The sequence below is a fragment of the Hemicordylus capensis genome, chromosome 1 (genome assembly GCF_027244095.1).
Source record: "Hemicordylus capensis ecotype Gifberg chromosome 1, rHemCap1.1.pri, whole genome shotgun sequence".
Lineage (NCBI taxonomy): Eukaryota > Metazoa > Chordata > Lepidosauria > Squamata > Cordylidae > Hemicordylus > Hemicordylus capensis.
This window is the reverse complement of record NC_069657.1, coordinates 353,585,655-353,657,743: the sequence shown is the minus strand read 5'-3', so window position 1 is coordinate 353,657,743 and position 72,089 is coordinate 353,585,655. Positions and strand designations below refer to the sequence as shown.

General features: G+C 44.2%; 1 protein-coding gene across 4 annotated transcripts; it reads left to right on the top strand.

Annotated features, from left to right (window-relative positions):
* The first annotated feature begins 22,439 nt into the window (after window positions 1-22,439).
* On the top strand, window positions 22,440-68,798 carry CITED2 (Cbp/p300 interacting transactivator with Glu/Asp rich carboxy-terminal domain 2). 4 transcript variants are annotated; one of them, XR_008314951.1, is made up of 2 exons: window positions 22,440-22,509; window positions 37,571-37,827. XR_008314951.1 is itself a non-coding variant. In XM_053289647.1 (2 exons), exon 2 carries the CDS (start codon window positions 66,794-66,796, stop codon window positions 67,496-67,498), a length of 705 nt encoding a protein of 234 aa, XP_053145622.1. In that variant the 5' UTR covers window positions 22,490-22,509; window positions 66,787-66,793; the 3' UTR covers window positions 67,499-68,798. The 4 variants fall into 4 exon arrangements, 3 of the variants coding, with proteins under 3 accessions (XP_053145622.1, XP_053145609.1, XP_053145614.1); XM_053289647.1 differs by lacking the exon at window positions 37,571-37,827 and adding an exon at window positions 66,787-68,798 and having other exon boundaries at window positions 22,490-22,509; XM_053289634.1 differs by lacking the exons at window positions 22,440-22,509; window positions 37,571-37,827 and adding exons at window positions 64,759-65,105; window positions 66,787-68,798.
* The last annotated feature ends 3,291 nt before the right edge of the window (window positions 68,799-72,089 follow it).

Sequence of the window (72,089 nt, the reverse complement as noted above, 5' to 3'; positions counted from 1 at the left end):
ATGCTGGTGGTGCTCCTTGACAAAGCTCTGTCCCCAGTGTCCAGGTGGTGACTGGTGAGGGGCATCTTTTTGCACATTTTCAACTGACGTGCCAGCTATGCTGGTACCTTGAAAAGGCACATCTCCCCATGGTGACACATGCTTTGATCATCATCTCAGCCACAAAGGCCATGTCTGGGGATGATGGGAGTTGTAGGTCAACAACGTCTGGGGGCCCAAGGTTAAGAAACCCTGCTGTATAACATCAGTCCTGCGCCAACTGCACTGGCTTCCAATTCTTTGGGTCCAGTTCAGGCTGTTGGGGATTTACCTTTAAAACCCTAAAGAGCTTGGGCCCAAACTGCCTGAAAAACTGCCTCTGCATGTGCCCCAAAGGACATTTGAGCCTTCCTGCACCCCAAGGTCATTCAAGGAGGTGCTCTTACTCTGTCTTTGTCAGAGGGATGTTTAGTGAGCACATATCAGAGGGCTTGAATTGACCCTCTAGCAGTGACCAAGTTATAGAACTGCCCGCCCCAAGAGATTTGCCCCTTGTCCCTGTGCTCTCCTACTTCCATCACCAGGTGAAAACCCATCAATTTAATTTAAATTGGTGTTTATATTAAAATAAATTTAAACTTAAATTAAAACTGGTGTTTAACTTGGAGGGGTGTGAGGGGAGAGGAAAGCGACGAGGAACATAAGGGCAATGTACGGGCAGACAGGCAGGAGGGTGGGTGGGCAGGTGGGTGGGTGGGGAGAGAAAGCAGCAGTGGTTGGGGGGAGAAAGCAAAAGAGGCAGTGGCGGGGGATGAAAGCGGTGACAGCAGCAGGGCAGGGGAGAAGGCGGCAGCTGGGGAGAGAGAAGGCGGAGGTGGCCGGAGGAGAGATAAAGTGGCAGCAGCAGAGGGGGAAGAGAAAGCAGTGGCAGCCGGGGGGGAGAGAAAATGGTAGCAGCATGCGGGGGGGAGAAAGCGATGGGCAACCGGAAAATGTGCCTGGCCAGGTGGCCGGCCAGAGAGAGAAAACATTGGAAGAGAGAAGAGGGGGGGAATGGCTAAGAACGAGGGGCCGAAAATGAGGGAGGGGGGTTGAGAACGAGGCAGAACTAGAGGCGCAGATGCTCTGCTCCCAGGTCAGGTAGTTTTATTTATTTTTATACTTATATCCTGCGGTTCCTCTGAGTTCCTCTCAATGCAATCTGCTAAATTGACAATGACACAGCAGTGGACAGTTTCCTCCAACCATGGTAAGACTACAGGTCCATAGTCCTGCCCAGGTTTTCTTACCTGGGCCAAATACTCGCATCTCCTGTCACAGGTATGATGGGTCACCCCTGAGAATAGTCTATCTCATTTCCAAACACAAATTTTGGTGATAGGGGGATCCATCGTACTACCTCCAACACAAAATGCACCATTCCTCAGATCTCCACACTCTGTCTTAACAATCCCATACAAGGTAGCAAACCAAGAGGACTGTTCTACTCTCTAGTGACATACCTCCTACCCAGTACTGCATAGTCCACATGGGCCCTCACAGAATATCTGAAGGTCTCCTCCCCCCGCTTTTTCTCCCCAGCCGTTCCTACCACTGCTCGTAATGGGAGCCCTCTCTAGCCGGAATGAGATCTCCATTTGGACTACCCCTGCATCTTGGGTGTCCCCAGTACCCTAACACATCACATAGCTAACCTCAATTTCAAGCAAGGTCATGAGCCATCATGCCCAGCCATGTGGCAACATGAGCCATAGACCCTTGAGGTCTGCCTTCTACATTGAGAGGGATGTGCAGCCATCCCCAGTAGTAACCAGGGCCACATTGGCATCCCCATCCCCATCTTGAATACCCTCTATGGGGTCAGGTAACGGCCATGGTTCCTAGTGGGAGCTCATCTCCAGCTCTCAATAGAACTATCAAGACTCCGTCCGGGCAGTAAGGAGATAACCCACTGTTTTAATCCCTAGTGGGCTCTCCATTACAGGTAGTGATATGGCAAGTACCAACCGTTCAGTGGACTCATTCCATCTTGATCTATCCTATTCGACTGTCTCCCTTCATACACAAACCATCTTAGCCATAAGACGATGGCACAGGAGCAGCACCTCGATCAATAGCACTGGTTTCACGACTACCGCTATTCCCATCATGAGGTATTTACACAGGCATATAAGCTCTGGACTCTCTCCAGTTATCTTAACATTCTTGCCTAGCTGTTCTTCTGGGGTGGAACACACTCTTCCTCCTCCTCCAGCCAGCTAAGGATAGAAGGTCACCCATGACCACATAGTTGGAGGACCACACCCATCTAATCAGAGGGAATTGCTGTACGTCTGCAGCTTAGCCTAAGGCAGACAAAGAGCCGTTCATCCCAGATGGACGCTACCTGCCAACCTTCCTACTCAGTCAGCTGGGCACTTGTCACAGTTCCAAACCCGGGCATCAGATTTCCTGGGCAAACCAGAGGTTAGAAGGCTCCCTAACAGAGTGGAACCCGCTCTGTTGGCCTTACAGAGGAACCTGGGATATTTGTCCATCCTTGACCTTTCCTTTTGACATCCTAAAGACCAAGGCCTCTGGTCAGATTAGTAGTTTTTTCCTCTTTCTTTATTTCCCTCACTGCAGCCCCAAGGTGCGGAGCTCCCCGTGCTGGGCAGCCCAGCATTCCAAGCAGCTGGAGCAGTGTAAGTTAGGTGACCTACTGGAGTTTCTCCAGGATGGCCTTTCATTGGGACTGAAGGCAAACACGCTGAAATGCCAGGCAGCTTGCCAGGTCCATATGCTATTTCCTCAGAGGCGCTCCTACCAGGCGGAACATCTGCTCCTACAAAGTCCCGAGGGGGGCAACCCAGCCATTGTCACCGGTTTGCCAACACAATCCCTCTTGGGACCCACACATCCCCCTCAGGGGGCATGCAGTTCCCACCATTTGAGCCGCTACAGTCCGTCTCTCTCAGCTAGAAGGGTTTCGGAGCTGCAAGAATTGTCAATAAAGTCCAATCTATGCACCTTCTCGGAGCACTCGGTCAGGATCTTCCCAAACTTGTCCTTCGTACCAAAGGTGAATTCGCTGTTCCAGAGGTCAGCTGACCTCTATCTGCCCTCCTTCTGCCTGGACCTGAAGCACCTGGCAGAGAAGGAATGGCATCGATTGGACGTCAGGCAGGTGCTCAAAGGGTACATCGATAAGACGAAAGATTGTCACAAGTTGGACGCCCTGTTCATAAACTTTTGTGCCTCCAAGAGGGGGCTGAAGGTGTCAGCAGCCATTCTCATACGTTGGGTGCGCTCCTGCATCGTTCTAGCATATAAGTCCCAACATCTCCCAGTATCGGGGCAGATCGCTGCTCATTCTACATGGTCTGCAGCCACGTCAGCAGCGCTCAGCCTCTTTGGAGGGGATCTGCAAGGTGGCCACCTGGAACACCCCTTTATCCAGACATTACAAGCTAGACAAACACGCAGCCACTAGGGCGGCATTCGGCCACAGGGTCCTGCAGAGAGTACACCTCTGCCAATAGATCCAGCCGGAGCTAGTCCCTCTATGTTCACGAGGCGTTATAAAATTGGCTCTCATGACTCCACTCTGGCTGCATTTGGGCGAAGGGTGTTACAGCAGGTGCTTCCCCGGGAGTAGCCAAGTGTACTCCCCCACTAGTCATTTCAAGCTGTGATATGTCCATGGCAGGGGCGTAACTACCATTAGGCAAGGGGAGGCGGCTGCCTGGGGGCCCCCATGCCTCGAGGGGCCCCCCAGAGGCAAGTCACATGACTATATATTGTGAAGTGTGTGTGTGTGTGTGTGTGTGTGTGTGTGTGTGTGTGTGTGTGTGTATATAAGCGAGAAGCCCATTTTAAAATTTTGTCTCTGGGCCCACTCCAGCCTTGTTACGCCCCTGGTCCATGGAGATGTCCCTGGCCCTAGCAACCAAGAACAGAGCGTTGGTTTACTTACCGTGAAGGCTTCTTCTGGTTGCTTGAGCCAGGAACATCTCAGCCCACCCAGTTTGGTGCGCTTGTCGGTTCCTGGGAGACCACCCAGCAAGCTGGGTACAGATGATTAGCAATCTGGGCACAGAAGATTAGAATCTGAAGCTTGACTGGAAAACTAGGTTGCCTTTTCCCAGATGAGCCCAGAGCATTGTACATCCTCACAACAACCCTGTGAGACAGGTTAGGTTAGGAGATAAATGACTGCCCCAGTCATCCAGTCAGTTTCATAGTTAGAACCTAACATAAGAACATAAGAACAGCCCTACTGGATCAGGCCCAAGGCCCATCTAGTCCAGCATCTTGTTTTGCACAGTGGCCCACCAGATGCTGCTGGAAGCCACAGGCAGGAGTTGAGGGCATGCCCTCCCTCCTGCTGTTACTCCCCTGCAACTGGTACTCAGAGGCATCCTGCCTTTGAGGCTGGAGATGACCTTTAGCCCTCTAACTAGTAGCCAATGATAGACCTCTACTCCATGTAGTTATCCAAAACCCTCTTAAAGCCATCCAGGTTGTTGGCAGGGGATTTAAATAATAATGTAAATAATTATTATTTAGGTAGGTATAATTGTAGGTGATATGTGGTTTGCAATGTTTCTTTTCTTTTCAGTTTTCTAAAGCTTAGAGGAAAATAAAAGAAAATGGTAAAAAAGAAAGTTTGAATGATTTCCACAGGCATATACACACATTTGAAAAATGTATCAATTAAAAACATCCAAATAAATGCTCCAAATACATGCTTCACATTTAAGTTGCTATTAATTTCACTAGCATAACAGTAGGGACATCTCACATTATTACATTGTTTCTCCTAGCTTTATTTTCCAAATACTGTTTACCTTTAAAGCCCTGATCAGTGTAGGTCTGGGTTATCTTAGAGAGCGTTTTCATGATCCCCACTGCATGTTACAGTCATGTAAAGAGGTCCATCTCCAGATAACACCAGTATGTCTGGTGGCGACTCAGAATCAGGCCTGTAGCTGCTCCTGGGCTGTGGAATGCACTCCCAGTGGAAATTCGTGGTTTGGGTTCATTGTTGACCTTCAAGAGAGACCTTAAAACGTATTTGTTTGGTCTGGTCCTCCAAGGTTTTTAAATTGTTCTTAAATTGTTTTAACTGTTTTTACATGGTTTTAAACTGCTTTTAAATTTGTTTTCATCTTGTTTTAAGCTGATTGTTTGAAATAATTGTTTCTTAGTTTTTAGTTGTGTTGCTGTGTACCACCAAGCGCCTCTGGATAGAGCAGTATAAAAATTTAATTAATAAATAAAGTTGACACAGTTGACTTGTTTAATAATTGTTCCTGCTTAACTAATTCATCATCGAATTCCTACTAGATTGTTCAGTATTTTATGGTTACAATTATAAGACAGAAATACAAAAGGTGTTTTCCACAGCATTCAATTTATTTTTCAACTTTCTCTTTTTAGCGATATCATTCTAGCCTATGAATTTCAGAAAAAGAAATTTTATTTTAATCCTTCCAATGCAACTATATATGAAACATCCTTATTGTTATTTATCTTTTGAATCATGTGAATGATCAGACTGAGCAGCAATTTTAGTAGAAAACTAAATTGGGATTTTAGCACCCTTCTTTTCCCCTGCCATTAATGAATTTAAACCTGCTCAATTAAACACAACAACCTAACAGAGTTTACAATACAATCAGTCAATCATTCACCAACATTTAAGTCATTGTTCAGTCAAACAATAAAAATAAAGCTAGCATCAATTCAGATCATGCTCAATTAATCAGACTTAACAAAAGTAAGTAAATCAGTCTTTAACAGATTCCAAGAAAATTTCCTATATACACAAAATATAGTAAAAGAGAGAGATTCTATTGCTGTAATAAATGTATTTTTATTTTTTTTATTTATTGTTGCATTTATATACCGCCTTTCATTAAAAACAATCTCAAGGTGGTTTACAAAAGTTAAAAACATACAATAAAATGACAATAAAAATATTAAGCTAAAAATATAAAAACAAACCAAATTTAAAATCTATAAAATGCAAGCATAAAAACTATACAGGGGTTAAAAAAACACATAGAAGCAGCAATAAAAACAATCATGTAAAAGCCTGGATAAAAAGCCAAGATTTAACAAGCTTTCTAAAAACTGTGATGGAGTGCGAGGAGCAAATGGCCACTGGGAGAGCATTCCAAAGCCTGGGGGCGGCAACAGAGAAGGCCCTGTCCCGAGTGCACGACAGCTGAGCCTCCCTCATTGTCGGCACCCAGAGCAGAGCCCCCTCAGATGACCTCGTCAAGCAGGCAGCAACCTTTGGGAGCAGGCAGTCCCTCAGGTACCCCGGGCCCAAACTGTTAAGGGCTTTAAAGGTCCAAAAAAGCACCTTGAATTGGACCCGGAAACGAACTGGCAGCCAGTGCAACTCTTTCAGAATGGGTGTGATGTGCTCCCATGGGGCAGCTCCGGATAAAACCCTAGCTCCTGCATTTTGCTCTAGCTGCAGTTTCCAGATATTCTTCGAGGGCAGCCCCATGTAGAGCGTGTTACAGTAATCCAGCCGTGACGTGACTAAGGCATGGGTAACTGTGGCCAGATCTGCCTTCTTGAGAAAGGGACGCAGCTGGTGCACTAGCTGAAGCCGTGCAAAGGCACCCCTGGCCACCGCCTCCACCTGAGCTTCCAAAAGCAGAGCCGGGTCCAGTAGTACCCCCAAGCTGCGTACTTGCTCCTTCAAGGGGAGTGCAACCTCATCCAGAACCCGTAAAATCTCCTCATCCCAATTGACTCTCCTACTGACCAACAGTACCTCCGACTTGTCCAGATTAAATTTCAGTTTATTAGCACATCCAACCCATCACGGCCTCCAGCCCCTGATTCAGGACATCCACTGCCTCCCTAGGATCAGATGACAAAGAGAGATAGAGCTGAGTGTCATCCGCATATTGCTGACAACTCAGTCCAAGTCCCCGGATGACCTCTCCCAGCGGTTTCATGTAGATGTTAAACAGCATGGGGGACAAGACCAAACCCTTCGGGACCCCACAGGCCATTGGCCACAAGGCCAAGCAGTAGTCCCCCAGCACCACCTTCTGGGCCCTCCCCACAAGAAAGGACCAGAACCATTGCAACACAGTACCTCCGATTCCCATACTTGAGAGGCGGCCCAGAAGGATACCATGGTCAATGGTATTGAATGCCGCCAAGAGGTCTAGCAGAACCAAAAGGGTTCAACTGGGTTCAGAACCAGACAGGGTTCAACTTCCCCTATCTAGTTCCCGGCGTAGGTCATCCACTAGAGCAACCAAGGCAGTCTCAGTCCCATATCCGGGGCAGAAGCCAGATTGAAAAGGGTCCAGATAATCCATATCATCCAAGACTCTCTGCAGCTGGAACACCACCACACGCTCTATCACCTTGCCCAAAAAGGGAAGGTTAGATACAGGTCTATAGTTGTCCAGGTTGGAGGGATCAAGGGAGGGCTTTTTAAGAGTGGTCTTACCACTGCCTCCTTGAGGCACGATGGCATCCTGCCCTCCCTTAATGAAGCATTAATGATCACCTCCAACCATCTGCCTGTACCCTCCCTGGCAACTTTTATTAGCCATGAAGGGCAAGGGTCAAGAGCACATGATGTCGCTCACACACTGCACAGGATCTTGTCCACATCCTCAGGCTGCACCAACTGAAAAGAATCCAACACAACAGGACCAGATGGTACCAAAGGCACGTCTGCCAGAACTGCCAAAACTCTGGAGTCCAGGTCAGTACGGATGCGAGCAACTTTATCTGCAAAGTGACAGGCAAACTGATCACAGTGAGCTGTAGATGATTCCTCCCCCATTACCTGGGGGGATGTGTGGAGCAATGTTTTTACCACACGAAACAGCTCTGTTTGTCTGCACTGAGCAGATGCAATAGAGGTGGAGAAAAAACATTTCTTCGCCGCCACCCCCACCACGGAGTAGTCCCTAAAATGGGCTCTAGCCCGTGTTCGGTTGGATTTGTCAAAACTCTACCTCCAGCGTCATTGCAGCCGTTGCCCGAGTTGCTTCATCGCCCTAAGCTCCGAGGAAAACCAAGGAGCAGATCAGGCTCCACCAAGCTGGAGAGGGTGTTTAGGAGCAACCGTGTCAACAGCCCGGGCTGTCTCTCCATTCCAGAGATCAACCAGGGCTTTGACAGGGTCACCAGCTCTGGACACTGGAAACTCCCCGAGAGCCGTCTGAAATCCAAGTGGATCCATAAGCCTCCAGGGGCAGTCCACCACCCTTGCAGAGGGCAGACAGAGCAGTCAAACTAAACCCCACCAGATGATGATATGTCCATGAAAAGGAAGTCGTCTCAAATTCCCCCACCTCCAGATCATTTATTTCCCGGTCGGCAAAAACCAGATCCAGAGTATGTCCTGCCATGTGGGTGGGGCCTGATACCAACTGAGACAGGCCCATGGTTGCCATGGAGGCCATGAAATCCTGCACCACACCCACTAGGGGGGCCTCAGCATGGACATTGAAATCCCCCCAAACAATAAGCTTGGGGAACCCAAGGCCACCTCCGAGACCACCCCCTGCCAGCTCAGGTAGGGAGACTGAAGTGCAGCAGGGTGGTTGGTACACCAGCAGAATCCTCAGCCTATCTCGGAGGCCCACCCTCAAGGACAAACTCTTGAAATTCTGAGAATGCCTGACCAGGCACCTGGAAATGGGGAGGCTCTCTCGAAAGATGACTGCAACGCCCCCTCCCCGACCCTCGAGGCGGGGCTGTTGCACGATCTGGAAACCTGGAGGACAGAGCTGAGAGAGACCAACCCCACCCAGTATGATGCCCTGGGTCAGTGTGATGCCCTGCATGGAGATCCATATGAGTAAAGCTTTTTTTAAACTTGCCTTCCCTTATGTTTAAATCAGGACCTGGTATAAAATATACTTTAAAAATAAGCTATAAAGGACTGCCTGCTACACACTGAAAGGAATAGATGAAGTTAAAGAAGCGGTTGTAAAAAATATTAATACAAAAGCTTGTTTCAGTGACATCTGGTTCCCTCAATTCCTTCTTTGTGTCATATTAATAGGTATTTAAAATGTGGATGTTCAATGAAATGAACTCAAGTGAAAAATCTAGCTATTTGAACATCTCATTAAACTACATGTTGAAGATGTTTTTCATCTCAGTAACAGACAGAACTTACGTTATACCAAAAACAAATACCCAAAAGTTATTGTAGCCCATGTCTTATGATCTATCAATAATTTCAGTAGCAGTCGATATGAAAAATACAGTAAAAAGGCTTAGTTCAGCACTGTTGCTTGGATATAAATAAAAATCAATATGGGGGGAATATCAATTTGTTTGTTTGCTTGCTTGTTTAAAGGGTTTGTCCCTTGACGTTTGATGGAACGGTCCTCAAGGTGGCATACAATGGATTGCAAACTGTTAAAAACCAACAAACAAGCCCACACATATACATAGTTCATCAGCCCTTAGTCGTTCGCTGATGGTAGAGACCAGAGGGTGCTTCCTTGAAAAGCTTCCACTATCCCTGGGCAACTGGGTAGATGCCCTAGGCAACTTAAAATGGGGAATTGGAGCAGAGAGTTCTTTTCTGGCAGAGAGAGGGAAAATCGATATGCTATAGCTGCTCCTTCTCTGGGGCCAGATTGGTCCTCTTCCTGCTCAAAAATGACTCCTCTTTAAATAGAAACTAGCTGGGCCAGGTGCACAGCATCTGCACCACCAGCCAGCCCACCTACCGCCGTTGTTCCCCACCAGCATGCTGGCATGCCCAGCTTTCTGGCTGGCCGAATAGCCAGCCGCTCCCCCTCCCCCTGCCGCCTGCTTTTTGGGCCCTTCCCTGTGCTTTCTGGCAGGCTGGCTGGCTGGCCCGCTTCCTCTCCCCCCTCCACCCCATGCTTTCTGGCTTGTGGGCGGCCGGAAAGCCGGCCTTCCACCTCCTCCTTCCAACCCCTCCTCCCAGAAGCTGGGCCAGGCAAGCCCGCCACCTCCTCCCGGAGGGTGGCTGTGCCAGGCCAGCCCACTGCCACCTCCTCCAGCCAACCGGTGGCAGGGCCCGTGCCAGGTCCAGGCCAGCCCGCCACCGCCACCTCCTCTGGCTGACCGGCAGCCAGGCCAGGCCAGCCCACCACCACCACCATTGTCTCCCGTCCCCATTGCTGTCCTCAGGCAGCTGCTCTTGCAAGAACTGCCAAACATGAGGATTAGCGATGGGTATAGGAGAATTAAATATATAGATAGACACCCCTGCTTCTGAATTGTTTCTTCATGTGAACATTACTGGAGTAGAACCTGCTCTGCTTCCTTCCAGACTAGTGTAGTGGCTAAGCCATTCCTTTATTACATAATTCATGTCTTTGTACAAGACTATTAAAATGTATTAAAACGAGTAGTCCTAAGCAGAACAGAGCCTACTTTCTTTTAACATGGTGACTCTTATCTGACCCCCTCCCATGTGCTGTAAACTTGTTAGAGATGTGCACAAACCAAGGTTCGTGCACAGGTTCAGTGCTCCAAGGCGCTGCCAGGCGGTTTTAAAGGCAGCACCTTTAAGAGGCAGTACAGCAGGTACAGGAGAGTACAACAGGTACCCTAACCTACTCTCTGCAGACCCATGCAACTTCCTACTGCTATGGTGTCTCCCCCCTCAACAATCTACATGCAGCACTGGAACACACATGACTTCCACACATGTGCGGATTCCATTTGCATGTTAAGCAACACCATGCTAGCCACACAAATAGTTTCTGCTCGTTGCACATTCGTGGAGGCCATGTGTGTGCCAGTTCTGTGCACAGGCTGTTGGGGGGGATGCCGTCACAGCAGGAAGTTGCATGGGGTGGCGGAGAGCAGATAAGGACATGCTGTACTTCTTTTTTTACACTGCTGCTCCACCCCCAGCAGTGTATTGGAATGCCGAACCGGTTCGGTCCTCGCCTGAACCAGTTTGGCATCAAACCTGTGCATGAATCTTGGTTTGTGAACATGCCTACTTGGTTTATATCTAACTGTCAGAACATGTGTTTTGTGACACATATAGGTGTTGCCTATATTGTAAGTGGAGACCATCTTGAACCAATATAGTGAATTGTGGGGGAGGGGGGACCTACCTTTTGGAATCTTCTGGGACCCTCTTCCATGTGCCGTGAATTTCATTGGTATCCAACTGTCAACACAAGAGCTGCAAAGGAATGTTGCCTATAACTTTAGTGCCCATCGTCTTGAGACAACATAGTAGATCAGCCAAAAAAAAAAAAAATCATGTTGGGGTCCCTTAGAACCTTTCCCATGTGCTGTGAATTTAGTTTGTATTGAACTATAAATATAGACGTTATTAGAGCAGGTCACACGGACACATACAAAGGCATGGTGACCTCAAAATGCTTTTTCTCTTCAGATTGATTGATTGATTATGTGCCGTCAAGTCGGTTGTCAACTCTTAGCAACCACATAGATCAATTCTCTCCAGGATGATCTGTCTTCAACTTGGCCTTTAAGGTCTCTCAGTGGTGCATTCATTGCTGTCGCAATCGAGTCCATCCACCTTGCTGCTGTTTGTCCTCTTCTTCTCTTGCCTTCAACTTTCCCCAGCATTATGGACTTCACAAGGGAGCTGAGTCTTTGCATAATGTGTCCGAAGTATGATAGTTTGAGCCTGGTCATTTGTGCCTCAAGTGAAAATTCTGGATTGATTCGTTCTATGATCCATTTGTTCATTTTCCTGGCTGTCCATAGTATCCTCAAAAGTCTTCTCCAGCACCAAAGTTCAAAAGCGTCAATATCTTTTTCTATCTTGCTTCTTCAGGTTCCAGCTTTTGCATCCATAGAGTGTCACAGGGAAAACCATTGTCCGAAAAATTCTAATCTTTGTAGGTGTAGACACGTCACAGCATCTAAATATCCTTTCCAAGGCCTTCATTGCAACCCTACCAAGTGCTAGTCCGCGGCGTATTTCTTGACTGCTGGATCCTTTACTGTTGACAGTCGATCCTAAAAGGCAAAAGTTATCCACCACTTCAATATCTTCATTGTCAATTCTGAGGCTAGTTGCTGTACCCATTGTCATTAGTTTAGTCTTCTTTACATTTAATTGTAGTCCCATTTTTTCACTGTGCTCCTTGACTTTCATTACTAGAGCTTGCAGATCATCCACATTCTCATCTATCAGAGTGGTGTCATCAGCATAGCACAGGTTATTGATGTTTCTTCCTCCAACTTTAAAACCATGCTCATCTTCTTCCAATCCAGCTTCTCTCAGTATATGTTCAGCATATAAATTGAATAGAGAAGGAGAAAGTATACAGCCTTGTTTTACTCCTTTGCCGATCTGGAACCAGTCTGTTTCACCATGTTCTATCTGGACTGTGGCTTGCTGCCCTGTGTATAGGTTTCTCATGAAAACAATGAGATGTTCTGGGATGCCCATTTTCCTAAGGACTTCTTTTCAGAAAGTAGGCTAAAAAAATGTAATTTGAGAATCCATTCTTGGGCTGCCATACTGTGGCCACATTCAGACATAATGGATAACTGCAGTTAACTGTGGCCATGGTTTCAATCTGAAACTCCAAATCGTGCCACAGACATTCACCAAACCACGGCCAGCAAAACTCCAGTTGCTGGAGAGGAGAGCACCTCCCTGCTGCTCAGCCAGCTTCATGGCCAGACTGTGGGCAAAACATAACCACATCAGGAGGGTGGCCACAACTGACTTTTCTCTTGGAGGGGCGTGCTGAGATCTTGCATTCTCTGAGCGCTCCACCCACCCCTGGCTGGCCGCCCTTTCCCCAACTTCTATGTGGAAAAAATAGAACTTTGTTGCACTGCCTTTTATACCTGACCCCAAGTCCCCCCCCCCACTGCAAAATGTTCCCCTCCCAACACTGTGATGGGATACCCTGCTTATGTTGCCACTTGGAGTATTTGTGCTCAGGAACATACATGACAGTTGCTCTCTTCTCAGAGAGCAGAACACTTGGTGCCCATCCTGTCATCCTGTGCTCTCACCTTACCACTTGCCTGGTGGAGAGAACAAGGGACAAAGTGGGAATAGGGGCTGCCCCCACACCAGGAACAGTGCAGCTTGACAAGCAGACAAGTCTGGGATGGGGCATGGTGGCGTCCCTGTAGCCTGGCAACTCCTGCATAGCTGACAGGAGGGGAGGGGTTGGTTTTCCAAGAGGCTGCTAGCGAGAACTGCCGAGAGAGAGCATGGACTGGCCACGTCCTTTGGCCGGTCTGTGCTGCCGCCTCTGTGATCACAGTTTGAAAATCAGTGCGAAACTGCAGTTATAGCTGCTTCCGCAGTTGGATGTAACACTTTGGAAGTCAAGCCTCAGTTGTCGGTGGTGAACCTTATCGATAACTGAAAGTTTTAATTGGAGTTCAACTAGGAAAACTGGAGGTTGCTTTCGGCCCATAACCGTGGTTTAGCACATTCGGGCGTAACCTTGGCTATGATTAACTATGATTATCCATTAGATCTGAATGTGGACTGTGTGAACAAGGCCAGCCTCGGGGATTAGAAAAGCTGGGCAACTTCCAAGGGCCTAAGGCCTTCATGTCTGATCCCCAATACTACTTATGGGCCCATTGGCTTCATGGTGCTAGAGCAACTCTTTCAGGCTCCACCCCTGAAGGATGGGGTCTCAAGGTGGGTAGTTTGCTGAGGGCCCACTGAAATATTCAGATAGCCCAGTGTGTGATGTAGCAGACTGGAAATAAACATTTTGATGTAGCAATCTTTGATTTTTGATGTAGCAACCTGAGAGAACAGTTCTAAGTAACCCCTGCTAACTAGACAAAGAGGCACCTTTTACCGTGGTGATTCTCTTTATTTAGCAGGGGAAGAGTAACTGGCCCTATCCACCCCCAGCACAGAACCTCTAGTGACTGTTGCTGGTGTCTATCTTACGTTTCTTTTTAGAATGTGAGCCCTTTGGGGGACAGGGAGCCATCTTATTTGTTTGTTATTTCTCTTTGTAAACCGCCCTGAGCTATTTTTGGAAGGGCGGTATATAAATTGAAGGAAGAAGAAGAAGAAGAAGAAGAAGAAGAAGAAGAAGAAGAAGAAGAAGAAGAAGAAGTAAGGCAACCTTTTTAAAAAGGCTTTCAGTTCCCCATTTGTGAATCATTATGAACTGTTGGTTTTCAGTTCCGATTGTCTGTTCTAACGAGAGGACTACTTCAATTTTTTTTTAATATGACAATAATATGAAACAGTCATTACTGGGCAGTGGTTCTATTTCTTATTCCGGCTGAAAGCAGAATAGATTATGAGTGGCTAAGACCAATTTGTTAATATTAACAAATAGTTTTAACAGGCACACGGAGCTTTGGATTGCTATGTTTTGTTTTTGTCTAGTTTAAATCAAGACAAATAATAACTGCATGCATGGACCATGCTTTTTGAAAGCTCACATGCTTAAAATTACTATATTTTGGTCACTAATTTATGAAATTGGCATTCATTTGACAGATAACCCAAGGTTTCACTGACCTTGGCAGCATTCTAGAGTAATCATCCAAGAGGTAAGCATAAAATGTTCTTGAACAATTGCCTTAGGCACTGTACATACTTTCTTCAACAACAAGCAAAAGCATCTTCTTGTTCCTTTTTTATTCTTCAACATGCACTTTTTCTATTGAACATGCCATACTTAATTTACTAATTATTTTTCTCAGGTTATCAAAGTATTTAACTTTGAAAAACAAAGTTTTGTGTCCACTTCTGCCTTAGACAATTATATCTTTTAAAAGCTGGACAAGGGGTAATTCCACACATACATGTTCATCACAGCTATCACATACAAAACACTACAAACACCTTTCATATTCTCCCTTATTATATTTCTCCATGTGAATGTGTACAGTTCCTGGTAAAGTAACTTGAGAGTATGGTTGCAATATATGCAAGGATTTGATTTCCTAACATTTCTAATATACACATGAGGGATATGCACATGAAGCAAAAGGTATTACAGATTGTTTCGTAGATTAACCAACTAGTTTAAAGGCATCACAAAACTGGGACTGAAGCTATAGTAGATCTATTACAACTAAGGAGATATTTGTCATTCTCAATTTCTGTTTACTGTAGACACCATAATGCCTTTCCATGAGAGAGAGCGAGAGAGAGCGCACGAACACTTTCTAATTCAAGTCACAGCTCTTGTCTGTATTTTCAGGTGTAGGCTTATTTTTCTTACCTTGACATGTAAACACCAAATGGTTCCACTACTCTATTCAGAGTGTGAAAGAGAAACAAAAGAGAAACAAATTGGTGTTTAGAAGTGTTGTAGAGAAATTACTTATGCTATATAAGTAATTAAACAGGAGGCCAACTTTAACTGAGAAACAAGAGTTTGATATTAATTACTAACTAAACATAGGCTAAGAAAAGAATAAACAGACTAACAGTCTCTTATGCAGAGAGAGGGAGAACCTCTCAGTTTAAAACCAAGGCAACAAGAGAGGAGCAAAAAACCTGTGACTTCACCCCACCACCACCAAGCCAGTACATAGACACATTCAAACATAGACAACCATGCCCCACGCGAAGAACCAAGACAATGTCCATGGCAAAATCCCAACAAGAAGCAGAGGTATCATTTGCTGCTCTTTTACTACTCTCCAGCCCTCTAGTTTATGAGAACACATAATTACTTTCCATGGCATCACATCAGTGTAAGAATAGGAATGAGAGGATATTAGGCGAAGTTCATGCAGAGGTTCAGCACCAAACCTGGTCGGGCAAAGACCAAACAGGTTTTGCTCTCTGAGGTGCCACCATGGGGCAGTGGAGAGTGGCACCTTTAAAAGGGAGTATAACAGGTCCTTACCTGCTCTCCGCTGCCCCATGCAGCTTCCTGAGGCAACGGCGCTCTCACCAACAGCCCATGTTCGGCACCGGCATGCACATGGCCTCCACACATGCTCGGACACCATTTTATGGTGTGGTCAGCAACACCATGCTGATCACGCAAATGGCATCCACACATGTGCAGATGCCATGTGAGTGCCTGCACCACGCACGGGCTGTTGGAGAGAGTGCTATTGCAGCAGGAAGCTGCATGGGGTGGCAGAGAGTAGGTAAGGACCTGCTGTACTCCCTTTTAAAGGTGTCACTCACCACTCCCCACCACCCATGGCACCTTGTAGCACCAAACTGGTTCAGCCCTCACCCAAACCGGTCTGGCGCTGAACCTCACATCCTTAGAGCAGGGATTCTCAATGTTGGGTCCCCAGATGTTATTGGACTTCAACTCCCATAATCCCCAAACAAAAGCCACTGAGGCTGGGGATTATGGGAGCTGAAGTCCAATAACATCTGGGGACCCAACGTTGAGAATCCCTGCCCTAGAGGATATCTTCTTCAAGCCAGCCACGGAGTGGTTCTGTGGCTTCAGCTATGCTTCGTCTTAGGCTGCATTAACAGTAGCATAGTGTCCAGATCACAAGAAGTAATTGTTCTACTCTATTGTGTGCTGGTCAGACCTCACTTGGAATTTTGTGTCCAATTCCAGGCATTTTAAGAATGTTGACAAACTGGAACAAGCTGAGAGAAGGGCAATAAAGATGGTGAGGGGTCTGGAAACCAAGTCCTGTGAGGAACAGTGGAAGGAGCTGGATATGTTTAGCCTGGAGAAGAGAAGACTAAGAGGAGATATGATAGCTGTCTTCAGATATATGTGGGCTGTCACATTAAAAAAAATGAGCAGACTGGTTATCTGTTGCCCTGAGGACAGGGCTAGAAACAGTGGATTGAAATCACAAGGCAGCAGATTTAGATTAGACTTAGGAAGCATTTCTTGACTATGTTTGACAGTTGAACTCTCTGCCTCATGCAGTGGTAGACTCTCCTTCACTGAAGGTGGCTGGACATCTGATGAAACAGTTTCCTCATCGAGCAGTGGGTTAGATAGAAGACATCCAAGGACCTTGCCAACTCTGAAATTCTATAATACTATATCTTGTAGCAGACTCTGGTTGTTGTTCATGTTACTAGTCAAGAACAGGGCACACTCAGGGCTATCCACTATGCATTCTGATGTACATCATGATTTAATTATGAGATATATTAGGATGTGAGGACCAAAAAAAAGTCTTGTCTCTCAATTCTAGCTGAAGGTCAGAAATGAATAAGACTTCTTCAAAAACACTCTAGAGGCAAATACATGCAAATAAAAAGAGGCAAATAAATACATTAAATATAGCAATTTTCAGCCCGTTAGATAAACGGGCGCTAGTAGACCACCCCCGCCCCCCCGAGTGCGGCCGCCAGCGGGCCCAGTCCTTCCCAGTCCTCCCCGCCACCTTCGGCCTCCCCTTTCTGGCTTCCCCCGCTGCCTCGGCCGTACCTATAGCTCCGCCGCCACCTCGCCCATACTCCCTTGGCGACAGGCCGCCGCCATCGGGGGCCAGTCGGCCAGCTGCCGCTGCCTCACCCGCACTTGTGCCGCCACCATCGGGGCCAGTCGCCCGCCACGGCCACCGCCGCTTCACCCGCATTCTCGCTGGCGGCCGCCGCCGCCATCGGGGCCAGTCGCCCCGCCGCGGCCACTGCCACCTCTGGCCGAGGCCGTGGCTCCCCTGCCGCCTCGCCAGCACTCTTTTCTCGTTGGCGGTGGCCGCTTCTCCTAGGCCGCCGCTTCCCCTGTTCCAACATGGCCGCCCGTGTCTGGGCGGCCGTGTCTTTTTGGGCCGATCTGGGCATGCGCTCCGCGCATGCCCAGATCGGGCGAAAAAGACACGGGCGGCACGGACGCACGCCCAAGGCTTTTATGGGTAAGGATAATATAAGTAGTGTCTTTCCTATATACATGTTTGTTTGTTTTTAATTCCATTGGCCTCACAAAATGAACCTGGGCAGGTTCAGACAATACTTTGTCCACCAGCCCAATCATATGCAATGGGACTTGTATGCACCATGAGCATGCACACCCTTCCTCTCAATGCACTGAAGCACCTTTCCCTGATTGCATAAGAGACAGCTCATCTGAACCGCTTCTCTACACATGACCCAAATACTAGTATATACTGGTAGTGTAAACTAGTTTATACTAGTATTATACTAATATTGGTAGCAAATGTAGAGGGTGGTTCACATAAAACTTCCGTCTCCATACAATAAGGGGAAAGTGTCCTGGGGCACCAGAAGAGACTGCACTAAAAGTGAATTTACTAATTACATTAGTGACACAGTTGCTGTCACTGTTTCAACATAGTTGTCTCTCATATTCCTCCAATAATGCATCAAAGCTCTTGTCTTGGGTGATTCAGCCATATTGCTTCCTGTTACTGAAGCCAACCATGCTTCAGTGAATCCATAGCAGAAACTTATCTTGGGATACTGTCTCACTGCCATTTCTGGTGAGATTGAGTTGTCCCCCGCCCCACAGCAGCAATGCAAATCAGAGGATTGATATAATAAATCCAGAGGTAATCTAAATTGAGTCCGTTTTATATGTTAGGCAGATCGTATGGTTGCTGCTGAAAACCATTTCTGGATGGTCACGGCAACATATGCTTGAGGGTCCCCATGACACCTCCATGGACCCCAGGAAGGTGTAGCACTGGTATGGCAACCATCCTTGTGTGGAAACCATCCAAACTATGTGGTTAGCTTCTTAAATATAGCACCTGTGGTGCCCTTGCCATACTGAGGTGCTTGTTAGGCAGCCCCTATTCCATCACATAGTTGGGTGATATACTTGTTCCTTTAATCTTTCCTCATATAACTTGCCTTCTGGACCTTGACTCCTCCGAGCTCTTTGTTATCAACAATTTAAGTATTTGTAGCTCATGGCCATAAAATACTGTCCCCACTGAGGCCAGTAGGACACTCAAGAACTTGTTCACATCAACATTAGCAGTGGGCAGCAAGGTAAAGTGCCTCATTAACATCTCATTACATCCCTCCTGCTGCAAGAGATTTTGTGACTGGAGAAGCTGTAGTTTAATTTCATAATTGCTTGTAAGTGAAAGAATAACTCTTGCTCAAATGTGGAATTATTCACCGTGGAGCCAATTGATCCACAGCAAGGTACACTTACAGACATCACTAGCAAAAGAGTGCCTAATTTGTCTACTCAAATAAGTGTCTAATTTATCTACTCAGGGCAAAATATCTTAATAGTATAAGATGTTACTGCTAAGCTGGTAAATTAGATATTATCAATATTGATGCATATAAATAGAGAGAAACTTGTTCTAACAATATTTGCAAAAACTGCTAGTTTTGTGTTTGGTTTTGGTGTTTTCGCTTTCCATCTGCAAAATTATACTGGCATGGTAGTTCCAGCAGAGTTGAGTTGATTCAACATTCAGCCATTATAAGCCCTATACTATACTATTGGTCATGAAATCAAAACCATTTCTCCAAACTGCCTGAACATTTGCAGACATCAACTAGGTGACAAGTGGCAACACCTCTCCAAAATGTAATGTAGAGCTGATGTAAATGCCTCACGTGTGGCAGTTTAAAAATTAACCCTAAAATACTAGAAAACAACTGTTGACTATCTTTTTTGCCATCAGATAACAAATCTTAATTTTATTAAGGTCCTTTTAACTGTTTTTAAAAATCCAGGTAAATGCTGAAGAATAATCCTATTCTGCCTTGAAAAACTCCATCCAGTATTTCCTGAGTTATTCACCTCAGAAGTCCCCATAATAACAGAGTAAATCAATTAAGGGCACAGATCAAGAATGTTGTCCACTCAAAGTTCTGAAGCCAGTTGGGAGGAGCAAATTCTAACAATTTCTATCTAGAGAGTGACTTCCTGGTTCTGAATATAGCTGCTTGGTTAAGGAGAGTCAGTGGGGAAGTAACTTGCCTAGCGAACCAGAAGTTGTCAGATCGAATCCCCACTGGTATGTTTCCCAGACTATGGGAAACACCTATATCGGGCAGCAGCAATATAGGAAGATGCTGAAAGGCATCGTCTCATACTGTGCAGGAGGAGGCACAATGGTAAACCCCTTCTGTATTCTACCAAAGACAACCACAGGGCTCTGCAGGCACCAGGAGTCGAAATCGACTTGACGACACACTTCACCTTTACCTTTAGGAGCACTCTGGCACTTCTATAGATAAACAAAACAAATATTCCCTTCACTCTCCTATACCTTTTATGAGCTTTTCTTTTCATCTTTCACTGAGGTGGCAGCAGCAAGGTGATGGGAGGGGCCATACCAAGGTCACATGAGGTCACAAGCTTTAGAAAGCTTTTAAAGACTTGGCTTTTTACCCAGGCTTTTACATGATCGTTTTTACTGCGGCTTCTCTGTTTTTATCTGTTATCTGTTGTCATGTTTTTATGCTTGTTTATATGTTTTTAGCTTGATGTTTTTATTGCTTGATGTTTTTACTGCTTTTATTGTATGTTTTAATTTTTGTAAACAGCCTTGGGGTTTTCTTTTAACGAAAGGCGGTATAGAAATGTAAAAATAAATAAATAAATAAAAAATGAGGTGGCAATGTGCCTTGTGAGGCAGCAACGCAGTGGCAAATGGACTTATGAAGCAACACAAGTGGCTGCAAGGTTGTGATGGGCCTTGCAAGGGCATGTGAGGCTGTAGGAAGGTGGTAAATGGAGTTGTGAGGGCACACAAGGCAGTTGTGGGGTGACAAATGGATTTACAAGGGAACACAAGGTAGTGGTGAGGTGGCAGGTAGATTTGCAAGGGCAAACAAAGTGATGGCAGAGTGCCTTTGAATGTTGAGGTTCGGCATCAGAGATATACTGCCCCTATGAGCAACTAGAACACTGCCTTTGGGCATTAATTTTCTGCATCAAAGGTATACTGCCTATAAATATAGAGGCTCCACTTAGCCAACATGGATAAAAGCCACTGTTACACTTCTCTTTCCCACAGTGCCCAGTCAGATTTTACTTTTTTAAAAGCCTGGAAATACAGTAATCTAAAAACCTTCAGTTTAAGTAATTCAAAAACCTTCTGTTTAAGAAGAGAATTAAGATGCTTTCCATTTTAACTCATGCTCTAAAAAGTATAGAAATTGCAAGTTAAGCTCCCCATCATAACTTCCATGCCACATAAGCTGTAAAAACTTTATATAACTTTGTATATTATGTTAGCTTAGTAATGAGACTCCAAGCACCCACACTTTGCCCTGTTCTTTCACACTGGGCTGAATAAATGTATGTGCAGTTTTCCCAATCACTTGCTAGAGATGACCCTGATTGTTTTCTGACTGATGCATCTCTACAAGGCACTGTACAAAGTCCTTACAGCATATATGGCACATAAGTTAAGATAGGCACCTTAACTTTCAGTGTCCATGCTTTTTAGAGCATGAATTGAAATTGGAAACATCTTAACTCTCACCTTGAACTGAAGGTCTTCAGATTACTGGGTAGCTATAATAGTTCTGTAACTACAAAAATGTTTTGAGGGTCGATATATTAAGAGTACAGTTCTCAAGCCATTTACTCAAAGTAAATACTTTCCTTTAACAGGACTACTCTGTAGTAAATGGTTTCAGAGTTGTAGCCTAAAATATTCTGCTGCTCATATTAGGAAACCGAACATGCAACAATCTCAAGTAGCAAAAGTTAACACTGCCTTATCTGCACAGTAAACCTCAATTCTTTTCTCTTCTATCCATTCATGATGAAAAATACAATCACTTTTTGGATTGCAGGAAAATAAATCAAATATTTCAAAGTTAGAAACCCTCCAGTCACTCAGAAAAGGTGTCATTATCTTTTTCCTTTTGTCCTTCATAAATCATACGTTCCTTGTGGGTCTTAAAAAAAAATACTAAAAGGAAAAAACCTCAAGGGGGGGAAAGAAGTAGATAAGAAGCGTTAGGAAAGAAGCAAGGTAGAACATTTTGTTTTTAAATGTTGCACTGGGAGATAAATGACAATGAAAGCTTTACCCCCTGCATGTCTTTATTTTATACAATACAAAGCTTCCCACCCACCCCCACCCGATTTTTCTTTTTTTATTATTATTATTTCACCTGTTCTACATAGTAGTTTTACAAGACTTTCAAGCTATGGAATAAGAATTTTAAAAGCATGGCAGACATCCTAACAAAACACCAGTGCAATGGGAGATGCACCAGTGTAGCACCAGTGCTTCTGAAGAGTTCCACAGAAACACTGCATTGATGCATGTGTGTGTGTGAATTTCAACAATTTCCCCTTTCCCAGGAGCAGGCGCGTAACAACGATAGGGCAAGGGGAGACAGTTGTCTGGGGGCCCCACTGCCTGGAGGGGCCCCCCAGAGGCACCTCATGTGACTCCCCATTGCCCCCTGCCCAGCCGCAAGGCCCCTCAGCCACTTGCCCTGTTCGCCGTCTCTCCAGCTTGTTCTCCTGGCCGGCAATCGAGCAGCAGACAAGCTGCAAAGAGCTCCTTTTCTCCCGCCTCTCAGCTGATCGGCGGGTGGGCGGGGCTTCCACGGTCTGGTGTAGGCCTCTGTGAAGCCTGAACTCCAGTAGGGCCCAAGCCAGCCAGGAAGGAGGAGGCAGCCAGAGAGGCCTCCACTGTTCTCTGCAGCAGAAGACCCCCTGCTGCCAGGTAGAGTGTGAACTCCTTTTTGTGGTTACCTTCCCCACCCCACCCCCACCCAGATATATAGGGATCTGCTTGCCATAGGGCTTTGATATGGGGGGGAGGGACTGAGAAGTCTCTGAATATTTATTTTTAAACAGCTTGGAAAATTTGCTGGCTTAAAAAAAACTATCTAAAAAGTCCTATAAGTGGCTTGTTTCATGGCAGAAAATTACAAAAACTTCTGGAAGAAACAGTATTATATTAATTTTATTCATTCATTCATATATTTATAAATGCACTTATGTTCAAGTTGTTTTGCAACCCAGAAGGTCTGAGTGAGAACTGTGAAGCATGTGTGGTGCTTTTATTTTATTTTTCTTGTGTGTGAACTGCTCCCCAATAACTTGCAGGGACTTCAGGGTCAATCTGGCCAACATGTGAATGCAGCACCTCTATTCCAGAGGAGATGTGTGTTATAGGGCTTTAAAAGCCCCGTGTGAAAAACCTCCTGGAATCAAACTTGACTGAATTTGTTCAGAATTCTGAGAAAACAAACATAGGTTCACCCTGCATGGTTGAAAGTCTCCTTGGCTAATCTGCAGCGAGGGGCCCATTTTAATCATTCATCTTTCTAGTGTGTTCTAGGCATTAAAAGTAAAACAGATGTATAGTACTCAATGTATATCACTATATATTGTGACGTGTGTGTGTATTCAGTGAAATGTATTTGCAGGCAGCATACTTATTTTGGAATATCAGACTTAAATCCTTGGGGGCCTGGGGTGTGCGGAGGCTCTGGACTTTGAGTGGGGGGGCCAATTTTAAAATCTTGTCTCTGGGCCCACTCCAACCTTGCTACGCCCCTGCCCAGGAGCCCTCTGTAACACCCAGAAATAAGTCTCTGAAGGCCGTGTAACTCTCAGGGACATATTTTCAGGTGGCACAGAGGAGGTCATTGGAATTTGCTCCCATTGCTAAGCCAGCAGTGAAGATGAATTAGTTGAACTTTTCAGAACCACTGGTGCTTTTCATTAGTAAAAATGTAAGATATATATTTTATTAATTTCATGAATTTCATGTATATACCTCCCACCGAAAATGGTTCTGAGCAGAAATCATGGATTTTCAAATCATGGGTTTGAAAGGCATCAGTGAAACTGATTGGGGGGAAATCCATTGCCACAATTAAAGGGTAAACATACATCTGTGTGGGTTCCAAATTGCTTTAGGAATAACTTTATTGCATGTTAAATTAACAGGTATCATGAATGGGGATATGCAAATATGATTCTTAATGGCTAGGGTCCGGGGGCGTATCTAGGGTGGGGCAGGCAGGGCACATGCCCCGGGCGCCACTTGAAGGGGGCACCATTTTGTAAAATTTTAAAAAAAATTAAAAATGGCTGCCGAAAACAAAATGGCCATCATGCATGTTCAAATGGCCTCTGTGAGGCCCTAGGTCATGTCAGGTCTCACAGAGGTCGTTTGAGCATGCACAGTGGCCATTTTGTTTTCAGTGGCCTTTTTAAAAAAAGATTATTTTTAAAATTGGCCGCCGCACATGCTCAAATGGTACCTGTAAGGCCCTAGAGGCCAGCGGGGTGAGGGGGAATCTTTGCAAAAAAAAAAAAAAAAACCAGACTTTAGGAAGCCCCACAAAGGGGCTACAGGTTAATTTATTTATATATATATATATATATATATATATATATATATATATATATATATATATACATACACATATATATATACACACATATATATATATATACACATATATATATATATGACACTGTACACATATTCAGATTGGCACTATGTACAGAGAATCAGGGCTTGTGAATACTGAGCTGATGCTTATGAGCTAGGATTGTATTCATTTGCTCTTATTTTGCTTCTTGTGATAAGTGAGTTAAATGTGATGTCTTGCTAATATGGCTATTAATGGTGAGTTTGTCTTTGAATCAGTGTGAAATCCTTAATATTAAGGCCCACTGGGAGTTTCTTGCTCTCTTTCTCTCATTTTAACTGTCTTTCTGAAAGACTAGAATATATTCCAAGCAGTGACACAGTTTACTCTGCATATCCTTTAATTATTTTCAGAGTATCTGGGAAAAGTCAAATTCTCCATTGATTTTTAAAACTTATGTAATGGTGATGCTACAATGCATAGTAGAGAATTAGACAGGCGCTTCTAGTTTTCCAAGTACACCTCCACATAGTATTTGGGTATTTCATGAGCCCCAGCATCCTGAAATTTGTAGTTTTCCAGCACATTTTGATCTGGCTAAGTCCACTGCTAAATAGTTTTTGAAATAGTAAAAGATTAACGAGCCTGACTTGTATTTTTCAGCTGATACTATGGTGAAGTTATCTGAAAGATGGGTGTCACATGCTTGGACAGGGGGCGCAATTTCAGTGCTTGCCCTAGGCACTATATTCCCTAGATACGCCTGTGCTGGGGTCATCAGAGGCCATACTGCATATCTCTTTTCTTTCTTTTGTACTAGTGAATGCATGCCATCCATTCCTATGCAAAGAGTAAAGAACCTTGGGGACAATGGTCCAGTTCAGATGTAAAGCTAAACTGCAGCTTAGCATTATGAGAAAGTGCTGCAGCAACTGCAGCCCCCTCTCCCCCTTCCTTCCTTCCTTCTTCATGTGTAATTGGAAGCTTGCATTCATGGTTTATTACAGGGGTTTCCAACCAGTGGTACGTGTGCCACTGGTGATACTTTGAAGAGTCCAGGTGGTACTCAGCAGGGGCTCAGCTATAAGTTCGATTGAGCTCCCTGCTCCTGTCCACTGCCCCCGTGTCTCCTCTGGAACCATCCTCAGCCACGTCTGCTCCCGAGTCCTCATGACAGAGCTTGGCCAGCTTGCTCTAAGTTGATTGGCAGTGGGTGGGCAGGCGAGCGGGCTGATTTGGAAGCAGAGTGGCCTGAAGCCATCACGCATGCTGCATGCTTCTGTGTTTGTTCACCGCGCTGCCACTTTCCTTCAAGGCTCCTTGTTCTTCCTTGTCCCTGTGTCATCCTCTGACAACCTCTTTCCTCCTTGTCTCCTCTCCTGCAAATGTGTGCATGCCTGCTTGCCACCGCCACGCCTTTCAAGGCTTTCTCATTCCTGCATCATCTCTTAGTCCTCCTCTGCCAACTTCCTCCTTGTCTCCTATCACTCTGCTTTTGTTGAAAAGTGGTGTGTAGATATTCATAAAATTAGTAGTCTTTGGTTGTGGGTGAAAGAGGGTAATCTTGATTGGGGGAGCCTGTAGTAACTCCCTTGTTACAAGCAGATAATTATATTGATTGTGGCTGTGTTCCATTATTTGGGTGGAAGTGGAGGGAGTGACTGTCACCCTAACTGTAACATGTAAGTGTGTGTGTCTGTGTCTGTGTGTTCATGCACACACAATTTCCATGGAGGTACCTGTGCTGAAGGTCTGTAGCACAAGTGAGACACTTGTTAAACAAGGTTGAGAACCTCTGGTTTAATATACTGGCAGAAGCGTAGCTAGGGGAGAGGGGGCCCGTGTTCATCCCTCTCTCTGGCAGCACCCCAGAGTGAGGGAAATAATGAAGAAAATGGGGAGGGGTGGAGCTGGAGGGCCCTCAGGAGCTGGGGGCCCGTGTTCTTTGAACCCTTTCGCTCAATTATAGCTACGCCCCTGTAAACTGGTATATTAAGTAGCTAAGATCAAACCACAGCTCCCTGTTTGGATGAAACAGGGAAATGTAGTTTGTTACAAACTGTGAGCAGAAGCTGTTAAAGGTGGAGGGAAGATGAAGCATGAAAGCTCAAGACTCACTGCAGCATAGTCTTGTAACACTAAACCACAGTTTAGCGTTATGTCTGAACCAGATGAATGCTGCACTGAGGAAAACCTGCCTATTACCTCTTCCATGAGGCCAGGCCAGGAAGTTTTTCACATGGAGCTTTTAAGCCCTTCAACTCACATCTCTACTGGAATAGAGGGGGGGTGTTCACATATCGGCCAGGTTTACCCCAAAGTCCTTGCAAGTTATTGGGGAGCAGTTCACACACAATTTGGATTTTTCACTGAAACTGCAACTGCATTAAGAGTGAATATATTTATATTCAAGGTTACAAAGTCCACTATTTGCATCGGTTTTGGGGGACAACTTCAAGTTTTCAGTAAAGCCTACCACTCAACTTGTGATAAAGCCTGCTATGTGTAGAAGTCCTAGGTGAAGCAGCATTTGACATCCTGCCTTAGGTTCAAAGATGCCTCTTTGGCCACCAGTGATCACCATGCACAGCACTGGGTAACCTGAGACACCACGTGCACCAATCTCACCCCCCCCTTGATTTCCCCAGTTATACACCCATGGTGCACAGAGTATGCCACAATCCCCTCACCTCCCTTTACCTGGTGATGGTAGAGGTGGTGGTAGGGTTTCCAACGGTCCCTTATTAGCAAGGATTCCCCTTATTTCAGCTCCAAATTGCCTGTCCCTTACAGGATGCCATTTGGCTCTTATTTTCAGCAAATGGGAAGAACCTATGGCTCAGATCAAACCAGTTATTTTCACTAATAACTAAATAATTATCAACTCCTGAATAAATAACTAAATAAATAATCCTTCCCCTTCTCCTGCTCTACCAGAGTAATCTGTTGTTCTGGTGGGCTGCAGGCTTGGGGTTGCCAAAAGTCCCATATTATTTATAGCAGGGATTCTCAGCGTTGGGTCTCCAGATGTTATTGGACTTCAACTCCCATAATCCCCAGCCCCAGTGGCCTTTGTTTGGGGATTATGGGAGTTGAAGTCCAATAACATCTGGGGACCCAACATTGAGAATCCCTGGCTATATCAATAAGCAGAGGAGAAGCAATTTGTTGTAACTTACACTGTAGTTTAAGCTGAAAGTGGTTAAAACACAGCACTCAGGTTCCCAATTACTCCTGCATACTCCCTCAACCTTGTGTCCCTTATTCGGGCAGTGGGAAGTGGGCACCCCTACTTGGAAGCCACTATTTTTAAATGGGGCTTAATCCCATCTAAGGTTTTGCCTGAAGAGCAGAATATAATACTATGACTACATTAAACTAAGTGCATAGGATTGTATTCTTAATTTTTGTGGGATATAGAGGTTAGGTGGCAGCAGCGGTGGCAGCCTCTGCTCCTGCTCCCCCTCCCTCATCTCCCATCATCCTACCTTATCAAAAGGCCGAGGGCAAGGAATGGAATTGCTAGATACAATACACTGGTTTCTACCACTCTATTGCTTCCCTCTGTTTTTTGAAAAGGCATAGAGTAGGAGAGAGCAGAAGCAGCTACACCACCACCACCATCAGGTGGAAGTAGCGTTGCCAGTGTCATGGTGGAAGTGGGCAGGTGAGGACCCCTCCCCACCAATCTGCTGCCTGAAGTGGCTGTCTCACATAGGTTGGTCCTGCAGTTTTCCTCTCATACTTTACATCACAAAGGAGAACAAAGGAACTGGCTGGTATCAGTTCTAGTCTGTGTACTCAAGATTAGGGTTGCTGCTTCTTGAATGACTATGGGTCATGCAGCTGTTAAAGGCTGTTGCACTTTGAACAACTAAATGACAGGCCACTGTGATTCAACAGCAGACTGCTTTCTCAACATGGAATGGAAAGGGGTTTATTGACTGAATGTCTGCCTGTTATGTATGTTGGTACTCAAAGGCACAGGCACATGGGTGTAACAACAATTGAACAAGGGAGGACAAATGTCCCACCCTGGGGCTCCTGAGGGAGGGGGGGGCCACTGGCTGGTTCATGGCTTGCTCTTTGCCAGCCTTGTGCCTTTCTGAAGAAGATGGAGGGGTCAGGGCTCATCTTCATTTTTTGTCCCAGGACCTACTCCAACCTAGCTACTACACCCCTGCACACACCCCTGCACAGTTTAGTTTAGTTTAGTTTAGTTTAGTTTAGTTTATTACAGGCAACCATTAGAACAAATTTAATTTATAAACATGCAATGGAAATAAAATGAAACAACATACCTCTGTCCAAAATTAATACACAGCTAATATATCAGCAACCTGTTCACTGAAATTATTAACAATTATTAACTTATCAACAGAACCAGAAAATTAACACAGTAACATATTAATATGCGGATCGATCGACACATCTCTTCTGAATTCTGCAGGCAATCACACAAAATTTAGCAACGTTAAGAGGAATTTCAGGTTTTTGATCTGAAAGGCAGAAAACAACGTAAAATTCATTAGATCTACCTGGATACTTATGCAAAATAGGAACAATCAGTTCTTGACAAATATCCCGATAGAACTGCCAACACAAAAGAACATGGTCCACTGATTAAACTTCCAAATTTCCATACAGACACAGTCTATGGGATATCTACCATCTAGAACCGCTTAGAGTAAAACATCACAGCAAGCCTTTGTCAAAACTCACCTCAAGTTTGGAGTTATAAGACAAGATAATTAGCTTATAATTAGACTTATAAATAAGTCTATTATCTCCTAATCTCACATATTTGGGAAGAGAGCTCAAATCCCTCTGCCATTCCATATCCAAAATGTGCTGTCTCAATAAAGCCCCTGCATTGTCATAACCCAATGTAATTAGGAACACCACAGAAAGTCCATATGTCATGAGTTTTCTAATTATTATTGTCAATTGTTAACCAATCTGAGTTATGTGATATTATTTGTTTTATTTTATTACATTTATATCCCACTCTTCCTCCAAGGAGCTCAGAGTACATGCTTATTTTTATCCTCACAACAACCCTGTGAGGTAGGTTAGGCTGAGAGAGATACATGACTGGCCCAAAGTCATCCAATGAGTTTCATGGTTGAATGGGGATTCAAACTCGGGTCTTCCCGGTCCTACACTGTGCCGGCTCTCTTTGAATCGTTCAGTACCAATAGGGCCAAGCGGGGCAGGGGTTGGGGGGGGGGGGAATCTCAATTTTAAACAAAAGTTTAAAATATAAAGCCAGGCAAGAGTTTCAACACTCGGTAATCCTACTTCTAACCACACAAAGGTATTGGGTGTACATCTCGGGACCACCAAAATTGATCTAAAAAACTGAGATTGTACTACTTCCAAGGAACAGAAATCTCGGTAAACACATAATCTGCAAGCCATATAATAGCTGAAGGAGCACTCTAGCCTGAAAATCCCTAATAGCTGAAGGGGCATGATGATGTCCTTTGGAAATGCAAAATCGAAAAATAGCACCCCTGCACAGGAGTCCTAAAAAAATTAATCACAGTGTGGTTTGGTTGGACCCTTTCTTACAATGAAGGGATGGATCTCTCATTTCAAGGTATATTTATGGACAGAGCATTATTCACGGCAGCATTAGAAAGTGTGAATCCCTGTTCAGGATGAAAATAAAAACAAAAGGGACAAATAACAAACATTCTCCATCCGGCACGCTGGGCTCTCCCTCTCTCTGGTGACTGACTGTGACCTGCCTTCCCCTCCCCCACCGACAGCTCCTGGAATGCGTTTAAAACTTTTTCGCTATTTGCCTAGAAACAACCCCCTGTTGCGCTTGGAGCTCTTTGGAGGGAGGGGAAGTGAGCAGCTTGGCATTGCATAGAACTGATCTGGTCAGCCACCCCTTTCCCAAGCCCCCTTTTACTGCAGTTTCCTGCAGACTAGACGTATCCTACGTGTCCTCTGCACAGCACTGCTTGCCTCCTGCCATTAGCAAGGATGCTGATTGCTGTTGCTTCTGCAGCAACCGTGAACATCTGCTACTGTTACACAACAACAGTGGGGGGGGGGAGAGAGAGAAAGAAAGAAAAGGGCGGGTGACAATTGCATTGCAGCACACGAGCAGTTTCTCGCCCTCCCCCCCTTCTTGCCTTTATCTTTCGGTCAAGGAGAGGGGGGGACTGAAGGGCGGAGGGAGAAAAGGCGCAAACAGTAAGGCAAGGAAGCGCAGCGCGCCGCTCAGCACAGCTCCAGCCGACTTAAGCAGCTGGGAAGGCCGTCTGGTGGAGGCGAGATAAAGAGCACGAGGGACGGAGGGTGCAAAGGGTTATGGGAAGGCCTGGGTTTCGGGAGGGCGGCGGCGGCGGCGGCACTCGGGCTTGCGGGTGGGGAGGTGAAATTTTGGCAGCTTGGAGGGCTTCTAGCGCGGAGGAGGAAACAGTTTCCTTGAGGGAAAGGAAGAGTAAATGGAAGCTAAGAAGCTCTTTAAAGAAAGAAAAAAGTGGTTGAAGAGGTTGGCTAAAAAATTCGGAGCAGAGGAAATGGAATGCACGTCTGTGCAAGAATGAAGCAACCGTTTCTGAGTAGATGATAAGCACAGGGCTTCTTGGGCCACTTTATTTATTTTATCATATCATGTTGTTCACGCCTGAACCTAAAGAGCACTTGAAGCTTCTTTGCATCACGTATAAACTGAGTCCATTCGGCTTAGAGTGAGTAATGTACTCTCTAGTCAAAAGTACGTTGTTCGCCTTACAGAGCGATGTAAACCTCACCCGTGAAAATGCCTTTAGAGTTACTTTGCACCTGATGGTGGAAGCAACTTTTGATCCTCTCTCCTCTATTTGTGCGCATGTGAGTATTGCTAATATGAGACAGAAATGCGCTTTCTGTCCGATGTAGGTGAACTAGGAATTGTGGGCAGTGCAAATTTAAAAGAAAATCGTGTGAAATTGGCATCATTTTAAGGGCCAGGCTAGACATTATATGCAAATGAGTGTAAGATTACTTCGACATGAGGATCTTTTTTAAACTGGAAATGGCGATTTGTATCTGAGGGGATGCTTAACTCCCTGCCTGCTATTTCCCCCTTTGCAAATTCTGCATGTGTGCACATATACCCCAAAGCAAGCTTCTCCTCCAGAAATTTCACTTGGAGAAAGTCAAATGAAGGCGCGTTTGAGTGAGGAGACTGCAGGCAGAAAAAGGGTTGAGCAAACTTTCTCTGATCTCCAAATTGCCCTCTGGAACTTAAGCTTTTCTTATTTAAAATGCATTTCATGTAGCATTTAGCTTGGCTTTAACATCTTGGTCAGGGTTTTCCATGGTTCCAGTTCTCAGAGCCTGATTTCACCTCTACTGTCCCATATGAAGCAACAATATGTATTTGAATATGAGGGGAGTGTCACATAAATAGGCATCTGGGAATTAGAGATAAGAGTTTCCAGAGAAGCATATTTACTCAGAAATTAGACCCACTGAGTTGAATGGGATTTATACTCATGTAAGATACATCCAAATGCCAATTTTCTCTTCAACCATAAAACGTGTTTCTGGAAAGCAGGGAGTGGACATTCAGTTGAATTAATGTACATGCTGTGTGTGTTTTGGTTTGTTTGTGATATAACCGTGAAAGCCGGTTCTTGTCTGGGTGGTGCAAGACGCCAAATAATACACACACACAGGGAAAAGCTTATGGGATTTTACTGCTAGCAAGTAAGGCTTTCGGGGTTCACCCAAATCGAGAGCGAAGACCCCCAGTTACAGGTAAGTATTTATACACAGAGGGTAGCTTAGTCATCTATCATGGTGTAACAAAAGGCTTAGAAGGAATGCAAAGCCTATCATCAATGCAGATCCACCTTTGTTTACATCAGAATGAAACAATTGACCATCCCTTAACTTGTATCAGTTTCCCAACATCCGTGTCAGCGAGTTATATGGGCCCCTTGTCTATGTTTCTCCTAGGGGAAGAGTAAGATACCAACAGCTGCAGCAGATTTACTCCTTAAGAGGTAAAGGCTACCTCCCTGGGCAGAGAGGGCTGGGGGAATTAACCCCTTAGTTTCCAGTGTGGAAGAGGCATAGAGAGTTATGGGACTTCATATTAAGATGGCTGTGCTGTGGTTCCCTAGGCCTTAGTTTTAGGTTAGACTGCCCTCCCAATGTGGATGGTTTGCATGGGTATATCATTTGTTTCAAGCAGACAGCCCAGAACCATAAGGAAGGGACAAGACCATTAACTGAGCCAGCATTCACATCACTGACATTGGCATTCTGAATGTGAAAAGACACCAATCTCATCCTGATAGAGAAAGACATTACAAACTAGCTCCCCTTTTCAGTCACTATGCTGTACAAGCGTGCAGATGTTTGTATGGATGACTATACTACCATTCATTTTAAAATTAAACCCCTCAAAAGCATGGTACAGCTAGGAAGTGTACTACTATACCTGTGTAATATGTGCAGAACTGTACCTGTGTACACTGTACTCTTGTACAGGTGTTTAACATAATGTCTAAATTGGAATACTATGATTCTTGCTTTTTGGTACAACTTTATGTATTCTACATGTGGAGAGAACTGCAGTCTTAAGTATAAGATTGGGCTCTATGGATGCGGTCTAGAGCAGGACTGTACAACTTCAGCCCTCTTGTAGATGTTGGACTACAACTCACATTATCCCTATTTTGACCACTATGGCTAGGGAGAATAGGAGTTGTAGTCAAACAACAGCCAGGGGGGCCAGGGTTATGCAGCCCTGCCCTAGACTAATTCTGTGCACACTTGCTTTGGAGTAAAGGTAAAGTGTGCCGACAGGTCAATTTCATCTTCTGGCACCCACAAAGCCCTGTGGTTTTCTTTGGTAGAGTACAGGAGGGGTTTACCATTGCCTCCTCCTTTGCAGTATAAGATGATGCCTTTCAGCATCCTCCTATATTGCTGCTGCCTGATAGTCAAGCATTTCCCCGCTGTGCCACTTAAGGTGGATTGCTTTGGAGTAAGCACCACTAAACTCAGTGAGACTTACTTTCTGAGTAAATATGCAAAGAATTGGGCTGTAAGCATTATCCTTGTTATGAAGGACACACATTGGTTAATGGGTCCTTTTCATGTGTTACAAACAGGGAGCAGGGTCAAACAAAGAGCAGCCCCAACATGCAGTCACGTCAGGGCTGCTGCAAGAGCACGCCCACTCTAACATCATTAAAGGACATGTTGATGTATTCTCATCTCATCACTCCTCTACACTCACTGCAAAACACCTAAATAAATGGGGTTTTACAGTGCATGTAGAGAAGAAATTTGGATATCACCCCTTACATGTAAGTAAAGGATATGACAGGAATGTGTTGGCACATCCTTTAATGACCTCAGAGCAAACACGTTCTCTCAGCAGTCACAATATGACTGCCTGTTGGGGCTGCTGCTTGTTTGAACTGGCGAAAGGTTTTAACTATGGTTATCACACATAAATATATATAATGGTGCACATATATTTAAATCTAGGCTATTAAAAAAAAACCATGCCTTTCTCTCTTGGTACTGTCAAAGACTTATTAAAAAATATTAAACATCTTGATAGCAACATCACATGTATTTGTATTGTTTGTATTCACAAAATAACACAATTCATACTGTTCAATTCAACATAGTCATCATACTCCTAGCTCTCCATTGTATTTTAATGTTTGGACCGCATATGAATCCCTATGAGGATTCATTACACACTTTCATTTCTTCTATTCATTTTGACTGTCTTGCACAGTGCCAACTGCCATGTGCCAACTACACCCCCCTCCCACCCGCAAGGTAGTGGGCTACTACTCAGTTTATGTTCTAGGGATTTTTTGAAGTGTTTAGACTCTTTGGTGTCTAATAACCTTTCCTCATCATGAATCCCTATGAGGATTCATTGCACACCAAAGAATCTAAACACCTCAAAAATTCCTAAAATATAAACTGCGTACCCAGTGGCTTGCGGGTTGGGGGGTAGTTGGCACATGGGATGCCACTAATTCACCACCACCACCTGCAAAGCATTGAGGTCAAAATGAACAGAAGAGATGAAGTGTGTAATGAAGACACCAGCGAATCTAAACACTTCAAAAATTCCTTAAAAATAAACTGAATATACCTGTGTGGATGGGTGGGGTGTAGTTGACACATGGCAGTTGACAGTTGGCACTATCCAATGACAGTCAAAATGAACAGAAGTAATGAAGGCATACAAAATCATTAAAAACTAAAATAAAAATCATTTTAAAATCAACCAAGTGCCCCACTGCCTAGATATTTGGGTGGTAGGTGGCACCTATGGGGACCTACCCACCATCCAAATTTGGTGCCCCTAGGACCTTGATTAGTGGTCCAAATCAATCCAAATCTGAACTGAATCCAAATAAAATCGGGGGTGATTCGGCGGGACAGATCTGGACACAAAACAAATCAGGGGTGATTTGAATTGGGCACAGTTGAATCAAAAAATTGATTTCTGCACCTCCCTAATATATAATACACAATGGGGGTATTAACTATGTATGCTGCTCCTTGAAGAAAGGGAAACTAACATGGAAGATTTGAAGTTAATTGCTTTTTTTAAATTCACCTGTCTTACCATTTTGTCATCTTTACTCATTAAAATCTTATTCATTCTTTCTTACAGCCTGTTCCTAAATGCCATAAAGCTCTTCAACAATGACACAAATATACCTTTTCAAGAATAAATCCCCTCATAGAAATAGTGGTATAATTCCACCTAAATAAATAGGGCTTTCCATTTTAATGTAAAAGGCTGGTTTCCCACATTAGATACTGTGACAACTATATTCACAAGTTCAAAAACAAATATGTTAGTGAGGGAGGCATGGCATGTGTGGTTTTATTTTATTTTATTGAAGAATTGTGCAGTGTGTTCCCATTCAACCCTATAACATTACATTATACCACTTACATTATACCACTCCACTGTAAGTAACTATGTTCATCAGAAACAGTGATCAGTGATAAATATAAGGAAAGCAAGGACTTCCTGATGTTCCATGCCTCTCCCTTCCCCCACTTGCTGCCTGGTTTCTGCTGTAAGAGGGAAAGAAAGAGAAAAATGCAAAAGGGAAGGGGAACAAATACACACAATGAGCTGCTTCCCTATCATCAGAATTGCCTGAAGAAAGTCATCTTAAAATGCAGAGGTGGAAGTGTTAGCCAGTTACTTGTGAAAATACCTATAAAGAGTATGAAAAATATACACCTGTTTATTAGTATTCAGCCACCTTAATTGTGTAAATGCCCTCAATACACACACTTGCATTAGGTAGTTGAATAGTAGTTCTGAAAGTACTGGATAAGCTTGATTAACTGCTGAACAGTTTGTCTTCAATAAATAATAATTTTTAAAAGAGACAAAGGGAGGGAGTGAAAAAAAATGGAATAGTGTGCTGTACCGAGAGTATCTCAAGAGCAATTTGCTTCTCACTAGAACAAGCAGAGATAATCTCCTGCCTCTCACTGAGGATGGATAAATTAAAATGCTGATTCATCTCTTAATGTTTGCCTCTAGGCATGAGCAAAAATTGATCACATGAGTAGTTCTTGTAGTTAAATTCTAAATTGTGAAGCCTATCTTTTCCCACTTCTTAACTGAATTACACTTATGAACATTAGCTCTGGGACAGATCCACAATTAATTCATGTTTCCTGAAAACCACTTTGTATGCATTGTGGAAGTGTCGATAGAAAAGAGGGACTCGTGCACTTCCTTTCATGCACAGGGGACTCGTGCACTTCCTTTAGTGGATTGGGGACTTCTGCACTTTCTTTCCATGCTTTTGTGAAGGGGAAACTCATGCATCTCCCAATGAGTACAATTCATGCATCTCCCACAGAGAAGATGCACAGATGAGGCTCAGAAGCATGGGAAATCACTTGCACACTTTCTTTTTTGAGCAGGGTCATGCACGTTGCATTTGTGGGTCCATGAGCTTTGGGGGGAAGACACATGTAACTTTAGCTTTTGGAGCCATCTCTTTCTTGAGTTCTAATGTATCTGTTCCTCTCTAGGAAAATGTATCTGTTCCTCTCTTAGGAAAAACTGGTTTTGCAGCTTTAAAGCAAGAATGTGGCTGTGTATGGTGCTGATTAGTTTGATTGGCTCCAAACCCACCCCCTTGATGTCACGAAAAAACCCTTTCCTCCCAATCCCCAATACAGTTTTGTACTTTAAAGATAGTTTCCTCTCCTTCAATTAAAAAAAAATCCACAAAGGTAGTAAATGAATATATGTTCACGTGGCATAGGCAGACTGCCCTCCTGAAGCACAAGGGAAGGAGTGAAAACTGAAGGTCAAGCCAATTAATTCAATAATCTACATGTTGGTGATTTCAGTTGCAAAGCTTTGAGGAAGCTGGAGGAAGCTGTCCTTGTTGCTGAGGGACACGTTGCAAACTCTATTTTTGTTGGGTGGATCTACCTGTAATGGCACAGCAAGTGCTGCCAATTGACAGTTCCCAGTGAGTGCACACTCCGGGATCAATGTGTTTGTTCCCTGCCTTTTGTGTCATCCAAAACACCAAGAGCAACTCTTCCCTCTGGCCACCCAACATCTGTGATCAAGATTTGAAGTTGACCACAGTTTGGGAAAGACCACCTCGAGTGGCGCAGCGGGGAAATGCTTGACTAACAAGCAGAAGGTTGCCAGTTCGAATCCCCGCTGGTACTATATCGGGCAGCAGCGATATAGGAAGATGCTGAAAGGCATCATCTCATACTGCATGGGAGGAGGCAATGATAACTCCCTCCTGTATTCTACCAAAGAAAACCACAGGGCTCTGTGGGCGCCAGGAGTCGAAATCAACTTGACAGCAGACTTTACCTTTACCTTTACCCTTACAGTATGGGAAACACCTATATCAGGCAACAGCGATATAGAAAGATGCTGAAAGGCATCATCTCATACTGCATGGGAGATGGCAATGGTAAACCCCTCTGTATTCTATCAAAGACAACCACAGGGCTCTGTGGTTGCCAGGAGTCGCAACCAACTCGACGGCACACTTTACTTTACAGATATCTGGTGGCCAGAGGTAAGGGCTGCTTGACCACTCAACATTGGTGAGTTTGGATGATATGAAAGGCAGGGAGGTACCAGCTCAATCACAAGTGCACACCTGCCAGGAGCCAGCAGTTGGCAGCACCTTACATGCTGCCTTTACATGTGAAGGTGCCCATAATACTTGTGTTTCTACCCTTTATTGACTCATCCACAGAGTTGACTGTGGACAAGGTACCCAAATCCTCCTTTGCAATCACAGTAGACACAGAGAAATAGAAACAGGAGTCACTCTGCATCTGTGAACAGATTATTGAGAATTTTGGTTTTCTGCTTGCCCATTATAGGTCAAGATGAAGATTATTTGAGCTGCAACTTTGGTACAGTAAGATTTTATCTTGACATGGAAATGGACACATGTTCCTGCTACAACATATGATGTTACAAAAAAAATGAGTAGACTGAAATCTCACGTCTTCTCTTGCTTGTTTCTTCCTTTCTTTGTTTCATCCCTCCTCATAAAAAGGATGTGGAAATAGTGATTGCCAACCTTTTCCCCCACCTGATTCATAACCAAGGAAGGTAATTAACTTGCCCAGGCACTCCAGCTATTCCCAAATAACTCGGAGAGCAGGAGCGTAGCAACTATTGAGCAAAGAGGGACAATTGTCTCCAGGTCCCAAGGGTCTGGGGAGCCCTCAGCCAGGGCACCCTCTTGCCTCCTCCTGCACTCATCTGACAAGTAAAGGGCTCAACAGCTGGGAGAGCGAGGCATGCACCTCTCCTCTCTACCTAGCTTATAAAGTATAGCTTTAATCAGTAGGTAACAGCTGTGTGCAATAAAGCTAATTTAGACTCCTCCCCCACAACTTTATTTTTGCCATGGCAAAATATTGTGAATGCACCTAACAAATACTAAAATCATATATCCTGAAATGCCCTGGAAAATGTGGACTGGATCTAGTCCTGGTGAATCATTGTCTTCACAAACTTTAAAGATGTATGCTACATTCCCAAGACCATTCACTATGCCAATATAGTATCTTGAAGAACCTTTACTCAGTTGAGATCATATCAGGCTCAACTGTATTTTAGGAATGTGCACAAATCAATTTTTTTGATTCGCTTTGTGCCCAAAACAAATCACCCCTGATTTGTTTTGTGTCCAAATCTACCCCCTCCCCAAATCACCCCAGATTCGATTTGTATTTGCTTTAATTCAATTTGGATTCAGATCAATATGGACCACTTAACACGGTCCTAGGGGCACCAAATTTGGGTGGTAGGTAGGTCCCTATGAGAGAGATTCTTCCCTGCTACCTTGTAGAAGCCGCTGCCAGTCTGTGAAGACAATACTGAGCTAGATAGACCAATGGTCTGATTCAGTATATGGCAACTTCCTATGTTCTATTGTCCAAAAGACAGTTAAAATGAATAGAAGAAATGAAGGTGTATAATGAATCCTCATAGGGATTCCTTGAGGATAAGTTATTGTACACCAAAGAATCCAAACACTTGAAAAATAGTGACCAAACATTTTTCTCCATAGCTCCACTTCTACAAAGGCTAGAGCTTAGCTTTTTAAAAAAAAAAAAAAGAAAGAAAGCTGGGAATCTGGGGAAATTAATAGGAGGGATCTGAATCTCAGATCGATTTGAACCGAATCAGGTATGATTCTATTTATTTATTTATTTATTTATCTATCAGATTTTCATACTGCCTCTGGGCTGATTTGTACCTGAATATAGCCGATGGACCACAGGGGTGATTTGTTTTGTCTCCAAATCACCTGAATCAGCTAGATTCAGGTACAAAATGATTTGTACCCGAATCAGTTTGCAAATCCCTACTGTATATGTATCAGGTCATACAAATAATCCCCGGAGACATAGGCCACTTTCAGACATAGCATGAAACTGCAGGTTGATGAACCTGAGGTTAATTCTTGAACCCAGGAATTGTCCCACAGACTATCTTCCAACCCTGGTCGGGCAACCTCCAGTTTCAGGTTGAGGTTCCTCCACCCAAGTGAATAATGTCCTATCAGCCTGTCCTAGATGGGATTGCACTCCCCTTGAAGGATTAGTTTCACAGTCTGGGGTGCTCATCTTTCCAGCACTCTGAGCAGCTAGAGGCTTACATGGCGTCTGTTGCTCAGAGCGCCTTTTATCAGCTCTTGCTGATACACCAACTGCGACCTTACCTGGATAGAGATAGCTTGGCCACAGTTACTCATGCTCTGGTAACCTCTCGCTTAGATTACTGCAATGTGTTGTACATGGGGTTGTCTTTAAAAATGGTCCGGAAACTGCAGCTGGTACAAAATACAGCTTCAAGATTATTAACTGGGACAGGACATTTTAATCATACTATGCCAGTGCTTAGTCAGCTGCACTGGCTCACAGTCTGTTTATGGGCCCAATTCAAAGTGCTGCTTTTAACCTTTAAAGCCCTAGATGGCTTGGGATCTAGGGTTACCCAAGAGAGTGCCTTAAGATCTTCTTCAGAGGCCCTGCTCCAACTGCCCCAGCCAAATGAGGTGAACCTAGTGGCTACTAGGGAGAGGGCCTTTTCGGTGGTGGCACTCTGTTTATGGAATAAGCTCCCTAGTTAGGTTTGCCTGGTGTCATTAATTTGTTCTTTTAGATACCAGGTTAAAAAAATTTTTATTCACTCAGGCCTTTTGAATTTTTAAATCTGATTTTTAAAACTGACAGTTAAAAAGTTTTATAAATTATTTTCTATTGTATTTTGTTTGGTTTTGGTGTTTTGTGAATTCATGTGTTTTTGTTTGATGTATTAATGCTGTGTTGTGAGCCACTCAGAGAACAATTTATTATGGGGTGACTAACAAATAAAGATGATGATGGTGGTGGTGGTGGTGGTGGTGGTGATGATGATGATGATGATGATGATGATGATGATGATTGAGGGCAGAGGAGCCCCTCCCTCTTCCTGATCCACCAAGGCCACATCCCAGCAAGTTCCATAGCGCCCGTGTCACCAGATTGTGGGCAAGGCATCAGCACGTCAGCAGAGTGGCAGCCATTGGCCATGGTCTTCAAGGGAGCATGCCCAGTGCTACTGTGCCTTTGCAGCAGGGCAGGGACCACCTACCCTCAGCATGGGAAGGAAATTCAAATCATTTTAAATGGCATTTAAACACTTTCCCTTGCACCGCTACCCTCACAAGAGCCCTGCAGCCAAACAGTCTCACACAAGCACAGTTACTGGTAACGGGGGGGTGGGTGGATAAGGGCACTCTTTTTCTGTTATTCCGAGAAGGGACCATGATGACTTCCTTGGAGAGAGAGAGAGAGAGAGAGAGAGAGAGAGAGAGAGAGTGTACATACACACACATACGCACAGGCAACGGATCCTGTGGTCTGGTCCACTGTGACAAAGGATGCTCTTGTGTTCAGAGACCTGGTCAAAGCAGTCCAGGAATCCTGAACACACTCATGCCCCAGTGTTGGCTTGCCGGCCTGGGATTAGCCCTCTCATGAGAGGGCCAATCCGTTTGGCAAGGACCAGAGGCTCCACAAGTTTCGGGTCCTGATCAGGCTGTGCCCTGAGTTAGGCCATCCAACTATAAGAGACCCCACTGATCTGGGGGCCCCAGTATATCTGTCTAAAAATAGAACTTGCACTCCTCACCTTCCCCTCTACACCCAACCCCTACAGACTCCCAAGGAGTTCAAGCCACTCCATATGTCCAGCTGTTTCCGTGTGGCCTTTGGCAAGATCAAGGATGGCTCCTAGTACATATTCAAAATTCCCAGGTTGGGACCAGCATTGTGGTGTATGCAGATCAGCCACCATGGGGAATCATGGGTGAGGGAAGCCCCTATTTTCAGTGATTCCTGGCAAGCAGGGTGGCTGTACTGGGCAAAATCCAACATGTATATGTGCCAAGGGATGACCAGACTGCCAGAGTGAGCACTTTCACTCTATTTTTTCCTCCAGTCACCATCACCACCTGGAAAAGTGTTGATGTGGTACCCTTCCACAGGGCTTGCATGAATCTAGCAATGAGGCTGGGCAGCAACAGACCTCTGGCCCACAGGTGTGTCTCTATGCCTGCCATTCTCATGTGAGAGCAGTCCTTGGGAGAAGTGGCATTGTCACACACTATTAGCAATTCAGGCCCTGAAACATCATCCCAGTGTACCCCAAGATGGTTTTTCTCATGAGTAATGCCAGAGACTACATGCTTGCACCTAAGGGGAAGGGGCTGGGGCACCCTTCCCCTACTAATTGGTACAAAAAATAGAGCAGAGCCACTCAAGAATTCCAGGGGCTGTCTTTCCATTGATATGCAGAAATTAATAAAAATAAAGTGGGGGGAAATGTAGTATAACTATGTTGAAAGATGAACTGGAAGTCACATTGATATGCAGAAAACTAATAAAAAATATAGTGGCCTGTGTTATCTTTGTTGGGAAACAAACGGGTTGCCTGATTTATGGTGCCACTGGGATTCCATGTGCTTGTGTAAATACTTCTTAGTCACTTGATGTGTGGAGACTTCTCTACAAAGTGCTTCTCTTGTCCTGCAGCTTGCCAAAGGGGGGAACATGAGACACAGTGGAAAGTGGACATCCCCCAATGTGGCTTTTCCCTTTGACATGCTTGAAGCTTGAGATGTAGCAATGTGGTGTCTCTGTTGCAGGTCAACGGTTGGAGGTGTGCAGAGATGGGGGAACAAGTGCTCGGAGAGGCAGTGAGAGGTGCGGTGTTTCTGAGCTGCCATGTTTCTGGACTGGTCTCAGCTGCCCTCTCTCTGGTTTTGGCAGAGGCCACAGCACAAAACCCAACATAGGAAGCTGTTATGTTGGTCATACCATTGGTCCATCTAGCTCAGTATTTTCTACACAGACTGGCAATGGCTTCTCCAAGGTTTCAGGCAGGAATCTTTCTCAGCCCTATCTTGGAGATGTCAGGGAGGGAACTTGGAACCATATACGTGCAGATGCTCTTCCCAGAGTGGCTCCATCCTCTAAGGAGAATATCTTACAGTGCTCACTCATGTAGTCTCCCATTCATATGCAACAAGGGTGGACCCTGCTTAGCAAAGGGGACAATTCATGCTTGCTACCACAAGACCAGCTCTCCAGAATTCAGACGACACAATGCCACCTTCAAACCTTTGGTTGGAGTAGCAAAACTCACTACAAACTGAAGGTTCAGATAATGGTTTTGGCTCAAAACCTCAGGTTACTTTTGTGATGAAACTGAGGTTTCATGCATTTCGACGACCACGAAATGGAACCTCTGATGCATTTGCCTGTAGTTTTGCATTATGTGCGAAGGCAACAATAGCAATAGACTGATAAATCAAACAGATGCATCATAATATTCCTTGAAAAGTTGCTGTTCCAATAAATGTTTTATTGTAAAAGCATTGGGAGTAATAGCATTTTCCTATACTCCCTTTCCTTTAACAGAGTTTTTAGAGTAATGCTAAATAGAGGATAATAATAATAATAATAAACTTTATTTGTTAGCCACCCCATAACAAATTGTTCTCTGGGCAGCTCACAACAGAGAATTAAAATATACAATAAAACACACACGACATTAAATTATAACAGACAAAAAAAGGTGAAAAGAAAATACAAAATATAAAAAGCAGCTTGAAAACTCATTTTTAAATTAGTTAAAAATCAAATCAAATCTGAAAATCAGAATTTAAAAGGCCTGGGTGAACAAAAAGTTCTTTACCTGGTGTCTAAAAGAACAAAGTGATGAAGCCAGGAGAACCTCACTGGGGAAGCTATTCCATAGATGGGGTGCAACCATCAAAAAGGTTGCCTTCTTGGTAGTCACATGCCTCACCTCATTTGGCAGGGGCACCCAGAGGAGAAACTCCAAAGAAGATCTTAAATCTTGGTTTGGGACATATGGGGCAGGGTGCTCTCTCAGGTAACCCAGTCCCAAGCCATTTAGGGCTTTAAAGGTTAAAAGCAGCACTTTGAATTGGGCCCAGAAGTGGACTGTGAGCCAGTGCAGCTGACAAAGCACTGGCGAAATGTGATCAAAACATCCAGTCCCAGTTAATAATCTTGCAGCCCTATTTTGTACCAACTGTAGTTACTGGACTGTAGTGTTTTCAAAGGCAGTCCTACAACACATTGCAGTAATCTAAGCAAGAGGTTACCAGAGTATGAGTAACTATGGCCAAGGTATCTCTGTCCAGGTAAGGTCACAGTTGGTGTATCAACCAGAGCTGATAAAAGGCGCTCTGAGCCTCAGAGGCCACTAGAGCCTCTAGTGACGGTACTCGATCAATGAGCAACCCCAAACAGCGAACCTGGTCCTTCAGGGGGAGTGCAACCTCATCTAGGACAGGCTGAACTTCATTCACCTGGGCAGAGGAACCACAACCAACAGTACTTCTGTCTTGTCCGGACTGAATCAGATTATTCACCCTCATCCAGTCCATTTCTGCATCCAATCACCGATTCAGGACAGTCACCGCTTCACCTGCATCTGATTTTAAAAGAGAGATACCGCAGAGTGTCATCTGCATATGGATGACATCTCAAGCTAAGACTCTGGATGAGTTCTCCCAGCGGTTTCATGTAGATGTAGGGGAAATAATGGGACCCTGGGGAACCCCATAGCATAACTGCCAAGGCGTTGAGCAATAAACCCCCAGCACCACCTTTTGGGAACAAGCTTTGAGGTAGGAGCAGAACAACCTCCAAACTGTGCCTCCACAACCAGCTCAGCCAGCCTATCCAAAATGATACCATGGTCAATGGTATCAAAAGCTGCTGAGTGATCCAAGAGGAGAGCTGGTCTTGTGGTAGCAAGCATGACTTGTCCCCTTAGCTAAGCAGGGTCTGCCCTGGTTACATCTGAATGGGAGACTTGATGTGTGAGCACTGCAAGGTATTCCCCTCGGGATGAAGCTGCTCTGGGAAGAGCAGAAGCTTTCAAGTTTCCTCCCTGGCTTCTCCAAGATAGGGCTGAGAGAGATTCCCGCCTGCAACCTTGGAGAAGCCGCTGCCAGTCTGTGAAGACAATACTGAGTTAGATAGACCAATGGTCTGACTCAGTATATGGCAGTTTCCTATGTTTCCTATGTTCAACAGGGTTACAATCTCTCTCTCTCTCTAAGAGAGAAGCAGCAAATTTCACTTATTTAAGGATAAATTCAAGGAGTGTAGCCATGTCAGTCTACTGCAGTTTAAAAAAAAAATAAAGACAGCAAGTTTCCTTTTATAGGAAACTGATAGTATAGGCTCTTGCAAGTTTATGCCACTGGACTTTAAGGGTAGAACTGCTCATTACCAGAAACATGCCAGTACTACTGAAAATTACATCCATAGAGTTTTCTCCCTTCATAACATGTGTTAATTAATGTTTCCAACAGTCCCAGAAAGTGTGGGACACCCCACATTTTTGGGAGGAAATATTTGTCCCGTTCAGGACAACATTTCCCCCGCATTTTGGTGGCGGGTGGTAGCTCGCTCCTCCTTCCTTCCCCCAGGTCAGGGACTCTGGACGCACACAGCCAGAAGCAACAGCACCACTGCCAGCCACCTCCAGAGTCCGGAACAGCTCCCTCCCTCCTCCTTGTGCCAGCAGCAGCACACCTCCCAGCTCCACTTCCCTCCATCCAGGAGTCAGGACAGCAGCATGCAGTGTGAGTCCATCTCTGAGCTGGAGCCGGTCGGAGGAGGAGCCCCAGGCAGCAGGAGCAGTTTCTGTCTGGCCAGCAGTAGCCAGCCAGCAGCGCTGCCTCCACCTCCTGCTCCATCCCCTTCCAGGACAGGTGTGTGTGAGCCAGAGGAGGAGCCCCAGGCAGCAGGAGCAGTTTTTCTGCCAATGCCTGGCCAGCAGCCAGCCAAAAGTGCTGCCACCCGCCACCTCCTGCTCCACCTGAGCGCCTCCCTCTTTCCAGCCCTCCTTCCTCCAGGGGCTCATTCCAGTCGGAGCAGAGGAGGAAACCCCCCCCCCATCCCAGTCCCTTAGTCCCTCCCTCTCCTGGTGCTTGTATAAAAAGGGCAAGGAGATGGTTCCCTCCCCTTCGTCCTCCTTCTCCCAAGCCAAACAGTGATCCTTGCAGGTAAGAGAAGCTTGCTCAAATAGCCACAGTATCCTATTCATGTTTCCCCCCTCTGCTCTGAGTATAATTCAGCAGCATTATTATATTAATATAATTCAGTAACATATATTTTAACTTTATTTATTTATTGTTAAATTTATATACCACCTTTCATTAAAAACAATCCCAAGGCGGTTTACAAAAGTTAAAACACATATAATAAAAATGACAGTTAAAATTATTTAGCTAAAAATATAAAAACAAGTCTGATTTAAAATATATAATATACAAACACAGAAAACTATACATGGATAAATGTCACTGATACTCAGTGTCTTGATTACCATTGCCTATATCTCCTGGCCTCACCTCCTCTCCCTGGCCTCACCCACAGCCCCCCAGACTTGTGTCCCTCATTCTGGCAATGAAATGTTGGCAACCCTATGTGTTATGGTCCTCCAGGATGCATGTCCTGAAGTTACAGGTGAAACTCGGAAAATTAGAATATCGTGCAAAAGTCCATTAATTTCAGTAATGCAAATTAAAAGGTGAAACTGATATATGAGACAGACGCATTACATGCAAAGCGAGATAAGTCAAGCCTTCTTTTGTTATAATTGTGATGATCATGGCGTACAGCTCATGAAAACCCCAAATCCACAATCTCAGAAAATTAGAATATTACATGGAACCAAGAAGACAAGGATTGAAGAATAGAACAATATCGGACCTCTGAAAAGTATAAGCATGCATATGTATTCAGTACTTGGTTTGGGCCCCTTTTGCAGCAATTACTGCCTCAATGCGGCGTGGCATGGATGCTATCAGCCTGTGGCACTGATGAGGTATTATGGAAGGCCAGGATGCTTCATTAGCGGCCTTCAGCAATTCTGCATTGTTTGGTCTCATGTCTCTCATCCTTCTCTTGGCAATGCCCCATAGATTCTCTATGGGGTCAGGTCAGGAGATTTTGCTGGCCAATCAAGCACAGTACACTGTATACTTTTCAGAGGTCCGATATTGTTCTATTCTTCAATCCTTGTCTTATTGGTTCCATGTAATATTCTAATTTTCTGAGATTGGAGATTTGGGGTTTTCATGAGCTGTACGCCATGATCATCACAATTATAACAAATTAAGGCTTCTCTCGCTTTGCATGTAATGCGTCTGTCTCATATATCAGTTTCACCTTTTAATTTGCATTACTGAAATTAATGGACTTTTGCACGATATTCTAATTTTCTGAGTTTCACCTGTATCATGAGTTTTCATAAGTTTTCAGCAGCAGCCAATTCTATGGAGAAAGAGTTGGGATATACATAATGTGATGAGACCCAGTCACAGGACAAGATTTTATTTGAAGTTGAGAGGGGAGGAAGAGAACTTGACCCCTGCTAACCAGGCACAGAGGCACCTTTCAAAGTGGTGCTTCCTTTGTATTTAGCAGTACGAGAGCAACGGGCCCTGTTCATCCCCAGTTCAGCATCTCTCCAGTGATTGTTCTTAGTGTCTCCCATGTTCATAGACTGGGAGCCCTTTGGGGACAGGGAACCACTGCTACTGCTACTATTATTATTATTCTATATTTCTATGTAAGCTGCTTTGAGAACTTATTTTGTAGGAAAGTTGTATATAAATAGTAATAGTAGCAGCAGCAGCAGCAGCAGTGGAACTCAACTTTTTTGGCAACAGTTTAGTGTTTGCTTGTAATGCATAGTTCTGCCTAAGGTGCCACAGCTAAAGATTTAAATGTCTTTGGATGAAGTCCATTACAAAAGGCTATTAAGAAAAGATGTGGTACCACAAAGGCAGTGAGGCATATGCCTTTCAGTCATGGATTAAAATCTAGTTCAGAAATGAGGTGTAGTGGGAGAGGAGCAAAAAGTTTACAAAATCGTGTTCAGATTACATACTGAATAGGATTTAATACAAGATACCCTGGGGATCAATGAGAACCATTTGTTTAATACATTTATTAAATACCTTCAGGAGAAGATGAATAATGAGGCAATGAAATCTTACAGCTGCAGCAGAGTGATCTAGATAAGATAAGACTAGGATAGATAAGGCAAGAAACAAATCTGCCAAAATGATAGATAAGATTGCAAGCCAGACAAGTAGATTTAAACGCACATTGAGAAGGAGCTATTTAAAGTACTTGTATGCTCATTTAAGAAAAATAACAAACTTTAAGCTCTAAATATAAAGCACTGGGAGAATATTCTTGGTACACCTAGAAGTACTGAGGCTTGTATCCATGTGGGCAGGTAAATGGAGATGGGCATTCTTCAATGTGCTACAGTGGCACATGAAGCAAATGGGTCTGTAAGATACACTTTAAAAGCACCATGTCGATTCCCATTGTATGGAATAATGCCTTTATCTTGAAAATTGTATTACTGTATTTCCACGCATATAACCCGCGGGTCATCCAATTTTTTGCAAATGGAAAGTGGGGTGGGGATCTTAAAGGGTGTGGGCTTTCTAGCAAGACATAAACACAGACCATTTGTCATGAAGCATACTGCATAAATAAGAAGCAAATCTAAAACAAATCAATAGGCTACTCAAGAATAGGCTACTCAACATCAATAGATCACTCTTCATCTTCAAGGCACGAAGAGTATCCTGCAAAGTCCAAGTCAAACATGGTATTGTCCATGTCATTTTCCAGGAAAGGATCACTAGAGCTTGCATCCGATGATGATTGGATGCCACTGCTGTGTGGCAGCGCTGCCTTTGCAAAGCCACTAATAATCGTGCTCATCTTCACAGCCTTTTAAGACCTTATTACCCAGTCACGAACCTCTACCTATGAGGCACGATGCTGGCGCCCAGAAAAAGTGAACAATTACACATCCTCAGTCATCCACTTATCCCACTCTTTTCTTATATGGGACTTGAAAGTGTGGTTTACAGATACTGTATATCCAAGCGTCGCAACTTGCTTGCTAGCCCACCCGAAATGACAGCAATGTGTGCCCCAGCTTTATTTATTAATTTTTGAACCAATGACTGTTTGTGTGCAGCCATCACATCAAAAGTAAGCAAAGACTTCAGCATGAACAACCCAGTGGGGTGAGTACAAAAGCAGTGCTCAATCTACTCTTTCATCACTTCCTCATTCATCCAGCATTTCTTGTTGCAGATCACATCAAACCCATTTGGCAGCTTTTCTGGAGGCATTGTCACAAACTTGAATGTAACAAGTGGCTTTAATGTATAAGCGCAGAGAACTTGCATATTGGGCAGTATAGAAATGTATTAAATAAATTAATTAATTAAATAACCACTTGCAGAACATGCCAGCACAACTGTGAAACTTGTATGTTCATGACTTGTTATTGTGATAGCAATACTCCTATTCCTTCGTTCATTTGCAGTTCAAGTTGTAAGCAGATCAAAAGACATGGGCACTTCACCCATGTTAACTATGGCCATGTTAACTATAAGCTGTGTTCCATGCACTCTTTCTGAACAAATTCACGGAATAGCACAACTTTGTCTTCCCAGCAGGGGTGTAACTATAATAGGGCAAGAAGAGACAGTTTTCTGGGGGCCCACTGCCTTGGGGGGACACCCAGAGGCAAGCCACATGACTGACTCCCCCAGCCGCACACTCGCCCGGGCTTCCTTCAGTTGTATTCATCCTCCAAAATGTCTTTCTCTAGTACCATTAAATGACTTGCATCGTCTACAATTTACAAAACCTTTTTAAAAATAATTTTGGATGATGTTCTGTTGTGGCACATGGGAGGGGTGTGTGTGTGTGTGTGTGTGTGTGTGTGTGTGTGTGTGTGTGTGTGTGTGTGTGTAAATTAAAAAAACTATGCTTTTTATTACTACTATTCAGCCTCATTTAAGATTTCTTTGCTTCATGAGCTGAGCTTCAGTGAGGGGGGGCCATTTTAAAATCTTGTCTCTGGGCCCACTCCAACCTTGCTATGCCCCTGCTTCCCAGTCCTGTGGCACAAAGCATTATGGCACATGAACTTATGCATCCAATTAACACCAGCTCTGAAATCCAGTATTCTCATCTCCTGTGCTAACGTTTTTGCCTTCTGTGTGATAGATAGTATTGAGACTTTGCTTTCCCTTTGTGCAAGAACCCAAGTGTGGGCACTTCCTGTGGATGGTGTATATGTGTGAAAATATAGTAGTTATTTTTAAAGTAAAACAGAAAAAGTGCCATAATTTTTTTTTTTTAAATAAAGAGATAAATTATTTAAGAATCAGCATTGTGGCGCATAACTGCCTCAACTGCTATTGACTATGTGGGCATTTGACAGTACAGACAGTGGTGCACCTAGGTGATTTTGGCACCTGGACTGCTCTCACCAAAGGCTCCCCGCTGTGAGGCCCCCCACCCCTGCCACAAGCCTCTCTACCTCAAGCCCCCCGCCACCGCTGTGAGGCTCCCCTTGCTGCCGCCCTGAGGCCCCGCCATGCCAAACAGCGGCTTTTTTGTAATTTTAGCCGCCATGTGCATGGCCAATGAGGTGAGCCGAGCAGGCCTCCTGTCCCCATCCCCCCCCCCCCGCAGCTGCTGGGCCTGTCCAACCCAGTGGCCCTTGAAAACTGCAAGGCATACCTGGATAGTTCAAATAGATCGTTGAAAGCCCGTGATGTCACAGCTTGCAACAATCTATTCAAACTGCACAGGCATGTCTCACAATTTTCAATGGCCGCTGGTCCAGACAGTCAGGCCCAGCGGCCGCTCCACCCACCACATGGGGGGGCAGGAGGCCTGCTTGACTCACCCTCCGGCCACGCACATGGCAGCTAAAATTACAGAAAAGCCGCAGTTCAGCAGGGCAGTGGTGGAGCGGGGAGCGAGTTGTCAGCAGGAAGCCGTCTCCTAGTCATTTGGCATGCCCCCCAGACCTAGGAGGCCATAGACCAGGGCCCCAAGGTCTGGGGATAAGAGCACCTCTGGGTGCAGAACCTTGAGATACCAGATCTTTAGCTTAAACTACTTGCCTTCAAGAAGATAAAATTAAATTATATGCAAGAGAAGGAAATCTAGAGAACGGCTTTGTTATAAGATATTTAAAAGTATTTACAAAGTGTGATTTGTCTGAGAAATTTCCAGTAGTGTGCTATTAGTGTGCAGCTTACTTCTAAATAATATCCAGTGCATGAATGAATAAAAGTAGGCCAGACCCTCACCTTCAGTGAAAACTATATTGAATAACACCAACAATATCTGGCCCAGCATCCACTGTTATACAAAACTAAAAATGACAAGAGTTATCTGTCTTCCTGTACTACAGCATGAACCGATTGCCAGCCGAGTTAAACCAGAAATCTCCACAACATACATCTTTGCCATTCTATACATACTGCATAACTAGTTAAATACATTATATTGAGATGTTTATCTTTCCTTGAATTATGGATTCAGTAAGAGGTTTCTTATTCTTTCATGGCAGAATGCATAAAATTGACATATATATAACCTAAGTACTGTATCTGGTATAGATCAGGGCTAGAAACAGGGTACTAGTTTTACTGCAGCATGGTCTGTTTCAACAAATCAATTCCTTTGTTTAAAGAAAAAAACATAAGGACATACGACTGAATTCTAAGTCTGCTTTACCTGTTTGTTTGTCTTCCTAAAATCACATTCTGAGTATTGTGCTAAACAAGATTAAACTATGAAAGACTAGGGGGCTATTCTCACGATCGGGAAAAATCGGGCTAGGAAAGCCTAGCCCGATTTTCCCTGATCGTGGGAACCACCAGGCTCGGCTGCGAGCCCGGTGGTTCCTAGGCAGGTAACCCACCTAAGTGCCCCTGCCCTTAGCCCGGGTTTGCGGAGTGAGCACTCCACAAAACCGGGCTCCCTGAGCATGAGTAGCCCCCCAACTGGGAGGCGAAAAGCTGCCTCCCGGCTCCAGGGGTCTCCCCAGTATGCTCTGCACACTCACGCAGGGCATACTGGGGCTTCCGGAGGTCGCGTGGCCCCCAAGCTCCCCAGCCCCCGCCGGCTCCGTCACAGAGCCAGCAATCGTGTGGGCGGCCGATACGGCTGCCCAGGGCTTTTGCAGGGATCATTTGCGGGGAGAGTGGGTTTAGCCCGCTCTCCCCGCAGTTTCAGCAAAAGCGGATCTCACGGATCGTGAGACCCACCTCTAGGAGTAACATTGGCAAAATCCAAACTCAATAAAGCAGGATACTTTTAAAGTCAAACAAATTCACAGACATTCTTACAGTTTAAGGTTGCAGTTCTATGCACATGTACCTGGGAGCAGGTCCTGTTGGACTATGTGTGATTTTGTTGGAGCAAACGTTCACAGGATCAGGCTGCCTACTTCTGTATTTTTATATGTTAAGGATGGCAAGCATTTTGAGATGAATCATTCCCCAGAATGAAAGCTTTAGTTTAAAGTGTTGGATACAATATTATAAAATAACCAGAAGTATTCAACACAAAATCTTTCAAAAGACTGAAGCTTAAACTAGAAGTGAATCTGAATTTAAGATGATCCCTTTTTAAAAAAAAGATTATACCTCTATGAACCTGGAAGGAAGAAAACTCTAAATTTAAGATGACCCCTCTGAATTCTGCACTTGGAAAGACCCTAAAACTGCCTTCAACACACCCCTGTGACAGGCAATTGTTGTACAATGATATCACATGAAATGTATAATACCTCAACTCTTTCAATTTACAACAATATCTCTGCCGAGTCACAATGAGCTTATTCTTAATTACCCAGGCTGTTTACAAGCCTGTAGTGTTTTTAAAACACCATAGGAACATAGGAAGCTGCCATATACTGAGTCAGACCACAGGTCCATCTCACTAAGTATTGTCTACACAGACTGGCAGCGGCTTCTCCAAGATTGCAGGCAGGCAGGGCCGGACTGGGGGCACTGAGAGGGCAGTGGAATGTATGTAGGAAGGGCGCCGGGTTTTGAGCAGAATGGGTAATTAAGGGTGGGAGTATTCATTGCTGCCGAGTGCAGTGGGGCACAGGGGTGCCCCATGGATGGGGCGCACTGGGAATATGCCCTGTTGCCCTGTGGTCCAGTCCGAGCCTGCAGGCAGGAATCTTTCTCAGCTCTATCTTGGAGATGCCAGGGAAGGAACTTGGAGCCTAGATGCTCTTCCCAGAGCAGCTCCATCCCCCAAGGGGAATAACTTACAGTGCTCACACTTCCAGACTACTGCTGCTGCTGCTACTACTACTACTACTATGAATATTTATATACTGCTTTTCAACAAAATTCTCAAAGCGGTTTACATTGAAAAATAAATAATACATAAATAAGATGTCTCCCTGTCCCCAAAGGGCTCACAATCTTAAAAGAAACATAAGGTAGACACCAGCAACAGCCAAAGGAGGGATGTTGTGCTGGTGTTGGATAGGGCCAGTTGCTCTTCCCCTGCTAAATATAAGAGAATCACCACTTTTAGAAGATGTCTCTTTGCTCAGTTAGCAGTCTCCCTTTCATATGCAACCAGGGCAGACCTTAGGGACACGTCATGCTTGCTACCACAAGACCCACCTTCTTCTTCACTATGAAACCTTGTTCCTTAAAGCAGTAAGAGCCAGAATCCTAGTCTATTGTTGGATCTATTATTTAAGGCTAGACTTGTGTGTCCTCTAATACAGTTTGTTGTTGTTGTTTTTTAAACCCTAGTTAAAAAAATAGATGACTAAAGTCAATCCACTACTATTTTACTGGATATGAAGGTGTAACATCTGTGTGTCAGACATTAATCGAAAGTAGGTCATGCAGAGTCTCCGAAAGACTGGCATCTTCAATGAGAGTGGAAGTTGGTGACATCTTCTATATATTGATTTGTTTGTAATTCAATTCATAGGTTGCTTTTCTACCAAAAAGTCATCAGATTGGCTTACAACATACAATTAAAAACATAAAAATATAACGGACACTTTAAAAGTGATCATTATGCAAGGTAAAAATGGTGGAACCACTGCAGTGCAGGGCCCCCTACTCCCATCCCCACAAGCAGTCCAGATGCATGCCATTGTTGATGGAATAGAAAGGTGCTGAGAGATCTATGAGAATCAACATAGTCATATTCCTCCTGTCTCGCTCCCAATATAAATTGTCAAGCAGGGTGACCAAGGCAGCTTCTGTTCCAAAACTCCAGGCAGAAATAGGATCAGAATAGTTCCAGTTAATCTGCATTTGGTGAGTGGAGGCTATAGGTGGTAAGAATTTCACGTGGATTAGGCATTAAGAGGGAGTCTATCTGGTGCAAAACAGGCAATTAAGTTAGTTATGGAAGACATGGTATATTTTAAAATTGCTATTGTTTGCATTGACCTGCTGTCTTTCTGAGGGATTGCAAGTAAACCACAGGAAACTGACAATTTGAAAGGAAATTTGCAATGAGAGCTTACTAGGTAAAAACAGAGGACAGTGCAGTGCTGACAGAGATAATTGATTCTGAAAACTTAAAGGGAAGCAGGGGGCATCGAGGAGTAACAGCACAGATAATTTGAGAAGAATCTGGATGTCAAGTATCTGAAAACAGAGAAGAATAAGAGGGAGTCAGTGTGGGAAGGAATTACTGGCAAGGGTTTAGAAATGATAAATTAATTGTGTAAAAGATTTAACTAACAAATCTTCAGTAAAACCAGAAAACCAGTATAGACTTAATACTTTTGCACCTCCTGCTGCTAATTGTTATTAACATCCACCACATTTCATTAACTTCCGATGTACACTCTTGCAAGTCAAATGATCAAGGAGAAGGATAATTTGAACTAATGTAATCTCTTTCATCCAAAAATACCAGAAGTCCTCAAAATACTGAATGTATATTGGGTACAATTCATATAATTTAAATACACTTTATTTCAATGGCAACATTAATTTGTAATTCTTATTTATTTATTTATTTGTTTGTTTGTTTGTTTGTTAAATTTATAATCCATTTTTCTTTTTAAAAGTTCAAGGTGGTAAACAAAAATAGAAATCCAATTAAAAACAGTTAAAACAAATTAAAATATAGTAATGCAAAATAACAATAAAGCACAAATGAAATAACAGTTCAAACATCAGACTCAAACAGCTTTGGTACAGAAATGAATCCTCTCTAATAAAAGCCTTGGTGTCCGTCCGTGGACGGACACCAAGGCGTGCGTTCGTGCCTCCCTGGCCTGTTTTGGGCATGCGCGAAGCGCATGCCCAGAACAGAGCAAGGGAGACACGACCGTGGCAACCAGGCGGCCATGATGGCTGAGAGAAGGAGAAGCGGCGGGCCGAGAAGAAGCAGCCACCGCCGCCACCGGTCAGGGGAAGGAACAGCTGCAGGCCGAGCGGCGGCCAGGAATGGCAGCAGAGACCACGAGCGGCGGCAGAGGGCTCTTAAGCCCCGCTGCCGGGGGTACCGGGGCTGGCCAAGCAGTTCGGTGGGGTGGCTGCGGAGGCCAGGAGCGGCAGCAGAGGCCACGAGCAGCAGCAGAGGGCTCTTAAACCCAGCCGCCGGGGGTACCGGAGCTGGACGAATGGCTCTGCGGGGTGGCTGTCTCGGGACGAGCAGCCGGCGGCAGCAGCAGCACCCAGACTCCGGAGGACGGGCAGGGAGGGAGGGAAAGATGGAGGAGGGAGCCCGCCGGGTGGGCGGGAAAGGAAGGCGAGCGGCGGAACTCTCCCCTACTAGCGCCCGTTATTTAAATGGGCTTAAACACACTTGTGCTGAAATAAGAATGTCTTCATTCAGTGGCAAAAGGTAGCCAGTAAGGGAATCTGATGCATCTCCAAGTGGAGGGGATCCACAGCTTAGGAGTCACTGCAGAAAAGCCATATATCCCAATTCACCACTAAACACATATCTGAAAGAGGCAGGACCTGGAGCGAGGACCCAAACGATGATCTTGTTTGGTCAGATTCATATAGGGAGAAGATGGTTCTTAAGGTACCCAGGTCCTTAAATGGTTCTTAAGGTACCACTTAAGATGGTTCTTAAGGTACCACTCAGGGCAGAGATTCTCAAACGTGAGTCCACATATGTTGTTGGATTACAACTCTCATCATCCCCTGCCACATTGGCCTTCAGCAAGTCTGACGAGAGGTGCACCGGTGTGATGAGGTGCACCTAATTTTGGAACCTGGACCTAAAGGCTTTTGGAGCCCCCCGCCCCCCGCCGCAAATTAAGCATCATCATGCTTGACCAGGCGACCATACCATCTGGAACAGACTAAAGAGGATTTGAGGGGCCCCAGGGACTGTGGAGGCCCCAGGGACTGACTTCGGCGTCGAAGACGAGGAGTAAAAGCACCTCTGAGTGTGACTGGAGATTATGATGGGAGTTGTAGTCCAGCAACAACTGGAGATGCAACTTTGAGAACCCCTGACTTAAGGCTTTAGAGTTAATCACCAGCAGCACCTTAGGAACATAGGAAGCTGCCATACACTGAGTCAGACCATTGGTCTATCTAGCTCAGTATTGTCTTCACAGACTGGCAGCGGCTTCTCCAAGGTTGCAGGCAGGAATCTCTCTCAGCCCTATCCTACAGAAGCCAGGGGGGGACTTGAAACCTTCTGCTCTTCCCATACTGGCTCCATCCCCTAAGGGGAATACCTTACAGTGCTCACACTTCTAGTCTCCCTTTTATATGCAACCAGGGTAGACCCTGCTTAGCTAAGGGGACAAGTCATGCTTGCTACCACAAGACCAGCTCTCTTCACAATCTTAAAATTGTGCCTGGAAACAAATTGGTAACAAGTGAATGTGGTTAAAAAAAGCGGGGGGGGGGCGTCATCCCAAGAAATGGCCTTGCTGAAGTTTCTGAACACTTATACCAGGTAAAACTGCACATCTGGACTCTTGGCTACAGCCATCATCTAGGAGTGAAGCTAGATCCAGGAGTATGCCCAACCTGCTCACCTGAGGGACTGCTACCCCATTCTGAACTGGTATAATAATATACACAATTTAAAATAAACTAATAAGCTCCCTATACAGAAGCTCTGAACCAAAATCTAGTGCATACATCCATATTTATTTATTTACTAATTTGTCATATTTATATACTGCCTGATGTGTATCTCTAGGTGGTGTAAACAATTTAAAACACAAATATAAACAGAGTAAAAACAATTTAAAAATGACACAGAATAAAAACATTTAAAACAATGTCATGGGCAGAAGTACCATCAGATATGTACACTGTGGTAAAGGCATGAAGAATGTGCACAAAGGCCTAGTTCTCACACATAGCAGAGGAGGAGGTAAATCTGTTTCTGGGCTGTACCACTTCAGACCTCAGTTGGGGTCTCTCATAAATGAATGCTCCACCATAAAAAGAAGCCTACTAGAATCCCCATGACATTTAGTTTTCTACAAAAGATTTGTATAGCTTCTTGTTGTGGGGGGCAGTAACAGATTAGTGTTTAATCCTATTTTAATATATTTAGAAGGAAGTGGTAGGAAAGAGATATGATTATCCCTATTCACATGTTATGTTAAACACTTGTATAATAAGTTACAGTGTTTACAGGTACAGAACTGTACACAGGTGCAGTTATTCATACATTGTGTTGAATACAGCAATATACTTCCTATTTGTTCCATGCTGCATTTGAGAGACCTGTACCCAAGTTTATTTTTTAAATAAACACAGGTACAGTAATGCACACAAAAACATGTACAAGTGTACCTATAGATATCTGTGCAATTTAATGTCTGAATAGGACAACTGTCTCCTTAAATCCAGAATATCCCTGAACAATATCTGATCCTCTTCATGGAGTATGTTTATACCATGATATTGCATCCATGTGAATGGATTCCCTAAAAGAAGAAAATCTGAAAACTACTACTTGAAACCAGTTTCTTGGATAGTAGTGCAATGATAAAAACCAATGACTAATATAAATGGTATCTTATATGTGTAATAACTAATTAATCTTGGAATACTTGCCAGTATCTATATATTTAATTCGCTTATGGAGGACCACAGAGAGAACTCCGTGGGGATGCTGAGATGCGTCTGGATGCCTGCTGGAACTCTTGCGAGGTCCTGCGAGAGTTCCAACCATTGTCTTGGGAAGGAACAAGCAGGAACATTGCCTGGGACAGGAGGGTAATGGGCAGCAAGGCGCCTGTTGGAGGCTGGGGTGGAAAGGGAAAGGGCAGAGAGGTGGCGAGACAAAAAAAGCGAGGGCAGAGAGACAAAAAGGGGTGTAGAAGAGGTGGCAGGCGGCTGAGCCACGCCGCCGAGAGGATCCCAGCTGGGCGGGCGGTGGCGAGGGTGGGCTCCCGAAAATGGCCAGACAGAGGCTGGCGGAGCAACTGGGGCTGTTGTGGTGGGCATGGGGTCTGGGAGGGGGGAAATGGCGGAGGAGGGAATGGGGAACGAACTGGGGCGGAAGGGAGGGGGGAAGTGGTGCAGATGCTGTATACTGGGTCTGCTAGTTTTTATTTATTTATTTAAAATAATATCTATCCTGCCCCTCAAGTATACCTGCTTGAGGCAGCTTACAATAAAAAAACAATAAAAAAGCAACCCAAAACAAACAGCAACAAAAATTGAAAGCAATAAGACAGAGGATGAAATTGATTAAAATGGGAGAGCTGGTTAAAACAAGTTTTAAAATGCCTCTCAAGACCTCTTCAGACATTTAAAAAATGAATGGCATACTCATGTACACCATCTTGATCACCTCTGGAAGTTGTGTCCTCCAGCGTGTCACTCACTTCCACCACCCACACTGCTTCTAACTGAGTGGTTATGACTAACCATATGATTATCTAACTCTAACTGAATGGTTATACCTGTAGCATTCATCTGAAGGGGTGATGGTGGGCACTTCCATGATTGGCAGCCAGGAACAAACCAGGCTGCCAAATTGAGAACACTTATGGTGTTTCTTACACCACCACATGAATAGTTCTTTGTGGCTGGTAAGTTGTCTGCAGTAGTACTTGTGCCCCTTGTAAGTGGGAGAAGCTGTGTCCTTTAGATCAACCACTGCATTTGTGACACCTACCATAAAACACTAGCTTTCAGGCATAGTTGTAGATCCTCTGCAGCTTTTTAAAGGGCCATTGTTGTTATATTTGAAACTTCATTACAAAAAGTCTATTACAAATGACTGACATATTACAAATTCTTGAAGCTTACAGAAATTTTCCCTTTTATTTAATGGGGAAAGATTTCATACATAGCAGAAGTGGAGCCACCATTGGGTGAATGGGTTCAAAGAACCTGGGCTGCCACCAATCAGGGGCCACACCTTGCGGCCCCAACACACACTCCGCTTCTGATGTCAGATGCAAGGGGCATTATTTCACTCCCCAACGGGGCCACTCAGCCCTGCTTGGGAACAAAATCAGCCCGTGCTGTGCAGGCTGGAGCAACTCTACCTTCCTTTAAAGGCAGGGGGAGCCGCTCCTGGCCTTGCTGCCAACACAGCAGGGCCGATCTCCCACCCAAACAGAACCGTGCGGCCCCATTTGGGTGGGAGATCAGCGCCGCCAGCTTCGCTTGCCGGCTGATACATAATGCTTTTGTTTCCTTCATTATGTTGTGTCTGTTTCTCATTACACTGGCATCCATTTTGAGTCCTTCTATATTATTATTATTATTTATTTATTTATTTGATTTCTATACTGTCCTTCCAAAAATGGCTCAGGGCGGTTTACACAGAGAAATAACAAATAAATAAGATCTATAGTTGTAACCCTGATCCTTTTACAGGCAATGGGGAACCTTCATTAATTTTTGTAGGGTTAGGGTATTTTTTCTGAAAATGTGAGGTTTGAAAACAGATCGTTTGGATTGTTTGTGCCAAATAGAGTGGAGGTGACTATGATGGACTGGGGGGTTATTGTACAGCTTTGGGGGATCTACCTTCCATAGAGAGATTGCTCTGATCCCATTTTAGAAGCATGCCACTCCTTTGAGGTAGGCTGTCACTAGCTCAAACACTTACCTGGCTCAGATACTGCTTGATACCCTAGAGCTGTCTGGCTTGGGACATACTGGCATTATACAGCCAGAGCCCACACAGAATCCAGCTCTAGACAAACAGTATATTAGTCTAAAAAGTGCATAGCTTTATGAGGAAGAATTTTGCAACCAGAACCTTTTAAAAACGGACTGAAGCCACTTCTAAATATATGGAATTTATTAAGAACATAAGAATTGCACACAGAATAAAGAATTGGGGGAAATGGGTTAACATGAGAGTAAAGGAATATACACAGGAATTAAGAAAGAAAATACATAAACATTGAGTTAGGTGGGTCCCTAGCTAAGAGAGCAATAATCTTTACAGCATTTCTCTTTCTGGACACCAGTAGCAGATGGAAAATGGTGACCTGGTGACCAAATGGATGGACTCTTGGCTCCTGTTGTAATGAGATAGTCTTTCCCACTCTTCCAGAGATACAGCTCTTGGATGCCTTAAGAAGAGCTGGCATATCTCTTATGTAATGCTAGCTTCAGGCCAATCTGGGGTTGAGATGACTAAAGATGGGTCCAATTTGAGCTGGTTACCTATTGTGAAAAAGGGATTAAGGCTATACTTTGATGGTTGAGTGCAAGAGACAAATATTGCCCTCATTCAGTAACAAAGGTGAGGAATGTCCCCCATTCAGAGCATTTAGGGTGGGGGAGAAGTGTCAGACATTCTTGAGCTTAGATGGAGATCTGTGTTTTGTCACAATGAGAATCACTGAGATATTGAGTGATATACATGCATATGTGAATCTGCGGTCCTTTGTTTATGTCCCTGCCATTCCTTCTAATACAGAACTTGGGTGGTCTGCTTGAGCCCCTAACAGCTTGAAATATCTTAGAGGTGGGCACTGGGACTGGAGACAATGTGTGCCATGAGATTAAAAAAACTTCCCTTCCTGCACCATGTAGAAAGGTTTCAAGAGGAAGGAAATGAAAAAGAACACCACCTCTTTTCCCCACACTCCAGAAACTTCTCCCCGCCACCACCCCACAACTGTATAGAAATGATGTTCCTGTCCCTTTTCATTCTCCTCCTCCTTCTATATGAGCCCCAAACAACTCTTTAAAACATGTGTTTCAGGCTGGTTGGTGTTCTAAACAAGAGCTGGGGATACACTGCAGCATTTTTCTGTGGATGGATCCCCACTGGTCTTTGCTAAAATAAAACTAAAAAAGACACAAACCAATATGGCAACACACAGGAATTCTAGTGGATACAATATGCTGTCAACTAATTTCAATTTACATATAAATTTTGTTTCAGTAATAAAATAAATATTAACCATTTTAATTTGTGAGATATTTATTCATGCTGTTTCAGTTCTGGCTATTCCTTGCCAACCCCTTTGTAATTCATTTTGACATCTCAAGAGTGGAAGTGAAACTGAAAAAGGTTAATAACCATCTTGCCAATCTTTGCTGATGTGTAACTTCGTAAAATGTGTCATCTTGCACATCCTACATTGGCCCAAACTATACATGAGAGTGGCAAATCTGGATCTTCTACAATCACATGGTGGAAAGGGGGTATGAAAGCAAGAAGAGCTGAAACTTTTCCCTTCCTGTGGCTTACCTCCCTGATGCCTCTTACCTTTTTTCATAGCTCGGATCGGTTTTGGTGTCATAGCCCTAGCTGTGAGAAAATTGCGTGGGGTGGGGGGGGGGGATTGCAGATAGGTGAGTCATGGGGTGGCTCCATCCTCATCCACACTCAGGGCCAGCCCATTAATTAGATGTGGTGAGGCATAACAGGGTTGCTCCTACCCTAGGTGGCAATAGGGGTGGTACTGCCATTGCTCCAGTTCCTCCTCTGGCTGATTCTGCCCTGTCTCTTCAAAAGGCAGATGGTGAGGAATGAAGGCAGAAAGTGTGAAGAAGCAACTGGCACATGGCATGCTCTGGGTGTCATAGAGGTGTGGGGTGAGTGAGGGCAGGGGAGAGATTTGAAAGAGAACTGGTGAATTGTATACTGTCTACTGAACATACCACAAGGATAGAGGTAGCAGGTCACTTATGTTGCCTCAGACACTGTGGGGCTTGGGCCAGGCCTCTCCACATTCTCCATCCACATGACTCTTTTGCTCCATTAATTGGACTCCTACCTATTTCCCCCTGCTTTCTATCTTAATGCAACAGCTCCATATGTAAAAACACAAATCTGCTGCCATTGCATCTAGTCTGACCCTTGCTTACAAATGTCAGGTTTCGTTTCAGAGCTCAAAATCTCCTTGACTGTCAAATAATCTACAAACATGGAATGGAATGGAATCTTTATTTCAGTCATCGGCCAGACAACGCAATAGATAAGTAGGAGCCTCCAGCAATCATGATTCTGCCAGTACTTTTTTACAAAACACCATTTACAATATAACAATATATAGTACAATCGACACTCATGATTTTACCAATTGCTTCCTTACACAGCTTGCAATGTAGCAAAATTTTGCCACCTTGGTGGAAACATTAATATCACTGTCAGACAAAAGGAGAGACACATAAAAGGCCGATGACCTACCTGGGAATCTAGACAAAATAGGTGACAAAAGTGCTAGCCAAATATGTCTATAAAACAAACAATGAAGGTTCAATATATGATCAGACGTCTCAACCACTCATGACTGACACAGGCATAGCCATTGAGAAAAAGGAATACTGAGATAGCGACTCTCTAAGAAAGCTGAGGGCAGTGCATTCAAGTGTGCCAAGGCAAATACCCTTTGATTTGGAAAGAACAAGCTCATGTAAGACCAGCTCAAGTTGGTCTATGAGGATGAGTTGCATTACCTAAGAAAGGTAAATGTCTGACTCTGGTCCTGTCTTCCTGATTTGCTATCTCCCAAAATGGCTTCCTAACTATCTCCTTGGCTTTTAAGATCCCTGACCAACATTGGGATACGTAGCCCATAACTTTCAAATTTCTTCTCAACTCTCTTTCCATGCAGATGGAAAGTTGTCCTTCAGGACCAGAGGTGCAAGGCCTGCTCGACCAAGATTTAGTTTCAAATAATAAGAGATCTTTGCAACCCAAACATGTGCTTCAATTGGTACTAACCCCAGTTCCAGCCTTAACGCTGCATGGGCATCCCTCTTGTCTACAAACATGATTTTTGCTTAAATGATGACATGATTAAGGGATACATTCCAATCAATTGACATCCTTTCCTATTGCTGCCATGTCTCCACTGTATCCCAGAAGTTTTTCACTCAGGGCTGCTTCATACATGGGATTTTTCAGTACAGTTATACATGAGGTGCAAGGGGGAGAAACTCTTTCACTTACCATCATGTGTGAACATTGTAAAAGTGTTCATTTGCTTCATGTTTGAAAGTGTGTGATATCAGAGATGTGATGTCAGTTTATACCTTTTGCTGGCAATTGCACAAGATAAATCACATTAAACTTCAGTAACAGATTCAGCCAAGTGATGATGTCATTTCCGTTATATTACTTTGTGAGCTGTGAAAACTTGTCAACTTGCATTGGCCAATGAAGTTGTTTCCTTACTATCAGCGTTTACTGTTTCCTGCTTCTCAAATCCTATTCAGTGATAGGGTACTGTGTTGCTTACCACAATCCACTCATTTTTCATTTTGCCAGCCAAGTTGATGATTATCTTTCCTGTTGACTTTGTCCATTTGAAGCTCTGTCCTTAACATGACACATTGATTCCAGCCTTGTCATTGCCAGCACCTCTTCCTTGCACTCCTCTTCCTATACACTCCTTCTTCAGTGCATAGGCAAAAATGCCAGGCTGGGAGTGAAAAGGCCACCCACAAGAGCCGGAGTGCAAGACCTATATGGCTGAATGGTAGAAAGCCAGCTAGGCATGCATTACCAGGTCACAGGTTCAGTCTCCAGTTAAAGAATCTCAGTAAGACTGGGAAAGAACTGAGATGACACCTTGGACAGTGGTTGCCAGTATCGGGTTGAATAATGACCAACTGTTTGACTTTTTATAAGGCAGCTGTAATCATGATTATTTATAAAAGTCCCTAAGATACAATAAAGGCTGTACAAAAATGAAAAGAACAATCCCATGTGTCAGTTATCAGGGATTAAAACTAGACACTATTGTTACCCACATGTAGAAAAAAATTAAGGCAAAATTAACATTAAGAAAGAAATTCAAAGAGCAAACTTTAAAAAAATTAATTTCTTAGAGTGGGGCAACTTTATTCCCTGCTCACTGAGCACTTTTTCAAAGTGATGATTCTCTTTATTTAGCAGGGGCAGAGCAACTGGCCTATCCACCCCCAGCACAGCACCCATCCAGTGGCTGCTGCTGCTGTCTATCTTATGTTTCTTTTATAGATTGTGAGCTCTTTGGGGACAGGGAACCAGCTTTCTATTTATTTCTCCTAGGCGTACCCGTTGCTAATCCCATGTGCGGCAGCTCTCGCGAGCATCCGCGAGCAACTGCTGGACTAGCGATGGGGACGGGAGAAAACAGCTGCCGGGAAGAGGAGAAGGCAGCGGGCCACCCCAGCCCAGCCACTGGGATGGGCAGGCCCAGCTGCTGGGACGATGAGCAGGCAGCGGCAGCCATCGGGCTGGGCCAGCCGCTGGGATGAGGAGGTGGTGGTGGGCCGGAGGAGGGGACAGGCCGGCTTGAAAGCCAGCCAGAAACCATGGCCGGGCAGTGGGGAGATGCAGGCTGGGCAGGCTGGCAGAGGTGCAGATGCTTTGTGCCCGGCCCGGCTAGTTTTATTTATTTCATATCATATATCATATCATATCTGTGTAACTCTAGGAACTTTTGTTGAAAAGCGATATATAAATATTCCCTGTATTGTATTTATCAGCATATGACAATGGAGAGAACCTACCTCAAGGTAGGTAGGCCCTGTCCATAGAGCTCTGAAGCCATATTTTCTGCCAGTTGTTGTGATCCTTGTTCACTCCTGTATGCCATGAAGTCAAACTCGTTGGGTCCCAGAGTCATAGCTCAGAAAGCTCCTAGATTCTGAACTTTTAATTAATTAACTAATTTTAGTAACAAATTAGTTTTTGTTACTAAACTGAGGTCCTAAGGAAAAATGGTTCTGAATATGGGAATTTGCATATATAATAACACAAAGAGCAGCGAAATTGGACTTTTCACGCGATTCTTTCTGCGCTCTCACTTGGTACTTTACCCGTAGCATTATTACGCTGCGCTACTACTGGCCACTTGGTTTTGCCTCAGGACCGGCGCAGAGCCCCACCCACCCATCGGTGAAGTGTGCCAAAGCTCTTGATCGCCTCTTTAGCTTGGAGGACGGGAACGGGAATTCGTCCATCCTTTTGCCCTAGATCCACGGTTGAGTGATAATTAGTCATGCTATCCGTTCACGGGGAGAGTCATTGATTTTAAATGTGGGGTTAATAGTTAAAAGTTCAGCTTCTGGATTGTGCCTGTTTGTTGCTGTGGTTTACGTGTGTGGAGGGCCAGAGACGTGCCAGGCTGCCAGGGACGAGCTTCTTTATCCCTGTATTATCAGCTGTATTGACCCTGCCAGTAACACACTGCAAAAGGGCACGAGCACTAGATGTAGAAAACATGTGGGATGGGACGTGCTTTATTTACAGAGCAATTATCGCGTTGCCTTCTTTTACAGCAATGTAAACCTGCCACGGTGTTTGCTTACTGCAAACCGATTGCCTCTGTAGATATCGTGAGGCTGGCCAAACCCGCAGCCAGCGCTGCCTTTGCCCCCAGCTCCCCAAGCAAGGCCGCGTATACGCTGTGCGGATGTGTTTATTTAAAAAAGAAAAAGAAAAAATTAAAAAGGAAGGAAGGAAGAAAAAAGGAATCTCTGGAGGACCCGAGGATCGCTGAGTTTGTTTGCAGAGTAGAGACGCCTCCGTTTAAATGCCAAAGCTACCAGGCGAGGTAAACGCAAAATGTCCACGAAGAAGCTGCGTGCCACCTCGAAAGCGCGGATTGGATCTGTGTGTGCCCTGGAGGACAACCTCCTGCAGCTATCCTGCAACAGAAGTAGTGGTGGGGTGTGTGTGTGAGAGAGAGAGAGGGGGCGCAACGCAACGCGCCGGTGTGCGTGTGAGCCGGCGAAGAAGAGATAAGTTAGCCCTTGCTCAGAGGTAGCACTACTGAGGATGGGTTTTTTACGTGTCTGAAGGCAGCGCAGCCATTGTAGGAAACGGCAAACCCCCTTTCTATGAAATCGCTGCGCTTCAAAGCGACGCTTCTTGAGGACTGGACTGGAGGAGGGTGTCGACAAATAAAAATGATACCCAGATTGAGTAACCCTGGAATAAACGTCCACGGTGCTTCAGGAATCAATGACAGCACCTAATAGCCTGACAGCTAAGGGGAGGGATGTGATGTAAACAGATTACGGCCGAACGAGCAGCACATCTGAAGAAGCTTGATCCGTTATGGTGAGCAATGGCTCTCATCGTGCTCATGGTTTATTTCGCCGCTCATCGCTCTTCCCACCCACCCCGATCCATTTCAGAGATCCTCCCCCCCCTCCCCCCTCCACCTCTCTCTTTTTCGCCCCCTTCCCTTTGTATGAGCAATAAAAGACTCCGGAGAGGATGTGGCTCCTTAGCAATTGCACAGATCTAAGACATCAGCAAACACACGTGTCACTCAGCCAGAAGGAACAGGATTCCTTGGATTCCTTCCAGTTCCGCCTGGCTTGTTTTCCTCGCTTGCTCCAGGTTTTACTTCTGGTTGCCTGTGAGGGCTTTTGCTCCTCCCTTTTGAAATCCTATATTAGCTGTGGCCAAAGCAGGGTAAGAAACACAGCTTATTGTTGGCAAGTGCTGATGAGAAACTCACAGAGCAGCGAAAGCAAAGGTTTTGAGTCTGGCTGCAGCTGCAATAATCCACTCACGTAAGCAAAGCGAAGGGAAGGGAGAATCGCTTACTCTATGCTGGGCGATCTTTGCTGACTGATTTCACCAACACGTTTGGAGCAAAAGCAGAAAGAGAGGGCGTGAGGTAAGTGGCGAACGAAGTGGGATTTTGCTTTTCGCCTTAGTAACATAAATGAGACCGCTTGGAGGGAGAATGAGAAAGCAGGATCTCTCAGCTGGACGCACTAAAATTTATATTGCAATCCTTGTTGACTTTAATTCCCAAAGTTGTTAGCGAGGAGAGAGAAGGTCGGCTTGCTCTGTTCCCTCTGTGGTTCTTATGTAAGGCTTTTGCGCCAGGGCATTCTTCTTCTTCTCCGTGTTGGTGCTTTCTAAATCCAGAGGGGCGGGAGATAATTGGGGGTTGTTGGGATGAGGAGGGGGTGGCGGTGTGCACGCTCACTTAGGTGTTAGGTGCGCACGAGTTTTGGCTGCTGGGGTACCCGCTGCGTCTGCACCAGGTGCCTGCCTACCTTCCAGCGGCAAACGAAAGAAACCCAAACCTGCCTCATCGCAATAGATGTTACTATTTATCCTTTGAAGGAGAAAAGACAGACCCCGCCGGGGTGGTGCTACCCACGGCTGTGTCCTTAGGATAGATACAATTTTGCGAGTGAGAAAGGAAGTATCGGTGGCTAGAGCGAAAACACTAATCTCTTTCTCTGTAAACATTAACTTTTCTTTTTAAGGCTCGAAATGGCAGACCACATGATGGCCATGAACCACGGGCGCTTCCCCGATGGAACCAATGGGCTTCATCACCACCCTGCGCATCGGATGGGAATGGGTCAGTTTCCGACCCCCCACCACCACCAGCAGCAACACGCCTTCAGTGCCTTGATGAGCGAGCATATACATTACGGAGGTGGAAATATGAATGCAAACACTGGGATCAGACATGCAATGGGGCCCGGGAATGTGAACGGGGGACATCCTCCAAGCAACATGCCACCTACAGCAAGGTTTAATAATTCCCAGTTCATGGTTCCTACAGTTGCAACCCAAGGGGGGCCCTTAACAGCCAGCATGCAGTTGCAAAAGCTAAACAACCAGTACTTCAGTCACCATCCTTATCCTCACAACCACTATATGCAGGACTTGCACCCTGCTAACCATCAGCTAAATGGAGCAACCCAGCATTTCAGAGACTGCAACCCGAAGCACAACAGCAGCGGCAGCAACAGCAACGTGCCTGCCTCGGTGCCCCACGGCCCTGCAGCAATGCTGCCTCCCAATGTCATCGACACTGACTTCATCGATGAGGAGGTTCTTATGTCCTTAGTCATAGAGATGGGTTTGGATCGCATCAAGGAGCTTCCTGAGCTGTGGTTGGGACAGAATGAGTTTGATTTCATGACAGACTTCGTTTGCAAACAGCAGTCCAGCAGAGTGAGCTGCTGACTTCATGCAAAACAAAGGACTTTTTAGCTGTGTGAATGAAAACATTCCCTCTAGACACAGTATTTCAAAGGCTTTTAGGAGCGAGTATCTGGGAAGCAGAGTAAACTATAAGCTTGTACAAATTTTATTTTCTCTCTTTAATTTGCTTCCTTTTTCATGTTTAAGCTTGGACACTCATTTCTACCCTCCCTATAATAATTTTAACTGATTTCAGTCTTTAGTATTTCTCAACACCCCTTCTCTCTGTCTCTCTACTTAAACTTCTTCACTGGTAACATGCCAATTACTTCAACCGTTAGATATGAATATTGGCAAATTGCTTAATCTTGTGGATTTTCTATAGGCTGTCATTTCAAATGATTAGAACTGCATTCAAATTCTGAGTTAAAGGACTAAAATATTGCATTAGTTGGTTGCATGAAGTTCAGGGTAGATTCCTGCACAAATACTGCCCTCTTGCTTTGTTTTTAACTATGCATTGCAGTGATACTAATTTTTTAGTCTGCTCAACTGGAAGCTTAACAAATGTGGGCCAAACCCTCCCTGATCAGGAAAAAAAAATACTGTTAAACTCTGCTGCCTCTTGCCCTCCTTCCCCCCCCCCCATCTGTACAGACAATGTAGTGTGAATGGAATGGTCTCTAGTAGTTGGGGAAACATTTCACAGGGTTTAAAATTTTTTATTTTGGTTCTGGTTTATCTTCCACATATTCTTATTTTGGCATTGTGCTTGCTTAGTTTATTCAGTACATGGGGGGAATACTACTGTGTTGAAAGCTTTTTAGGAAATTTGACAGTATTTTTGTACAAAACCTTTTTTGAGAACATACTTGTTAATTTATTCTATTTTAATTTGCCAATGTCAATAAAAAATTGAGAAATGCTTTAATTTTTCCTAAATATCATTTACCAAAGTTTCTTTTTCTTTTCCCTTTTCTTTTTCTTTTTTTTTTGGCCTTGGGAATTTTACCCCTCTTCTCCCCCCCCCCCCAAATGTTTGATACATATAGCTGGTTGAACTTGTTGAGCTGTTGGGTTGTGTGAGAAAGAAAATCTACAAGACGACATTGTATGTCATGATCAGTGCAGAAGGTGAAAAGGATTTAAACCTAATTATGGCATCAGTCTCATAAGTAACATTGTAACATGCTTGTGTGATTTTATCAAAAGTGAAATTGCCAAGAGGCAACAACTTTGTGATTTGCCATCTTACTTGCTTTAAATGTAGTTGTCCAGAATTATGATGCATAAAGTATTTATTCTATTTATCTATTAAACTTTAATTTTATAAATACTCTCACTTATCTATCTATAAGACTTGGTTCTTTATGTAAACTTATTTTCTGTCCTACTGAAGGGTTCCATGAAAGACAGACCTAGAAGGGCACTGCAAATTTTGTTCTAACTTTAGTTTCTTGTGTTGGGCATAAAAGTGTTCTTGGCAAGTTATAAAAACTTGTATTGCATTGAAATCCATGAGATGTCTATATTGGGGGGGTGGGAGGGAGGAGAAGGAAAAGAAGCAAAGATCTGATATTGGTGAGAAATTATGCTAGGCAAAGTTGAACCAGTTGTCTTATAGCCTAGAAGGTGAAAACTGGAAATTAATAGCTTCCACACCTTGGTTTGGGGAAGCAGGAAAATATTTACCTTGTAGCAGGAATATGTTTAACTGGTCCTCTTCCCTAAAGTATCATTTGACTAAAGGACCAGATACTTACCAATATGTATAATTTAATAAGGCTACAGAAGTTCAGTGCTGAACTGGCACCTCATTCCCCATTTTACTTTTTGTCATGTGTATTTTAACTTCATTGTAGAAGGTAAAAAATACCTCCCTTTATAACTTCAACACAGACTTAGTAGTTAATATTCCCATATTGAGTCTTACAAGAGTTACTGTATTGAATTCCCTCGAACTAAAGATGTGTGGCTGACAACAGACAAAGTTGCTCATGAGTTGTCCCAATGAAATAGAACAAGTTAGTAATGACTAATTTCCCATTAATTGCATTGGGGCTACTTATGAGATGGATGACACTCTGGATGTCAGTGTGTGTATAACAAATGATGGTGTTTGTATCAAACTGATGGGAAAGGTTAGCTGGTGGAGACATCTAAAAGTGTTTTTTTCCTCTCCTGCTTCATAGTCTCTAGATCAGTGAACTTGTGTACTATGTTTGGTTTATTTGCCTTCTCCTTGGCTTACCTACATCATCTGGAATCATTTGTTTTTCAAGATACTTTCTGTGGTGCACCTGCTAATCTGAATGCCAACAGTGCACTCAGATTAGGATTATCAGAGAGGGGGTGGTGGTGGATGAATGGGCAGTCTGGTCTTCAGGTAAGGTATTGGACTATATAGTATTTTGGTTCCTTTCACTCTCTTGATGGTTATAAATATTTTAAACTTTAATAAATAAGCATAAATGAAAGGAATATGGGGTGGCAAGAGCAACTGAGAACAAGGACACAGGCATGAGCAAAAACAGCCTTGTGTCACCTTTAAAGACTAGCGCATTTTTTGTAGCATATGCTGCAGGAATTTAGACTTCTAATGATCTCATCACTGTGTTAAGATTCAGTGTTTGCATACCATAGTATTCTTACCTCAATCAATATTTTAAAGTCAGTTTTGGTAATCTGCCTCTTTGCTTAGATTTGACAGGTCAAAATTTTGACCTGGATAGTTTAGGACAGTTGGCCTCAAAAGCCTGTGCATCATAAAATACCTACAGAAGTATAGTTTGTCAGCTCTCTATCGGGTTTAATTATTTAATAATAATATCTGCTTATTTCAACTTTATTTTTTAAAAAAAAAACATGCTTCTAAATTCCACCTCTAAATAAGTGGAGTACTGACTTTAAATATTCTGCATAAGTGGAATAGTATTCTGCTTTGAAAAGTGTTTATACTTTTATTCTATAAGGTTCTCCTATTCTCCTCACTTCAAGCATTGTCACTCTTTCAGTGAAAACTACTATTTTATCTCTTCCTTTGTCATGAAGGAAAAACTTCCTGTTTGCATGCACTTAGTTACATAGTAAGCTGCAGCCCATGTCAGGTGAGGCTAAGCTGCCAAAATGCTTTTTGTGCAGAGGAGAGTTGGAAGATTAGTCAAACTTCCTCTTAAAGTATGGGTTGTTTAACAAATTATGTTGCAGCAAATCCAGGTTTGTTATTGGCTCTTGCCAAAAACTTGGATTCAGCAAACTGCAACTTGTGTACAGTTAGCAGTTCCCCTTTTTGCAGCAGCCACCAAGAAACCTATCTGAGGGATGGGACATTTTGGCCTACTGTGGGGTGTGATACAAGGTTGCCAATGTCAGAAGGGAAATGGTGGAAATCATGCCCTCCGAAAACACAAGTATCTTTCCACTTTATAAAAAGGCTAGCTGGGATCTAGCTCAAGTTTGACTTTCTCTCGCTTTGTATATGGTACATATATCTGTCTCATGCATTACATTTTCAAGTGTACACTTAAAGTAACTCAATGTATGAAGCAGTTGTTATGCTTCAGAATAGTGTGAAATGCCCCCAAATTCCCCAGCATCTGTTGTGTAAGACTTCCCCCAGAATTATAATAAGGGTTATTAGCAATATTTTACATATACTGTAGTTGAAAAGTAACATTTTGGAAACCATTACTGTAAACAATCACTGAAATACTATGTGAAGTTGGAAATGTGTAGTCAGTGCTTGAATTTTCAACTTCCGGAGGAAAAGATCATATCTGACTTCACTGTTTTTTTAACACTTTTAGGAAAACCAATTTACTCTTTACCAAAGTGTTTAATGATCATGTGTGCAGTGACCTACTTTACTAGCTGCTGCCAGATTATTTTGCAAACGAGGCTGTGCAGGAGAGGGGGTTATGTGTTGCGAAGTTGCTTATAGCACAGGAAACTTGACCTCTGTACTTTGGCTCGTTTCCAAAAAGTTCTAATATGGTACATGGGCTCTACTGTTCTTTAAGCCATGGCCATAAATAGACTCAGTGCTTTATTTGCAATGGAGATCAGTGATAAGCCTCTGTGCGCAGAAACAGCACAAAAGACACTTGTTAGGAAAATAGGTGCTGATTAATAGAACAACGTCACTCTCTTGCGGCTGGAGGAAAAATACTGGTGACAGCCACTTTTGCTTGTGCTGAGAAAGACATCACACTGCTGCTGTGATGGATCTTGCAAGAACAGTTAGCTACTCACAGCTGTCTTAGGTGCTCTGGGGAGGCACACTAAGAATAAGTTTGACAACTATTGTGCAGTTTATAGTCTGAATGACTTTTACAACTGCAAAAGCCTGCGCACATAAATTGATGTCAACAGTAAAGGCCAGATCCTTTAGAGGGAAATATTAATCCGCTAATCTGTTATGGGTGGTCAGTTCTGAAATGTAAACACTATTCATTTTTGAATATATATATATTAGGTGTTGGTGCCACCTTGTGGAATGCAGATCAAAACAAAAATGATTTTAAATGTGCCCTCCCTCTCCACACAAAGCCTTTACCAGTGAAATGAGCCAAGCAAATATGTAGCTGGGCTGCAGTAGCCTGGAGGGGTTTGGGGAGAACAGTAGACTGAGAAA

Excerpts from the sequence above, each read along its gene's own strand:
- CITED2 (XM_053289634.1), top strand. The coding sequence starts at position 64,780 with ATGGGACGTGCTTTATTTACAGAGCAATTATCGCGTTGCCTTCTTTTA. Across the intron at positions 65,106-66,786 it reads TGCCAAAGCTACCAGGCGAG|GCTCGAAATGGCAGACCACA; the intron begins GTAAACGCAAAA and ends TTTCTTTTTAAG.